At 40.5% G+C, this 72089-nt stretch overlaps 2 protein-coding genes across 2 annotated transcripts; one reads left to right on the forward strand and one right to left on the reverse strand.

Annotated features, from left to right (window-relative positions):
- Positions 1–14698: 14698 nt before the first annotated feature.
- Positions 14699–15196, forward strand: LOC143852437 (uncharacterized). Its single transcript, XM_077361819.1, has one exon. The coding sequence runs from the start codon at positions 14699–14701 to the stop codon at positions 15194–15196; it is 498 nt and encodes a 165-aa protein (XP_077217934.1).
- Positions 15197–33702: 18506 nt separating this feature from the next.
- LOC143852438 (uncharacterized) lies at positions 33703–34251 on the reverse strand. The gene has a single exon (XM_077361820.1). The coding sequence runs from the start codon at positions 34249–34251 to the stop codon at positions 33703–33705; it is 549 nt and encodes a 182-aa protein (XP_077217935.1).
- Between the last annotated feature and the right edge of the window lie 37838 nt (positions 34252–72089).

A 72089-nucleotide genomic window follows, 5' to 3' on the forward strand; every position in this document is an offset into this window, starting at 1 on the left:
GGTTTCCTAGTGAGTATGAATCTGTGTGTTTTTTTTTTTTGGAGGGGGGGTGGGTGGCTTATTAGTCTGGTGTACGGTCTTGATTGAACAAGAAAGGGAAGGATTGTAGTTTGCAAGTTTCGATCAATCGGTTGTAATCCTGGTAATTTTCTTTCCTCCCTGTAAATACCCAAAAATACCTTCACTTACAGAATTTGTCCCCCTCTAATTGAAGAGCGTTTTTGTCTAAGAGAATTATATTGGATTAGGGCTTCTTTAAAAAAGCCTATAAATATAAAGTTTGGGAGTCTGAGAAGTTTAATTAAATCCTAAACACGTTTTCTACATCCCCAAGAGAGGATTTTTGTGTGGGAGGCGAAGGACACCTAGTTTTGGAATCAAAGAACGCAGATCAATGTAAGAACTATGTTCTTGGATGATCGCTATGTCTTTAGAAACTCTAAAACAAGGATTAGTGTAATTAGAGGATGAGATTTGATAATCGATATGTCTTAGAAAAAGAACTCTCTGACTGATCTCGGATTCTTTGGGCTTTGTTTCTTTCTCAGATTCCCAACAAACCCAAGATCAGATTATTGTGGCCTTAGAAACTGAGACCTTGGGGATTTTGACCTATGTTATGTGAATTGTGAATAATTAGAACAAATTGAATTTCAATTTCATTCTCCGCATTGAGAAATCAATGAAACATTGCGGTTGATCCTATTCAGATTATATACTATGAAGAACATTTTCTATGGAAATAGTCTCTTATATCTTATATCACTAGATTTCTATAAGTATTACAAAAAAGAGAGTATAAATTATCACCCTAAGAACAATGCTGGTTTCTGGTTTGAACAATTAGATATAACAGGTTATAAACTCATGGAGCATTAATTAGTAGAGCCCCGTAGTGAAAATTACAACCAAAGTCCAGATTTTGACCCTAGTATTTCTTTTACAACTTTCTTGATTAAATCACGGTAAAAGAATTATTAGATCCATACATTGGAAACATAAACCAATCCACTTTTATATCTTTTACAAGAGTATATCGCATGATATAAAAATTATTTGAGAAGTTCAAAACCCTGGAGGGGTGCTAGCATGACCTTCTCAATCTGTTAACCAAATGTGGCGTCTGTAGTGATCAGAGGGGTGCTAGCATCACTTTCTCAATCTGTCAACATAATGTGGCATCTGTGGAGATAAGGATGGTTTAACTAGTGGGCCACCATGGCATGGTATACAATATGGTGATAGAAGTAAAAAGAATCAATGGTTCTAATTATCAGAAATCAAGAGTTTCTTAAAGGGGAAATGGATTATATATGGATATTCTTTATCGAAAATAAATAATAATGGAATTAAAAAAAAAAAATTGTTTGTCAGAAGCAGGATCTGAACCCACGCCCTCTCTCGAAGACCAGAACTTGAGTCTGACGCCTTAGACTCTTAGACCACTCGGAAGAACTTAAATTATTTTACACTAATTGTCCATATCGTATCAGAGCATGAAATTGGGTTTGGTGGATTCTTTTCATTGCAAGGTGTCAATCGGATCCAATCACGCACGATTTGGAGTACAAACAAAAAAGATATGATCTGTCGAAGTTTTGGAGAAATCGGGTTAAAATCTGGAATTCTCGTAGAAAACTCAGCCTCACAATTTAGACGCCCGATTAGGGGTTTTTGGGGCCCCCGAAGGGTGCTTCGGATGCCCAATCCGGGCGTCTGAACATGTATGAACCCGAAACCTGAGAGTTGGAAATTTTTCTGAAGAGTCTGAGAGACGCCCGAAGGGACTTTTGAAGGAGGTGTTCTGACACCCGAAGACCTTGGTCGGGCACCCGAATCAACTGGATTTGCAAATCTTTTTGGGAAGTGATTTTTCCGCCCCTTTGTATTACTTGGGACACCATCAACAGTGTATCAATGACTGCAGAGAGATGATGTCTTCACGTCTGACGGATTCAATGGGGCTGATTCCCACGTACACTCCTGCCGGGTGTCCCAAGTAATCAAAATGAGCGAATATATTACTTCCCATTGTTTTTAGGGATTGTGGATATCAGATTATTTGTTTTGGATCACTTCGTAGGACCCCCCTTATTGATGAATATGGTTTATTTTAATTGGGTATTGGACCCTTAAGGTGAATTTGAAGAGAAACGTATCCGTCGTTGAGGTAAGCAATAACGTACTACTTTGGGTGAATTGTTAGCCCTATTTGATTTGAGTACTTGTGCCATAGATCAGTAATTTGATATATCCGTGTTCTGTTCATATAGTACCTTAGCCAATATTTGAGTCTAGCATGCTCATCTTCGTAACCCTATGAGCTTCCGTTCTGTCTTGACTATGTTTATTACTCATCAGTATGAACCTTTGAAACTTTGAGAACCATTATTCAGATTACCTTACATCTGTATGGAATTTTGGCTATTTTCTGTTGCGGACCTTAGTTTCATTATCTGTTCTGGATACTTCTGTGAAGGCTTGTGTTATTTCTGATACCCACCGTGGGAGTAGTACTCTGGATTTCTAATACCCACAGTGGGGGTAGTATACTAGACTTCTGGACCCTACCATATGGCGGTGAAACACTTGGCCCTATCGACAGGTATCTGAACATTGGAGGAACTAGTTCCAACACCGTGGGCAGTCTATGTAAGCAATAGCGTGCCTTCTAGACCAAGTAATTAGAGTATCTTGATTAAGTAGCTAAATCTATTTCCTAAGTTTTGGGGGTTGCGGATCAACTAGCCCTAAATCCCAAGACTTCCTCTGATCAATCCCTTTGCATTATCTTCTCTAAAACAGTGAGAATTGGGTGTTTTCTTGACCCCCAATTACCAAGGATTTTCACAATACATGAGGATTTCAACCATCTCTTCTTCCCATCCCTTCCTCTTCCTCCTCAAATCATTCTATCTTCCTATTTCCCTCCAATCGGATTATGTTTAGAGTTCATTTCCGAGGGAAATTCGAATTGGAAATGAGGAGGGAGATGGTGTGACCACAACTCTTAGTGTGTTTGCGACCACTATGTCACATTCAATGAGGATTGTTGTCGCAATCCCTCCTTATCTCACCCCCAATTCTTGAAGAAAAGGAATCCAAATTCCATGAATTCCTCTCCTTGGGATAAAATTTTTATTAGCAACAGAGGTCGCACCCCATAGAGGATAAATCCAATGAGGACTTAAACTTCATGCTCTCAGAAAATGTGACGGCTGGTCGCAGGGACCAAAGGTCATGCAACACCTTGGTTGTATTATTGAGAACTGTGGTTGCAACTCTCAATATAGTCATTACATCTTCCTGACAGCAATTTCTTCCCTCTGGTTAAATTTATTCCCTAATGGCAAAATTAGGACATGGAGACCGGGTCTTTCGTGTAGGAATGATGCCTAAAACCTCCCATGTAGCTAGGCAGCACACCCAATCAATGGGAACGCAGATTGAAGCTAAATAGTCATACATGGGTCCTAGGTGGAGACTCTAGTCAAATCCCCATTGGATACAGGTCCACGTGCTGAAAGATGTGTATTTCACCCTCTGATTTTCAAGTCAAGGGGTAGGTTGCAGTAGCATAAGACGAAGAAAGGAAACTGCCAAAAAGAACAATGAGAATAGTGCCTGAGTGGGAGCCATTCCACCGTAATAATTTCTATATATGTGGGCGTCAATTGTGCCGCTAATGTAGGTGTTATAAAATGGAATGTACCTTTGAAGAAAAACCTGCGGCCGAATATATTAGAATTTCCCCCTTTTGTGTACTATGCATTGGGTTCTTTTAATGTTGAATGTGGAGGATAAAAAATGAGTTTTTCAGCTCATTGAAGGCTCCATTCCTTCGTTATGCCCAACCAACTGTACGTACATAAGTTCCAATTTTACATGTAGAAGTTATTTTATACCTTATGTCAGTTTCGCCTTAAAGATGTTGCAACTAATTAGTAGACCGACTATTTGAAAAATTACTTTGAAAGTTGTGGGGTAGAGGATGCGTCCCAGTGGGAAACAAAGTTACATGAAGATTGCCCCTCGCAATAAAATCTTAAGTGTTGACACATCTTATACTATTGGAATATCTATCAATTGTGATGCATGTTACAAACTTCTTATAATGATTGATGCAGCTAGCTATGACTCAGATTTTTGTGATAAAATGTAGCTGAGTGTCTTTTGCAAATACGGAGTTGGAATTTACTCAGAACAACAATCCCTTATTACGTAGCCAATTCACTTACCAATTAATATCTAAATCTGCAGATTAGGTTCTTTGTCAACATTTCAGGTATACATCCATTTTTCATTTTTTAGTGTTGTTTCTTTTGTTTTGTCTCTCTTCTCTAAGGTAAATGACTCTAGTTTTCTTCCCTTTTTTTTTACCATGAAATCTGCTCTAAAAAAGACAACAAAGAACATAAAAGCATGCTAGATAATATATAAAATGGGAGACTGATGAAGGAGATAGGGAAAATAATTTATTGGGATTTGCTACAGACCATTGCAGAAGGCATTTCGCAGATCGTCGGTCACATGTCAGACCAGCTACCTCGTGAATGTTGACAAAATCTGCTGAAAAGTGAGCCTCTAGGCTGGTCATCTGCGAAATGCCTTCTACGATGGTCCCTAGCAAATCCCTTATTGTGATGTATTGAAATGGGACATGAATTCTAAATTCTTCATTATAAGTCTTTATTCTTTATTGTAATTATTTTTTATAACCACTTGTAAGTATTTACTGAAATCCTTTATTGTAATTCTTTATTCTTTATTGAGTATAAGTGAAATATATTACTTTGTAAAAGGGACTAGTGGCAAAGTCACGACCCGACCTAAAGGCCCAACAGGTGCAACGTGCATGCCAAGTAGAACCTTACAAGCACGCAAGGTTAACATGCTCAATTATTTTTTGCAATTAAATATCTCCATAAATAAATTAAATTCTCATAGTTACAACCCTCCAATCCCTCAATTAGGGGTGGCCAGAACCGAACCAGAACCGAAGAACCGACCCAGAACCGAAAAAAAAACCCGAACCGAATTGGGTAAAAAAAATTTGGGTTTTTGGGTCGGTTCCAATTATGAAGAACTGAACATTTTCCGTCCGGTTCCGTGTAAATTTTATTTGGTTCGGTTCCAGAACCGAACTCTTCTTTAATTGTTTATTTATGGTGGGCCCAACATAACTTACTATTTAAGACTTAAGTTGAGAGAGATCAATTCCCGATGAAAATTTTCATCTTTCAAAAACAGAAAAGACGAAAGTAGAAATTAGAAAACCCACAATTACAATTTCACAAGTCACAACGTCTGTTACTCTGTTTTCTAGGGTTTTCTAGGGTTTTCAAGTTTCAACTTTTTTTCTCTTTTCTATTTTCGCCTCTTCCACTTCTCCTCTCAGAAAGAGAAAAACCCAAAAAGCTTTTCTAGGGTTTGTTGGCTTCCCTCCTTCTCCGATCATCCCAGCATCGCTCCGGCCCGATTTGTTCACGCCGTCGAGCTATTGGGTGAACATGAGAGTAGGCTTTTTGGTTCTCTCTCTTTTTTTACACTTGATTTCTTGTTAGATTCATTTTAACTATGAAGAAAATAATTTTAATGGGTTTTTGTTTCTTGTTCTTTATGGTGGTTTTACACTTTTACGTTTTAGAGGCTACACCCAAGTCAGTGCTTGAGCAGTTGAGCTCATGGATGTAAAAGATTTCACGACCTTGATGTACCTTCCTTGTATATGTATTTCTTGATATGTTTATGCATCCCTCGATTGTGAGAATTTATGTCTCTTTACAACCCTTGATTTTGGGATTGGATTTTGTAAACTATATGTGGGTTTACACATGAGAATATAGAACAGTTCTTATCAAATTTTGGTGTTCTTCTACCCATCTACTCAACCATGTCAACCAATAGTTCTGATGTTTCGGAAAATTTTCCATTAGAGACTCTTGGTCATTCATCAAGCAATTCCCTCAATGACAACTACAATAGTCAGTTCTACCTTCATCCGGCCGATAATTGTAGAAATATCCTTGTCTCCATGCTTCTTGATGGTGACAACTATCAGACATGGAGCAGGGCTATGCAAATGGCTCTCATAGCAAAAAAAAACAAACCTGGGTTTGTTGATGGTCCATTCCTGGCTCCACATTGCGACATCCAAAATCTCCGAGATAGCATTATTTACTCTGATACTTCAGCTGCTGTTTGAACTTTGAACTGATCTTAGTGAGCATTTGTGCCAAGGGAATGCCGCCAATGGTTATATTGTATTCGATGTGATATCATCAGTCATCATCAAAGAACAACTTTCTATTTCTGCCTATTATACGAGACCGAAAGCTCTCTGAGACGAGTTGTCTTCCTACCTCGTCCTCCCTCCTTGCCTATTATATCAATCACCTTGCTTTACCTTGTAATTTTCTATATTTCTTTATATGTCTATGCATCCCCTGATTGTGGGGATTTATATCTCTTTGCATCCCTAGACTTTGAGATTGGATTTTGTAAACTCTTGTATAAATATGTACGTTTACACATGAGGATGTAGAACGGTTCTTATCAAATTTCTCATACCGGAAATGTGAAATCCCATTTACAGGTTAAAAAAATCCTTTTTTTGAAGTAATCTCTGTTGGGTTTTGTGAATTGTGATCTTGCATTCTTGCACCAAAAAGAAGATATGGATTGTACAAGGGAAATGATATCACCCACCCTGCTGGCTATTCCCCCCGCCCCCTTAACAGTTTCTGTTAACTTTTATGAAGGGGTGGAGAACCCCCCTTAACAGTTTCCATTAACTTTTATGAAGGGGTGGAGAATCAACCGTTAACTCCAAAGGGGGGGGGGGAAGCATAAAAGTTAACGATTTCTGTCAAGGGGGGGATATATCACTGCCCTTGTACAAACAGCAAAAAAAAATAAAAATTAACCATTTATTTTCTTTTGGTTAGTTTTTTGAAGCATACCCATTTGCATTTCTACCTTGAGACCTTGAAAATTCAATTGCTTATGAAAGGCAGAAAGGGTCTGAAACCGAGCCATCTTTTTCCTGTTTTTTTTTTCTTGTTTTTTTCTTCCATGAATTTTTTTAATGCTTGCCAAACGTGCCCTGAAAGAATAGTAAATGAGATTGATTTCATTTCTAGATTAACAAATAATTAATCCTTTAAATATCAAATATTTAATTTAATAATTAAGGGTCTCTTTTGATACCACTAATATCTGTTTTATTTACAAATGAGATTCACTTGCAATGTTGAATGCTTGCCAAACGTGCCCTGTTTCGAAAATATTCTTTTCCCTTTCCCAGGCCAGCTAAAGAATGTCAATGAGTTATTCTTCTGATACACTCCCGTCGTTGGTGGTCAACGACATCAACAACAATGATATTGACATTGGCGATGAAGAACATATGTCTATACCTCCTTCCACTTCCACTGTTCCTAATGAGGAAACTGAAAATGCAAGTTTCGCTGCTGCTACTTCGACAATGAGAAGCAGAAAATCGCAGCAGCCAAGATCCGCTATTTGGACTCATTTTCACCGAAAACTGAAGCCCAACGTAGATGGTGCTACTGCTGCTGGTGAATCTTCACTTGATGGTTTGGATATATGCAAGTGCAATTATTGTGAGAAGGAGTACAAGTGCAACAGTGGCGTTAACGGGACTTCATCTTTGTGGAAGCACTTGAAGGTTTGTAAAAAGAAGCCGCAATCTTTAGCTTCCAGTGGTCAATCACAATTGACCTTTTCCAAGGATAAATCTGGTGAATCTTCATTAACGACATGGAAGTTTGATCACGTAGCTATTAAGAGGGAAATTGCTTTGTTGATTATGGAAGGTTCATATCCATTCAATTCAAGGTTATTTTTCAATTTAATTTAATCATGTTGATTGAATATTGACAATTGGTTATTTGGTTTATTATGGATAGGTGAACTTCCATTCAAGTTTGTCAAACAACCGCGGTTCCAGAGCTTATGCAAATTACTACAACCGCGCTTCATCCCAATATCGAGGCAAACATGCAGGAGGGAGGTGGTAAATTTATACGAGGGTGAGAAATGCAAGTTGAAAAGCTACTTGAGGAGCAATAGCCAAGGCATTTGCATTACCACGGATACATGGACTAGTAATCGAGGTACGAGTTTCATGTCCATCACGGTGCATTTTGTTGATGATCAATGGAAGTTGAATAAAAAAATTCTCAACTTTTGTCCTATAATCGATCACAAGGGTGAAGCTATGGGGAGAGCCATAAAAAAGTGCTTGAAAGAATGGGGGATCCGAAAAATTTTGACTTGTACAGTGGATAATGCTAGTGCTAACGATAACATTGTGAGGTGGTTGAAAAGTTCATTTTCTAGCATATTAGGAGGAGAGTTTATGCAAATGAGATGTGTTGCGCATATTGTAAATCTTATTGTTTGTGATGGTTTGAAAGAGTATAGGGTCTCAATTGCTAGAATTCGTGAGGCGATTAAATTTGTGAGAGGTTCATCTAGTAGGACACACAAATTCCGGGAATGTGTCGAAATGGAAGGAATACAAAGTAAGAATCTATTGTGTCTGGATGTGTGTACCAGGTGGAACTCCACTTATTTTATGTTGGATGCTGCAGAAAAGTTTGAACGTGCATTTCTTAGATTTGAGTGTATAGAGCCTCAGATTAAGATTGATTTAGAGGCGAATAATGGAGTAGGTACGCCTACTTCATCTGATTGGGTTGCAGTGAGGAGAATAGTGGCTTTTCTACGACATTTTTATGAGCTCACAAACAAGGTTTCGGGCACTAGTTTTGTCACTTCATCCAATTTCTTTCAGGAGTTGACTGTGTTGTATGATGTGTTGTTTGATTGGAAGAATGGAAATGACCGTGATATTTCTTCAATGGCAAGCAAAATGATAGAAAAATGTGACAAGTATTGGGGTGGGTATTCGAGTAAGATGAACAAGCTACTTTTTGTAGCTGTTGTAATTGATCCACGATACAAGTTGAAATATGTTGAGCTTGCGATCAAAGAAATGTACCAAGGAGCAACTGGAGAGGTAGTTGCGGAGGTAGTGAAGGGTTTGACGTATAAATTGTTTGATGAATACAAAAATACTATCTCACCAGCTACCAGTATGGGTCAAAGTTCTAGTTTGCCTGAAAGAGTGGTTTCGGATGAACTTTCAGCGAAAGATAGATCAAGAGCCAAGTTTAAAAGATTACAATCTCAGGTTGGAGGTGGTGCAAATTTAACTGACCTAGATAAATATTTATCTGAAGGAATTGAAGAGGTGGATGAGAACTTTGATATACTGAGACGGTGGAGTTTTCACAGTGCTCGATTTCCTGTTTTATCGATGATGGCTCGAGATCTTCTATCTATACCAGTTTCCACAGTGGCTTCTGAATCTGCTTTTAGTACTGGTGGACGAGTGCTAAACCCCTTTAGGAGTTCTCTAACTCCTAAGATAGCAGGGCACTCATCTGTGGATCGGATTGGGTTCAACCTTCCTCTAGTTCGACCATGAACATGGAAGAGGAAGAGTTAGAAGAGCAGGAAGTGTTCGAAAAAGATGAGATGATATGGACCTTGCTTTACTGCTTTGCTAATATATCTATCAATTGCTTGCTGTTGTCACTAGTGGCTAGTGCTAACTAACAATTGCTTTATTAATTTCAGAAATTGCAAAGAATAACAAATCGTGATCTTCTGTTTTCATTCTATGTTGCTGCCTGCCTGGAATAGGTACTTAATCATGTTTCTGTCCATTAATAACTCTGTATGATTTAACTTCTATTGTTCGATGTTGCTGCTTGCCTAAAACCTTACTTAGGAACTTTTTTGCTGCAGGAGGAGGAGCTTGCTTTTTTGTGGTTTGGATTTTGGAACTTGGCTTGGAAGTTGGAATTTGATATTATGATGAGACATGACTCTGACTCTGTAATATTTTGTTTTGAGATGATATGGACCTTGCTTTACTTTTTTCTTTTGTGGTTTGGAACTTGGTTTGTAAGTTTGAATTTGATATCATGACTGTAATATTTTGGTTTGAGATGATTATTATGGATGCAATCATGCAATGCAAATACGCAATGAAGTAATTATAAATATATTAATGAAATCTTTTAGGATTAATTATATATACAGGTACATGATCAGATCTTCTCTTTTGTATTTTTGTTGTTGTTGTATTATTGAAGATATCTGGTGTTGTATTATTGTTGGTGTTGTATTATTAATAATTGCACAAACCCTGCTTGTCTTTCATTATTTAAACAGTTGTCCCAGGTTACCAAAAAGCTCTCATAGGCAATTTAAAGAGAAGATCCCATAAACAGGTAACCAAAAAGCTCTCATAAACAGTTGTCACAGTTTACTATGGTTCCCAAAAAGCTCTCATAAGCAATTTAAAGAGAAAAGATAAGCAGAGTTAGTGCAATTTTTGAAAGATAGTAGTGCCAACATCAATAGCCTTTTAAAAACATTATTCCAAGTTTTAAAGCGATTTGCTAGGGACCATCGAACAAAACATTTTGCGGAGAGGCTGTGCCATTTTTAAAATAAGATAGTTAATCAGATAGAACCGAAGAACCGGATCGGACCGAACCGATTATTTTCGGTTCGGTCCGGTTCGGTCCTACTATGTACTACGGTTCGGTTCGGTCCTACGGTTCATGGAACCGGGAACCGAGAACCGAAAAAAAAAGTAACCAAGGACCGAGAACCGAACCGGTTGGCCACCCCTACCCTCAATAACTAATATCCAAACCCATGAAATTAAACCATTAAAATTTTCCCTATTGTACTCTCATGTCTCAAATAAAAATAGCAAAGTCAAATAACTTAAATTCCCAAAGTGCTAATCTAATTCAGAACTCCCCTTGGTCCCACCTGATGGGGTATAAAAACAGCAGCCAATCAGCTGTCGACACGTGGCCCAGGATGGCCCACCGCCAGCCCAACTGCTGCACAGGGGCAATATGGTAATTACCTCAGAGTAGGTAAACTCGAACCTATAACAGGCCGACACCTGTCCTGGGCCACCCTAGGTTTCCCTCTATAAAAGGGCCTTCAGAGCTCAAATCAGGGGGTAATAAATTTCGCACCCACCACTCTTAAAAAAAAGCTCTGCACTCCTGCTCATACTGACTTGAGTGTCGAAGGGTCTGTCCGGAGTACGACTTCGGGTTGGTCTTCTGACCTTGTTTGCTCCTTGCGCAGGACTCAACTCCTTAGTTCCTTCACTTCGGCTCCTCGGGTCATCCAGCTCAGCTCTGACGTCACTGCCGTATCTGGTACCGATTTTAGGTCTAACAGATTGGCGCCATTCGTGGGACAATAAACTAAAAGTTGTTCAAATCCCCTTACAAAATGGCAGGACGGAGGAATGCTCGGGTACCAACCATAAGAACTACTCGAGCCGTGCTGCCTCGCAGGACCCGGAGTGAGCGAATTGCCTCGCAGGTGGTGGCTGCTTGTGCTACAGCGGAGCAAAGCCCACCTCGTTCGGAACATCTCAATCTCGCGCCCACTCCGGATCAAGTTCAAGCTCTCTTTCAACAAATGACAGCTCTTGTTGGTCAGTACCAACAACTGATCTAAGCGCCTCCCCAACATCCTCCAGAAGCTCCATGACCTGTACAGGAAAGGTCGAATACCCACAGGGGAGAGTCGGCGCGCCACGTTGAAGACTGGATTCACCACTCCACAAGGCAAGTCCATCGCTCCAGAACCAGGCATGCCCATACAGAACCTCACCACCGCCGGAGGTCGCGGTCCCGCTCTGCACAGATGCATCGAGCCCAGGAAGAACACGCACCGCAAGAAAAATCCCGGCCTCGTCGAAGGAGTCTGGAAAGTCAGTCCGGCTCAGCGGCGAGCCCATCAGTGGAGAGAAACAGGTCGTTGGACCGACCAGATCGTAGGGCTGATCCGATGCTACGAAGGATAGAGGAAATTGACCAGGGGAGAAGAGTTCGTAAGGTGGCTGACCAGAATGATCTCTAAGGGAAATAAGAGAGACAAGTCGAAGTACTGTCGGTTCCACAGGGACCACAGTCATGACACTGACGAGTGCTGGCAGCTTAAGGAAAAAATCAAGCTGCTGATTGGCCGGGGCTATTTGAAAAAATATGTCCGAAGTGACGGCCACAGGAGAGAGCACAGAGAGGAGAACCCCCAGGGCCAGAGCCCTCGACGGTCACAGCCGCCCCCTGCCCGAGGTCAATCTCCCCCGCCATCCAGTCCACGACCAGAGGCACACCGATCTCAACCAAGGGCAGTCATCGGCACCATTATGGGCGGACCGGCCGCTGGGGGCACGTCGTCTGCTGCTCGAAAAGCATATGCACGCCTAGTCAACGCCGTGCACACATGTAGCAAAAAATGAAGACAGAGAATGAGATTTCCTTTTCAGATGCGGATCTCGACAATTTGATATTGCCACACGACGATGCCCTGGTCCTGATGATGCTCGTTGCAAACTGGGAGCTAAAGAAAATCCTTGTCGACAACGGGAGTTCGGCCGATATCCTTTACTATCATGCTTTCGAGAGAATGATGATAGGTGACGACCGTTTGAGGCCGGCAAACTCCGATCTGTTTGGTTTCTCAGGGGAAGTCGTGAAAGTGGCCGGACAAATTGAACTCCCAGTCCTCGTCGGAGAGCCACCCTGTCAGGCCTTCGCGATGGTCAATTTCCTGGTAGTGAGGGCCACTTTGGTCTATAATGCTATCTTGGGACGACCCGGCCAGAACTTGATCCGCGCCGTCGCTTCAGCGTATCACCAAAAGATGAAGTTCATAACACCAAACGGCGTGGGAGAAGTCCGGGGAGATCAGCCACAGTCCAGGGAGTGCTACGCAATGGCACTCAAGGGCAAAAATGTGGTGGAATCGCTGCCAATTGAGCTATTCGATATGAGGGATGAGGCCCAGGGGACTCAGCCCGCCGAAGACCTCATCTCCATCCCTTTGTGCAAAGATGATAATGAAAAAGTTGTTCAGATCGGCTCCTCTCTAAGCAGCAGCACCCGGCACAGCCTCACCCAATTTCTTCAGGACAATGCAGACGTCTTTGCATGGGCTCCCGTTGACATGCCCGGCATTGACCCGGAGGTCAGCACGCACAGACTTGGTGTTGATCCAACCTGCAGGCCGGTGAAACAGAAAAGAAGACACTTCGCCCTCGAAAGGCGACAGGCGATAAAAGAAGAGGTGGAGAGGCTCTTAAGGGCTGACTTCATCCGACAAATCCAATACCCGGACTGGTTGGCAAACGTAGTCCTGGTGAAGAAGACAAATGGGAAGTGGAGGACCTGCGTCGATTCACTGATCTGAACAAAGCCTGTCCCAAGGACAGCTATCCGCTGCCAAAAATCGATCAGCTCATTGATGCCACCGCAGGTCACGAACTACTGAGCTTCATGGACGCCTTCTCCGGATACAACCAAATAAGAATGTATGAATTAGATATACCGAAGACTTCCTTTGTGACGGATCAGGGGATGTACTGTTACCGTGTCATGCCCTTCGGCCTAAAAAATGCCAGGGCCACGTATCAGAGGCTCGTGAACAAGCTCTTCCAGAATCAGATCAGCCGTAACATGGAAGTCTACGTACATGATATGCTGGTCAAAAGCCAAAGTGTACAGGATCATATGTCTGACTTAAAAGAAACATTTCAGGTCCTAAGAGAGCATAACATGAAGCTCAACCCCACCAAGTGTACTTTTGGCGTCAGCTCGGGAAAGTTCTTAGGGTTTATGGTAAGCCGAAGAGGGATAGAGGCCAATCCAGAGAAGATCAAGGCCGTGGTGGAGCTCACTCCACCGAAAACAATCAGAGAAGTGCAGCGGCTAACGGGAATGGTGGCCGTACTAGGGCGCTTCATCTCAAAGTCCGCCGAGAGGTGCCTGCCTTTCTTCAACGCCGTCAAAGGAATCAAGACAGCTCCTTGGACAAAGGAGTGTCAGAACGCGTTCGAGGAACTGAAGCAGTACTTGTCCTCCCCACCGCTTTTGACAAAATCGGAACCGAGGGAAGAGCTGCTCCTATACTTGTCCGTGAGCCCCATGGCTCTAGTAGCCGTCCTAGTTCGTGAAGAATGCAGCCAGCAAAAATCGGTCAACTATGTCAGCAAAGTCCTGCATGATGCCGAGATCAGGTACCAACGGGTAGAGAAATTGGCCTACGCCCTAATCATGGCAGCCAGGAAGTTGAGGCCGTATTTTCAAGCCCATACAATAAAGGTCCTGACCGATAAGCCTCTCAGGCAAGTTCTCCATAAGCCGGACACCTCAGGACGACTCCTGAAATGGGCCGTGGAGCTGAGCGAATTCGACATCCAGTACATACCTAGACCAGCAATAAAAGCTCAAGTGCTGGCAGATTTTGTGGCTGAATGCACAATCCCCCAGCAGAGCACTGAACCAGAAATTGTCCCAACCCCGGCTGTGGAGGAAAAAACCACAACTGAGGAGTGAATAGAAGATGGGACTGAGGCAGAAATCATCCCCGTACCAGCAGGACAGGATCCATCGACCACCGAACCGCTCTGGGAAGTGTACGTGGACAGATCTTCGAACAAGGGTGGCTATGGAGCGGTTTGATTCTCACCGGGCCCGACCACTTCACTTTAGACTACGCCCTGAGGTTCGGATTCCGCGCATCCAACAATGAGGCTGAGTATGAAGTCCTCCTCACGGGAATGAATCTCGCAGTCCAGACCAGCGCCCAAAGGCTGAAAGCATACTCTGACTCGCAGCTGGTTGCGAACCAGATTCAAGGGGTCTATGAGGCCCGCAACGAGCGTATGATCAAATACCTCTCCAAGGTCCGCCGGTTATCCAGCAAGTTCAAAAGTTTTGAGGTCATTAGAATCCCCAGAACAGAAAACACGAAAGCAGATGTGCTGTCTAAGCTGGCCGTATCCGAATACACCACCCTCAGGAGTATATGTATGGAGTTTCTACAGAAATCCAGTATCGAAAATGAGGCCGCCGAAGTAATGCAGATGGAGCACGAGTCCTGCTGGATGGACAAAATTATTGAATACTTGCATAGCGAAAAGCTTCCCGAAGCCAAGAAGGAAGCCCGCAAAGTGATCCAGAGAGCAGCCCGATTTTCCCTCGATGGTGAGAGCCTGTACAAAAGATCGTACACCCTCCCATACCTGAAGTGCCTCCGACCAAGCAACGCCGCATAGGCCCTCCAAGAGACGCACGAAGGAATTTGTGGAGAACACCTAGGGGGCAAGGCCCTGGCAATCAAAATGCTGCTGAGAGGCTTGTACTGGCCTACCTTAAGACAAGACGCACTGAGCCTGGTCAAGAAGTGCGAGAGATGCCAAAAGTTCTCTCCTACCATCCACCAACCTGTTGTCTCTATGGCCCCGATTATCAGCCCACTCCCCTTCGCAGTTTGGGGGATGGACATCTTGGGCCCCTTTCCATCGGCCTCCGGAAGGCGCGCGTTCGTAGTAGTGGCCATTGACTATTTCACCAAGTGGGTGGAGGCGGAACCTCTAGCCCAGATCACAGAGCAAAACGTGCAGAACTTCTTCTGGAAGTCGGTTGTTTGCAGGTTCGGGATCCCCTGCGTCTTGATAACAGGCAACGGGCGACAATTCGACTGCCAGAACTTCCAAAAATTCTGCTCTGACTTGAAGATCGAACAGAGATTTACTTCAGTGGCTCACCCTCAAACGAATGGGCAGACAGAAGTAACGAACAGGATCCTACTGCAGGGGATAAAGAAGCGGCTGGACGAAAAAGCCGGCCGGTGGGCAGATGAGCTTTATCATGTCCTGTGGGCGTATCGTACCACCCCGCGCACACCAACGGGGGAGTCACCATTCAACTTGTCCTTTGGGACGGAGGCCGTAATACCAGTCGATGTGGGCGCCCCGTCTCCCAGAGTCACCAACTTCAACGAGCAGCTCAATGAAGATGGGCTCCGTGCAAATCTCAACTTACTAGAAGAAGCCCGGGAAGAGTCCCGAATCAGGGTCGCCACCTACAAGCAGAAAGTGTCCAACTATCACGATTTGAAGATACACCCCAGAGAATTCCGAGCAGGGGATCTGGTCCTAAGGAAAGCTGTTATCTCCCAACCCAAAAAGGTCGGAAAACTCTCCCCGACCCGGGAGGGGCCGTACCGAGTGATAGAGGTGATTCGCCCGGGAAGTTATAAGTTGGAGACGCTGGAGGAGCACCTATTACCCCATGCTTGGAACTCAAAGAACCTCCGAAAATACTACCAGTAGTAGGCCACCCAACGTGAAAGTCACTATTGTAAATATATATCGAATGTGAATGATAGATAACTCTTTTCCAAATCTCCTCGCGCTACTTGGAAACCCAGTTCACTAAAACTAGGGTACTCGGTGCTTGGTTTGCCACGGCTCGTCTCCGCAAAGACCGGGAGCACACTCTTGGTCCGGAACAAGCCCGGACAGAAAAACCAAAGCTACTTGGAAACCCAGTTCACTAAAACTAGGGTACTCGCTGCTTGGTTCGCCACGGCTCGTCTCCGCAAAGACCGGGAGCGCACTCCTGGTCTGGAACAAGCCCGGACAGAAAAACCAAAGCTACTTGGAAACCCAGTTCACTAAAACTAGGGTACTCGCTGCTTGGTTCGCCACGGCTCGTTTCCGCAAAGACCAGGAGCGCACTCCTGGTCGGGAACGGGCCCGCGCAGAAAAACCAAAGTTACTTGGAAACCCAGTTCACTAAAACTAGGGTACTCGCTGCTTGGTTCGCCACGGCTCGTCTCCGCAAAAACCGGGAGCGCACTCTTGGTCCGGAACAAGCCCGGACAGAAAAACCAAAGCTACATGGAAACCCAGTTCACTAAAACTAGGGTACTCGCTGCTTGGTTCACCACGGCTCGTCTCCGCAAAGACTGGGAGCGCACTCCTGGTCGGGAATGGGCCCACGCAGAAAAACCAAAGCTACTTGGAAACCCTCGCTAAAACTAGGGTACTCGCTGGTCAGTTCACCTCGGTTTGTTCCCACAAGGACCATGGTCAACCGAAGCTCGAAACTCCTGTCTGGAGTATTATCGACCCACAGTATAGAATCAAACAGTATTAGCCAGAAACAGACAAGTGGAGAATGGGTGGACAACAAAATTTAATTTCCATTCATGATGTAGGACCTCGAAGGGCCATTACAAAAATAAGGCCTCAAAAGGCTGTTACAAAAGTTGGGCCTCCAAAGGACCATTACAAAAAAATCAGAAGAGAAGAAAGAAGGGGAGCTCAAGGCACCCCATGGCTGCCACCCCGTGATGGGTGTGCCTCTAGGACCTCTGCGGCAGCGGTGGTGCCCGGCTCGTCATCATCAGGCGCCAAGGGGTCAGGAAGAACTAGGCCAGTCAGGGTCACGGTCGGATTGGACGCCTTGACTTGCTCAAGGCAATCAAAGAATCTCACCTTGTAGGATTCGTTGGACAAACTGATAAGTTCGTCCTCTTTCTTCTGTACAGCTTCCTCGACGGGCGCTTCGACAGCCGCAATCTGCCTCTCCCGGGCTCTTTCCCTCTGTGCGTTGAGAGCCTCGGCGGCCTTCTGCTTATGGGCGACCAACTCCTCCTTGAGCCGCTGATTTACCGCGTCCCTCTCTCCGATGGACCTCTGGAGCTCCTCTGCTTCCTTCATCAGCTGGCCGCTCTCCTCCTCGGATTTAGTTATTGCCTCGGAGAACTTCTTGCTCTTCTCCCGAAGATCGTTGTAGTACAATCCAATCTGCAGGCGAACAAGTGTTAACATGAGGAAGCAAAACAAACGACAAAACAAGCAGACACACGGGCTATCTTACCTGGTAAAGGGAAGAAAATATGGCCTCGTCCGCCGCAGCTGGAGGTTCATTTAGAACCTGAAGCTTGTCCTTGCCTAGCAGAATCTTGCTGAGGAGCTCCGCCGCTACCCGCCTCTCACCAAGGCAGGAGTCATTTTTTTGACCGGCCCAATTAGGCCGAAAAATGTTGTCCCCAGACCTAGCCGGGGGAGGAAGGGCTCCAGTGGATGTTCCACCAGACTTTGAGGACCCTGCTCCCCGGCCGTAGGTACCGACCAACTTCACTGTAGTCTTGGCTTTGGGGGGCGGCGTGTCCTGAGGTGGAGCAGGACTTGAAATCTCCACGGCTTTCCTTTTCTGGCCCTGCTAGGCCCTTCCAAAGGCTCCTTGCCTCACTTTCTCTATCTTTGATTGTTTCTGCATCTCTGAAAGACAACATAGACGAACAAAACCGGTCAGAAGCAAAAAAGGAGGAAAAAGAGTTTAAAAGCAGGACTAGCCACATACGTGCCGGGGTCGCAGTACTAAGGCCAAGCCCAACCAGAACCGCTTCCACAGAGAATTCCGCACAATAGATGAGGCCCTCACGGACCAGGGCGAGCGTTCTCAAATCCTCGCCCTCAAGGAGCGGCTTACGGCTCATCACAATTGTATCTGGGGTGTCCCACTTCAGAGGAACTAGCCAGGACTCGGTGGACTCCCTGTCCTCGACGTAGAAGAACTTGTTCTTCCATAAGTGTATGGAAGAGGGAATGCCAGTGATCATTTTCACCTCTGGACGCTGGCTAATGTAGATCCAACCCCCGCCCTTATGCCTCTTCAAGTGCGCACACGCGCGGACTAACGACACAGACAATGTCCTTTGAAGCCGGCCCTGGACGAGGTACATGAACCCGATCAGCGTCCTCCAGGAGTTCGACGCAACCTGAGCTGGAGCTAGCCCGTAATATCGAAGGACCGCGGCGAAGAATGGGTGCAGAGGAAACCTGAGCCCGGCCCTTAATGAATCATCGTATATACAGACGTCGGAGCTCTCGTTGCAAGCCCTATCTCCCTCTATCGCCGCCCTCAGCCCAAACCTTGGGGGAATAATGTACCTATCCCTAATGCCTCCCAGCCTGGACTCATCAAGGATGTTCTCCTCGTAAAGAGCCTGGATGTTGTACTGGGGATTGGCGTCCATTCGGGCCCTAGCTACGACCTCAACGGCCCGGCCCGGGAGGAATGTTGTGGACGCCTCTGCGGCGTCTGTACCAACACTCGCCTCGGCTCGGAGATAACTATCCGTTGGAAGCGGGGTGATGTTCAGATCCAAAATCACCTCGTCCTCAATCACCCCGTCCTCACTATCTACGATTTCTACACTAACATCGGGACTTACCATTTTTGGCCCAAGAGTCCTGGTCGGATTATTTTGGGTCCTCTCTGACGAACTAGACCCTGAGCTACTGGAAGAGGACTCCCCTGAACCGGACCCCGACCCGGACTCAGAGCTAGAGCTACTACAGGACATGAACGCAGGAAAAGAAACGAATAAGAGACGCGCTCAAGAAAATTACCGGTCCGAACAGAAGCTGCTAATCCGCGAGACGATCACAGCCACGATCTACGCGAGCCGAACAGGCAGAACAAGAAAGCAGAAAGTAAAAGGCGAAAGTAAGGTGGTTCGCATTTATTGAAGGGCACGCAATTCGAGGGCCCTTGTATGGTGCCACATGCCTTTCATTAATGACAGACACACACTTCGAGGCGTAAGCAAATACGCGCGTATCTCCAAGAAGCTAAAGGACATCTGTAAAGTGCTTGTGTACAGATTAACTCCTAAAACGGTTGTGTCCGTCCAGAAAATCAGTCTGGCTTGGGCCGGACAGGATATGGCGCATTCACTAAACGACAGAACTCAGTCCGGCCCAAGCCGGACAGGATATGGCGCATTCACTAAACGACAGAACTTAGTCTGGCTCAAGCCGGACAGGATATGGCGCAAGTCGCTAAACGACAAAACTCAGTCCGGCCCAAGCCGGACAGGATATGGCGCAAGTCGCTAAACGACAAAACTCAGTCCGGCCCAAGCCGGATAGGATATGGCGCAAGTCGCTAAACGACAAAACTCAGTCCGGCCCAAGCCGGACAGGATATGGCGCAAGTAGCTAAACGACAAAAATCTGTCTGGCTCAAGCCGGACAGAATATGGCGCTATCACTAAACGACAAAATCTGTCCTGCCCAAGCCGGACAGACGGATTCAAAGGCTGGACAGACGGAATTTCTGGACTGATTTCTTGGCCGAACTGACATAATTTCCTTACTGATTTCATGGCCGGACTAACAAAATTTCCGGACTGATTCTCAGGCCGAACAGACGAAATTTTCGGACTGATTTCGCAGCCGAACAGACGAAATTTCCGGACTGATTTCTTGGCCGGACTGACGTAATTTTCGAACTGATTCCTTGGCCCAACAGACAGATTTTCTGGACTGATTCAAAGGCCGGACAGACGGAATTTCCAGACTGATTTCTTGGCCGGACTGACAAAATTTCTGGACTGACGTAATTTCCGGACTGATTTCTTGTACCAACAGATAGATTTTCCGGACTGATTCAAAGGCCGGACAGACGGAATTTCCGGACTGATTTCTTGGCCGGACTGACAACATTTCCGGACTGATTTCTTGGCCGGACTGACAAAATTGCTGGACTGATTCCCAGGCCGGACAGACGAAATTTTCGAACTGATTTCGTAGCCGCAGGCCGGACAAACGGCTTCGCCGGACAAACTCCCCCCGATCAGGAATGTAACTCACCACACTTCCCCAAAACACTACAATGACTTGGAGAACTGGGGGGCAACTGATGGGGTATAAAACAGCAGCCAATCAGCTGTCGACATGTGGCCCAGGATGGCCCACCGCCAGCCCTACTGCTGCACAGGGGCAATATGGTAATTACCTCAGAGTAGGTAAACTCGAACCTATAACAGGCCGACACCTGTCCTGGGGTAGGTAATCCAACCACCCTAGGTTTCCCTCTATAAAAGGGCCTTCAGAGCTCAAATCAGGGGGTAATAAATTTCGCACCCACCACTCTTAAAAATAAGCTCTGCACTCCTGCTCATACTGACTTGAGTGTCGAAGGGCCTGTCCGAAGTACGACTCCGGGTTGGTCTTCTGACCTCGTTTGCTCCTTGCGCAGGACTCAACTCCTTAGCTCCTTCACTTCGGCTCCTCGGGTCATCTAGCTCAGCTCTGACGTCACTGCCGTATCTGTTAGCGATTTTAGGTCTAACACCACCCAAAATCAACTTAAAGGATATGAATAAAATAGAAACCATAAGTGAGCTTCCAGTAAGTAATATAACAAATCCCTAGTTGGGTCTAAGCAAACCACAAACACAAAGGCTAAAACTGGTGTTTAAACGGTACAAGATAACAGATGACTGGGTACAAAGCAGATTATCATAAATTCTTATTTTCAACAAAACTGAAAAAACCAATGCAGAGTAAATGATAAGCATATCCAAAACTAATAATCTCATGTTCATAGGCTTTAGATCATATCACGGCAACACAGGGATAAGAGGTACCAAAGTACCAGATACTACTATTAAGCAGACACGATGGGCGGCCCAAAGTACAACACAGAACAAAAACTGCTATTGTGCCGGTGGCATGGATCAAAACCGTTTTCTCATATTACAAGTCAACAGGGTTAATGTATCACTTCCTATTGGAAGGATCAGAGTAGATCATAGGCATCACGAGATATAAACTGAAATCCAAATAAGATAGTTTTCCCCAGTCATGGTCACAAAACATAAACGGAGCTTATTATAATGCCGAATGGATGCAGAACATATGTTGAGACTAATCATAAATATCAAATGTAAGAAAACATATTCTGAAATTAATCATAATCACATATCAAGTTCACAACATGAGTTAATTTAAACAAATGAATTCTTTTGGTAACATTTCAAAATATCAAAGCAGTTGTTCCGAGTCATCACCATCTAAATGCCACAAATAATTTGAAATCATTCGCTAAAAGTCACGAAAGGCATGGAAACACAATAATTGCAATCTTCCAAACAACAAATGCTAGACCCCATTTCATTGAATAGAAGGATACCGTAGAAGCTCCACAAGAATCTCAAAGTTTTATAAAATTCACAGGTACTTATCTTAAAACAAGTATACAAGTTTTACAAATCGCAACAGGTAGTTTTCAGGACAGAAAACAACTTAGTGCCATATTACTTACCTGGAACACTAATCACAAATCCCTCGAAAACTCAAAATCAGATCACCTAATATCCAAAATTACCCAAAGATCAGGAATATATCCTAATATGCACATACGAGATGTCATAGATGTAAGAAACATAATAGGAAGAAAACTGGCCGAAAACGAAGCCCTTTGGATGGTTGACTGGCATAGGCTACGGTGTGGATCAGATCCAACCTTTTAGCATAATAGATTTATCGGAAACCAAAAATAATAGATTTATTGCCATCCAACCTTTAAGCATCCAAAATGCTCACCTTTTATTGTGGTATAGTTCTAATAAGAAGCCTCATCCTCATGCGATCTTGCACCAAAAGGTGTTAGCATGGATCCGTTGCAGATAATTTGATTTTGTGAGTTTAATGATTAGGTTTATCATCAATTCCCATTGATTTAGAGCTATCAATAGAGTTGATCTCCAATATCGGAAATGCATACCAAGAGATTAACCAAAAATAATATACAAATCAAGCACCACCACAAAAACTTGAATAACATGAACATGATCCAAAAGGATAAAAAAGATTGAAATCTTAATCAAACAAGAACATAATACCAGGAATAATCCTACTTATTGAAATAGGGATTGATAAAAATCTTTCCCAACACAATAAGGAACTTAAATGAAAGAACAAGCTCACTGAAACAGGCTAAACAAATCTTGATAACAATCTTTCTCCACAAAAAAATTATCAGCAAGAATAGTCCCGCTCGTAGGAAGTAAAAAGGACTAATAACAATCAAGAAACTCTAAAAGTAATGGTAATCTTACTGAACCAAAATGGATCGAACAAGAAAAAGATATTTGTTAATAACATTCTTGATAGATGTTGATAACAACAAGAAAAAAAGCTATGCAAATAGTCAAATAAGGAGAAAACAACCCTAGTTTTGTGAGACATTAGCCACCATACCTTGGATAATAATGTTGTCTTTTTCTTATAAAAGACAGTATGTAATTCAAAATTACGAAGAATGTCTTTTGTCATTTTGTTGTTTGTCTCTTTGTAGCTCACTTTATGTGCTTTTAACCTTTGTGAGTTTTCTAGCCAAAATTTGAATCTCTCTGCAACTCCCTAAAGTCATGTGGGAATCTTTAGTCCTACATTGGAAGTTTGAGAGGAGGACAGTGGGTATATATACACTTCCACTTCTCTAGTCTTGTGAATGACGAGAGGAAGGGTCCTATGCACATGAACCACCAAGTGGACCTTGTGGGCTTTTGGCTATACCACACACGCATGCTGCCCGGTCGGGCATGGCACAGCTGGGCATGCATGATTCGATGCCTTTTCTCTTTTTCTATTCTTAACTTTGCCGTTTTTCTCCTTTTCTCTCTTAATGTTGTCGTAAATAGGTCAATAACATCACCGTTATTTTGAGATTAACGTCGACGTTAAGTGGCTCTTTTGTCCGCGGAACGTTATGGCGGAAAGGATAATAACGGCGCCGTTTTTCATACCGTTATGAGTTTATCTCTTTTTACCGTTTGAGATACGGTTTCCACGTAATTTAGTGGACCGTTTCGGAAATGCCTTTTGTGCAATTAATTACTAACATTTCTCATTATTTCCGTCTTTCTATTTCTATAAAATAGGGTTTAGAATAAACAGAAAGATATCCTTCTGGAAAAAGACTAGCAGTTTTTCTTCTTCATCTCTCTGGTTCTATTGTTTTCGTTTTTCTCCTCCTAGTTTTCTGATCAAGGCATTTGGAAAATATAAGGAAGTTTGATAGGCGTCCGGGATACATCAGTGCACGCCCCTGGAGTGAGAGTTGTTATATCCTGAAGGCATACGCCGAGCACGGTTTCAAATTTCAATTTTGGAATGCGTTTCGGTCCTCATCAAAACTGAAATTTTGGCTGAAATTTGACACACCATTAAAACTACTATTTTATTTAATACCAAATTCCAGCCGAAATTAAGGAAATTTCGGCCGAAATTTTGAGAAAATATTAAATAATTAAAAAATTGAGATTTTTGGTTGAATTTCCTTAAAATTCAAATGAAATTACGAAATTTCGACCAAAATCCTAGAACGTTTTGGGTATTGTATATTTCAGTTTCGGGGTTGACCGAAACAGATTTCTGTCGAAATTTAAAACCTTCACGCCGAGAAGCCTATTTGCACCATTGATTCGTCATAGTGGGGCGAGATTTAGCTTAAGGACAACGAATTGATTTCGCACCTCAACACCTTAAGGACAGTGAATTGATTTCGCACCTCAACTCGATGAGTGATCTCTTTCTCTGATTTGTTTATAGATATATTTATACTGCATTTTCACATCTGTTTGGTTTCATCTATTGCGGCATCTCTTATTTGCAGTTTATTTTGAATCCTAAAATACAGATTTACACACCACATCTAACAAATAATAGATGCATAAATGAAGGACTTAGTTGCTTTGTGAGAAAAAATGATCCAAAGAGATTATGCAAGCCTAAAAAATCCATCCAATACATTATCAACAACCAAAATTACTGATAATTGGTCCTACGAATGGGAAGAACCCAAAAAACATGACAATTGATTGTAAAAGCTTTGGAATTGAAAAAAAAAATTCTATATCCAGAACCAACATCCAAAACATCCCACTAGATAGAAACCTCTTTTCATTCAAAAGGGATTATGCTAATTCTTATCTTGCTTGATGTCAACTAGAAGCAAACTACTGCATAGATAATAGAAACTATAAAGATGGTAGAAGAATAGAGGCTTTAATACAATATTACTAATAGAATTAATCCGTACTACGGGAAGACAAAGATGAAGAAGGTAAGAAGAGGAAAAGGAGAAACACATGAAGGAGAAGAAGATAAATTTGGGGTGAAAATACATATGTTTACAAAAGACCACTTTTGCCAGGGGCGGAGGCAGGGACGAGCGGGGGGCAATTGCCCCTCAAGAAAATCTATAAAATCATATCCTTCTTTTAAAATGCCCAAATTACCCTTTGCCCCTTTTATTACCAACTGACCTTCTCTTTTTTACAAAATCCGATCCTTTCTTTCTGATTTCCAAAATCTTTTATACGGAAAATTGTAAAAATCATTGGTTCTCAACGACTCTCTACGACAATTTGATGACTTCCATTCAGATTTTAGGTTTGCTCTCAACTTAATTCTCAATCGCTCCCTCCCTCCGTCTCTCTCTATCTCTATCTCTATTTTTCTCGGCCTCTCTCTCTCTCTCTCTCTCTCTCTCTCTCTCTCTCTCTCTCTCTCTCTCTTGTTGTACCATGTAGGAAATGAATCCCACACCCATTAGAAGGAGTTTGGTAGAGAGATTATGGTGTTCAGATAATTTCACGGTCCCCTTCTCCCGACCCGACATTTTCGAGTAGAAGAGCTCAATGCAACATTAGAGTCTTAGAAGATTCTAAAAGCCTAGTTATTATTTATTGATTCCCAGTTACATGACATCACAGCCGAAATACCCAAAATGAATTTTTGTTTATGGGAGGGTACTTTATCCCAAAATTGGAAATTAATTAAAGGATAGTTTCCTGGTTATATTAAATTAGGGCTACTTAATTATAACAATTAAGGATTCTTAATAAGAATCTATAAAAACTCATTAACCACAACCTTAAAGAAAAACTAATCATAGGATAAACGTGTGGAGAATTGCAGGAGAAAATGTGTAGAGTTTGGAGAGGAGAAATCATTTTCTAAGGTATGTGGCTAGATTAAGTTTTAATTTACATAAGTTTAGTCCCTGATTTCTCCATATCTTGTGTAAGTTATCATTAAGATATTGAGTTTTGAAGGCTTTGATCTAGGGTTTGTGATTTGGCTAGAAAAGATCCCCATCCAAAGAAATTTATCGAAGATTGGATGGGAGATTTATGGTTTAGATCACAAACAAGAGATCCAACCATGAGTTCTCATAAGGAAATTTGTTTTTGGGAAGAAGGACTGTTAATTCTAAATAGATTAAGGGATTGAGGGTTTTCGATATGATTTTCCAAGAATTCCATCAATCTTTTAATGTTTTAATAACCCTAATCAAATAAAGTATTAAAGAAGGAATCAAACCATGTGATTTGAGGTAGTTTGGAGGTGAGATCATAGGATTTTTGAGAAAAAATCACTTTAAAAGTGAAATTCTTGCGCGTTTTGGAAAACCCAAAATTCGCAGGTTCGGATGCCCGAAGGGTCTGGGTCGAACACCAGAACCCACATACTTGAACAAACAAGAGAGCTTGAAATTCAAAAAAATCACAGAGTGTATATTTGGACGCCCGAAGGGGCGTCGTCAGAAGCCCGAAAGAGGGTCTTCGGACTATGTTGGGTAAATTTTGGGAATATTTTTTCGGGCAGTTTTGAGGTAGCAGATTCACCCCGAAGGACTTAAATGCAATTATAAGGTATTAACCTAACGTTAATATGGTTGTAGGTGATTCTACGTAGTAATTAAGGGATCTTGTTCGTGGGAAAACTATCTCAAACAATATTACAGCTGAGTAGACATGTTCTATTATTCGATAATTGTTATGCAATTGTGCATGTATTCTAGACACTTATTGATGTGTTAGTGTACAAATGGACTTGATGTGTGATCTTATACATATATATATGCCAGTATGACATCATTAGTGACAGTTATGCATCGGGACCTGGTGTTGTCTGAATGAGATGCAACAGTTATATTTTTCATCCGTTTGGATTGACATAGCGTGGGTAAGACTTTTTCTAGTCAATGAAGGGTATCATCGGTTCTAGCACCACTTATTGCTTCTCACAGTATTTTCGAGAGCATGATCCCTCGCAATACCTTCGAGGGTGATATCTTCCATGAGCACAGTGGGGATTCGGCTTCCCACGGGATTGTGGGCAAGTTCCGTGACTATGTAGTCTAGTAGTAATAGCATCACCATGCCAATTACAATTACAGTTGTTTGCATATTATGTCAGTTTCAATATACTAGTTTGCTAGCTAGTTTGCTATGCCAGTATATAGTGATTACATAGAATGCCAGTGGAAACAGTTTCTTTTCATGTTAATTGAATTTCATGATGATATTCTTGTTATTCAGGTGTTAGATAGAACTTGTTTATTTCATGGAGCTTTGGCTCATTCCTTGTGTTCTTTGTTACAGATGGCGAACAATAGAATGTTTTGATTCACGGGCTTCTGGGAGTAAGCAGGGCACAAAACTAGAATTTTAAAGTTATTCAGTATTTGAGACAGTAGAAGTAGGGAGAAAGTTTTAGTTGATTCAGTTGATTTAATTCATTGTAGTCCATTGGACAAGATTTTAGTTTCCGCTTTTATTTTACTCTGACATTTGATCATTTACGTTTATGAGATTAGTTGAATTAGATGCTCTGTTTATTACATAGTTCATTGAGTGCCTTACATATTCATGGTTAATGAAGAATATATGGCGTTGTTTCATGACTAAACTGAATCTCGGTTTGGAGGCATGACAACAACAATTTCTCAATTGCAGTAGATCAGGACAATTGACAATGTGCTTAACGCAGGTGTTGCCTTGTTGCCTGAAAAATAACCTTTTTCATTAACTTCATGTTCCCTTCTCCCCACACGACATTTTGGAGCAGAAGAGCTCAATGCAACATTCTAAAAGCCTTCTTATTATTTACTGATTCTCAGTTACATGAGATCACAGCTGAAATACCGCAAATGAATTTTTTTTATGGGAGGGTAATTTTGTCCCAAAATTGGAAATTAATTAAAGGAAAGTTTCCTAGTTATAGTAAATTAGGTTTACTCAATTATAACTATTTAGGACTCTTAATAAGAATCTATAAAAACTCATTAACCACGACCTTAAAGAAAAACAAATCCTAGGGAAAAACGTGTGGAGAATTGCAGAAACATGTCGAGTTCGGAGAGGATAAATCATTTTCTAAGGTATGTTACTGGATTAAGTTTTAATTTACATAAGTTTAGTCCTTGATTTCTCCATATCTTGTGTAAGTGATCATTTAGAGATTGAGTTTTGAAGGCTTTGATGTAAGGTTTGTGATTTGGTTGGAAAATATCCCCATCAAAAGAAATTCATCAAAGATTGGATGGGAGATTCATGGTTTAGATCACTAACAAGAGATCAAACCTTGATTTTTCATAAGGAAATTTGTTCTTGGGAAGAATGACTGTTAATTCTAAATAGATTAAGGGATTGAGGGTTTTCTGTATATTTTAAAGACTTCCATCTATCTTTTAATGTTTTAATAACCCTAATCAAATAAGGAATTAAAGAAGGAATCAAACCATGTGATTTCAGGTAGTTTGAAGGTGAGATCATAGGATTTTCGAGGAATAAATCATTTAAAAATTGAAATTCTTGCGTATATTGGAAAACCCAAAATCACAGGTTCGGATGCCCGAAAGGTGTGGGTCGGACGACCGGACCCACATACCTGAACAAACCAAAGAGCTTGAATTTATAAAAAAATCTGAGAGTGCATATTCTGACGCCCGAAGGGGAGTCGTCGGAAGCCCGAAAGGGGGTCTTCGGACGCCTGAAACCACTATGTGGGGTAAAATTTGGGAATATTTCTCTAGCAGTTTTGAGGGCGCAAATTCACCCCGAAGGACTTAAATACTATTCTAAGGTATTAACCTAAGATTAATATGGTTGTAGGTTATTCTACGCAGTAATTAAGGGATCTTGTTCGTGGGAAAACTAATTCCAACAATTTTACAGCTAAGTAGACATGTTCTATTATTGGATCATTGTTATGCAATTGTGCACGTATTCTAGACAATTATTGATGTGTTAGTGTACACATGGACTTGATGTGTGATCTTATATATGCCAGTATGACATCATTAGTCATAGTTATGCATCGGGACATGGTGTTGTCCGAATAAAATGCAACAGTTATAGTCCTTTGTGGGTAAGTTTGGATCTCGCAGTATTTTCGAGACCATGATGTCTCGCAGTACCTTCGAGGGTGAGATCTTCGATGAGCACAGTGGGGATTTGGTTCCCACAGGATTGTTGGCAGGTTCCGTGACTATGTAGTCTATTAGTAATAGCCTCACTATGCTAGTTACAATTATAGTTGTTTGCTTGTTATGTCAGTTTCATTATACTAGTTTGCTAGTGCTATGCCAGTATACATATAACATAGAATGCCAATGAAAATAGTTTTTTTACATGTTAATTGAATTCATGATGATATTCCTGTTATTCAGTTGTTAGTTAGAACTTGTCTATTTCATGGAGCTTTGGCACATTCCTTGTGTTCTATGCTATAGATGGCAAACAGTAGAATGTTTTGCTTCACGCGCTTCTGGGAGTAAGCAAGGGACAAATCTAGGATTTTAAAGCTATTCAGTATTTCAGACAGTAGAAGTAGGGATAAAGTTTTAGTCGATTAAGTTGGTTTAATTCATTGTGGTCCATTGGACAAGATTTTAGTTTCCGCTTTTATTTTAGTATGATATTGGATCATTTATGTTTTTTCGAATTAGATGCTCTGTTTATTACATAGTCCATTGAGTGCCTTATATATTCATGGTTAATGAAGAATATGTGTCCACGGGGGTGCAAACGGGATATCCAGGGATTTCATGCGAAAGGCATGATTGGTACTGGTACGCTATATTGCCCCATTCGTTGCATGACGATGGTGTGATTGGAACTGGCACACTATACTGTCCAAGGAAATCCAGAGTGATGGCTGATTAAGCATTGAGGTGCCACGTGGCTTCTAGATGTCTTGGGGACTGGAAGTTCTGTGCTAGATGGGGAGCTGAGCGCCTATTGAAGATCTGTTTCTTTCATGTTGCATTTTTTTTTTTTTTGGGGGGGGGTGTTTCCAAAAATCCAAATATCATGGAACACAATGTAAAGCGTCATGATGGAAGACAACGTAAATAGATTGTGCCCCAAAAATCATTTCCATAGGATGATCCTAACCCTCTGATTTATAGAGGTTTCCATAATATGTCGTTCCTATATAGATACGACCGTCTGGGTCATGCTATGGAAATGGTTTTTTGGGCACAACCTATTTACGTTGGGCCCATCACATGGACGGATTGGATCATCCTATAATGTGTTCCGTACACTACTTTTTGAAAAACAGGGGAGTATTAAGGGCTCACAGGGTATAAAAACTCATATAATTGATTCATTTTGAGTATCTAGTGCACTTTTTAAGAAGTTTTTATATGGTTTATGCCCGTATTGTAAGTCCAGTATTTTTTAAAAAGTACTGCACGGTAATCCTTGCACCACCAGATAAAAACTCCAATATAATATATCAATTTGCTACTCGCTCCTTCTATCTATCTCTATACCACCATTGACCCTTTCCACCCGGACTGCAATACCTGAGCCCGACGCCCTTGACTCTGATTTTTCTTGAGTTCTATAAGGTGATCACAGCAATGCAATTGGAGTAGGGAGAAAAAGACATACTCTCCTTGACCACTATTGCACTACCTTTGTTGCAGATTCTATGGAAGAAGACCGACACTCCACGATCACTACTGCACCACCTAGGTTGAAGATTCTTCTAAGGTGACAAACATATCAGGGCTGGGTCCAAAGAACGTCATCAGTACGTCAAGCATTCCACAATCACACCTGAACTAATCAGGGCCCAAATCTCTTCCACTCCATTCACTCCCCTCAATCCATGTTGTGGTTTAAGCTTCGGGCCATAATATGCCTCCTCAGAATCAAGAGCTTCCTTTTGCAAAACACCCTTGTTTCAATTGCCCCAAACGAATAATTCTGGAGCTCTCACAGAAGTCAATACCCAAAATGCGCACCATGCAATTTGATTTTGGCATTTGTCACGGTTGAGATAGGTGTCATGTTTCTCCCTCGGTGAAACTCATCTTTTTAATGTAGGTTTCCTATATGAATCTGTGTGTGTTTTTTGGCGTGGAAGGGGGGGGGGGGGGGGGGGGGTTATTAGGCTGGTGTACGGTCTTGATTGAACAAGAAAGGGAAGGGTTGTGGTTTGCAAGTTTCGATCAATCGGTTGTAATCCTGGTAATTTTCTTTCCTCCCTGTAAATACCCGGAAGTACCGTCACTCACAAAATTCGTCCCCCTCTAATTGAGGGGCTTTTTTGTCTAAGAGAATTACATTGGATTAGGGCTTCTTTAAAAAAGCCCGTAAATATAAATTTTGGGAGTCTAAGAAGTTTACTTAAACCCTAAACACGTTTTCTACAGCTCCAAGAGAGGATTTTTGTGTAGAGGGGAAGGAAACCAAGTTTTGGAATCAGAGAACGCAGATCAATGTAAGAACTATGTTCTTGGATGATCGCTATCTCTTAAGAAACTCTAAAACAAGGATTAGTGTAATTAAAGGATGAGATTTGATAATCGATATGTCTTAGAAAAAGAACTCTCTGACTGATCTCGGATTCTTTGGGGTTTGTTTCGTTCTCAGATTCCCATCGAACCCAAGATCAGATTTTTGTGGCCTTAGAAACTTAGACCTTGGGGATTTTGACCTATGTTATGTGAATTGTTAATAATTAGAACAAATTGAATTTCAATTTCATTCTCCCCAATGAGAAATCAATGAAACATTGCGGTTGATCCTATTCAGATTATATACTATGAAGAACATTTTCTATGGAAATAGTCTCTTATATCTTATATCAGTAGATTTCTATAAGTAATACAAAAAAGAGAGTATAAATTATCACCATAAGAACAATGCTGGATTTTGGTTTGATCAATTAGATATAAGAGATTATAAATTCATGGAGCATTAATTAGTAGAGCCCCGTAGTGAAAATTACAACCAAAGTCCATATTTTGACCCTAGTATTTCTTATACAACTTTCTTGATTAAATCATGGTAAAAGAATTATTAGATCTATACATTGGAAACATAAACCAATCCACTTTTATATCTTTTACAAGAGTATATTGCATGATATAAAATTACTTGAAAAGTTCAAAACCCTGGAGGGGTGCTAGCATGACTTTCTCAATCTGTTAACCAAATGTGGCATCTGTAGTGATCGGAGGGGTGCTAGCATCACTTTCTCAATCTGGCAACATAATGTGGCATCTATAGAGATAAGGATGGTTTAACTTGTGGGCCGCCATGGTATGGCATACAATATGGTGATAGAAGTGAAAAGAATCAATGGTTCTAATTATCAGAAATCAAGAGTTTCTTAAAGGGGAAAATGGATTATATATGGATATTCTTTATCGAAAATAAATAATAATGGAATTAAAAAAAATTTGTTTGTCAAATGTAGGATTTGAACCCACTCCCTCCCTTGAAGACCAGAACTTGAGTCTGACGCCTTAGAGTCTTAGACCACTCGGATCCAACCACGCGCGATTTGGAGTACAAACAAAAAAGATATGATCTGTCAAAGTTTTGGAGAAATCAGGTTAAAATATGGAATTCTCGTGGAAAACTCACTCAGCCTCGCAATTCGGACTCCCGATTAGGGGTTTTCGGGCCCCGAAAGGGTGGTTCGAATGCCCAATCCGGGCGCCCGAACTTATGTAAACCCGAAACTTGAGAGTTGGAAATTTTTCTGAAGAGTCTCAGAGACGCCCGAAGGGGCTTTCAAAGGAGGTGTTCAGACGCCTGATGACCTTCGTCGGGCACCCGAATCCACTGGATTTGCAAATTTTTTTGGAAAGTGATATATCTGCCCCTTTTGATTACTTGGGACACCAGCAGCCGTGTATCAATGACTGCAGAGGGGCTGATGTACTTCACGTCAGATGGATTCAATGGGGCTGATTGCCACGTACACTCCTGCTGGGTGTCCCAAGTAATCAAAAGGGGCGGATATACTACTTCCCAATGTTTTTAGGGATTCTAGATATCGAATTATTTGTTTTGGATCACTTCGTAGGACCCCCTTATTGATGAATATGGTTTATTTTGATTGGATATTGGACCCTTAAGGTGAATTTGAAGAGAAACGTGTTCTAAGAGTATTAGATCTGCTAGCAATTCTTTATCACCAATCCTGATAGGACATATCTTGCTAATCCTATTAGTCATGAGGTCTTTTCCAACCGATGTACTGACACATAAATCATGATCCATAGGAACAGAAGGTAATGAATGCAATGTAGCAAATGAAGAGGAAACAAATGACTGCGTAGCTCCATCATCAAATAACACATAAGCATAAGAAGATGCAACAGGTAGAGTACCCGATACCACAGTACCGGCAATCTGAGCATCCTGGTGTGTAAGAGCATGTAAGCGACCAGGAATGCGGGGCTGGTCAGTCCTTGGCTGAGTTGCAGGAAGAGCTAGAACATTTCGACTCTGGATAGTATGTGTTTGAATAGGCTGGGTCCGAGTAGCAGGTGTCCTCTGAACCGACTGAGAGTCGCCCGCCATAAGAGGGCACTCAGCAATCCTGTGGCCCATCTCGCCACATCTGAAACATGCACCAGTTGTCCACCTACATGACTCAGAAGGGTGATTCTTTCCACAATTTCCACACTTAGGAGCTGGGGTCCTAACAGGTTCTGACTTAGTTTGTTGATTCATCTGAGTTCTTTGATTTCCTTGCTTACCACGAGACTCTTGAAATGATTGTTGTTTTCCAGCAGGTGGATATGAGGCTGATCCTCTAGAAGGTTGTCCTCCCTTAAAATCACCATCTCTATTTCTCTTCTTTTGATTTATTTAGGTGAGTTCTCGAGCCTCAGCATGAACAGCTTCGAGCTTATTACCTCGATCTACTAACTCATCATAGGTTTCTGGGGCATTAGATCCAGCAATGCCCTTCTGAATATACATGGCTAACCCATGCTCAAACTTGTCCCTCTTAGTATCTTCATCGGGTACCATCGATGGGACATGGCGCACAAGTTTATCAAATTCTACCTCATATTCCTCAACGGTCATATTTCCTTGCACCAACTTAGAAAAATCTCTTTGCATTTTATATAGGGTACTCCTTGGGAAATACTTGGTAAGGAATTCCGTACGGAACATAGCCCAAGTAAAAGGGCCTTGATGGTGCTCATACTTGCGCTTGATTTCCTTCCACCAATGAAGGGCTCTCCCTTCTAACATGTATGCCACAAAATCAACCTTATCTTCATCTCGGTTGCATCTCATTGCCGTAAAAACCTTCTCTGCACTTTCTAACCACGACTCGGCGTCATCCGCCGAAGTGGAATCCTTGAAGTATCTCGGCGCCAGTCTCATAAATTCCGATATGCCATTCATCTGATGTGGTTGCCCTACTCCCTGAGGCTGTTGATGATGCTAGTTTGCCAGGCCAACAAAGGCTCTCATAAAGTTTCTCATTTCAGTCCGTTCTATATCTATGTCATTTTGAGGTGCCACAGGTGGAGGCACTGGTGGGTTTGTGTTCTAACCCGGATTCACTTCCTGAGCTTGATTCTCATTTTGTGCAGGCCAACAAAGGCTCTCATAAAGTTTCTCATTTCAGTCCTGTAGACACCCCCATTTTGCTCCGCCTTAATCAGCAAAGAAGTTAGTGTTCTTGTTATCAGTCTTTTTTTCAGTGTTTTCCATTCCCGTGTCCGTCCCTTATGCTTTCTCAATCTTTCCGATCATTTTCGCAATGTTCCGCATTTTCTTTTCGCTAAGTGTTGAGAATGGTTATTCAGAAGATTCCAGGCGAGAGAGAGTTTGTACCCACTGAGTGGGCCCACCTTGAACATGTTGATGAGCGCATTTATGTGTGAATTGTAGGTAAGAAAAGCATGTATTTTTCTCATTTAAAGCCGTACTACTAAGGGATTTTCTTTGTTTATGGTATTTCAGGTTTATATTGGGGAATTCCGAGGAAAATATGCTAAGAGGATGAAATTTTACGAAAAAATTGCAATTTTGGAACAATCTAAGTAGAAAATTGTGTGTGGGTTCCAACTTGGATGGTCAAGATCAAAGAAGAAAATCAATTATTCCAAAAAGAAGTTAAAAAAAAATAAAAATAAAAAAAATAAAAATAAAAATAAAATAAAAATAAAAATAAAAACGTGGGACCCACTTAGAATTGCAAGCTTGTTCTCTACACAACAGCAGCCCACGTGTTCTCATATAGAAAATAGTAATTTCTAATTATTATTATTACAACCATATACATGCAATATAAGTGGGACCCACCATGGAAGAAAATATATTGTTTCCAAAGTTTCCATTCATGTTCCCACACCAAAGTCAAAAAAAAAAAAAAATTAACCTTTTTTGGAGGCCTCTCTCTCTCTCTCTCCCTTCTTTCCTTGGTCATCAATGATGGCTGGTCATGGTCATCTATGGTGGTTGGTCATGGTCATCCATGGTGGCTACCAATACCACACATGTTTAAATTTTAGTCATTTGTGATGGCTATTAAAAATGTATTTTTATCTCAAATAATATTCCTATATGTAGCTATAAATATGGCTTGTATTCTGAAAAACAAAAGGAGAAGAAGGAGGGAGAGAAAAAAAGAAGAACCAAGGTGGCTCATCTAATAAAAATTCTTCTTCCAATCACTCCCTCTATCAACAGTGAGAGAAACAAAAATAAAAAAGAAAAAAGAAAGAGAAAGCGAAAGACGGCGGAGCGGATCGGTGGCGGCGGGATTTTTTGTTTTCAGATTTATTTTTTTGACTCTTGGATTGGGCGGAGATCTTCACCACAGGTAGGTACACTGTTCCTATTTTTTCCGAATTTTTTCGAAAATCGTGTTTTAAAAATAGAAAACTCTTCAAAAACATCTTTTTGACGAAGAAAAATAAATTATATACTAAATAGATTCCAAAATTAATGCAATTTCGTGGGAAAATAATATGGTACTGATTCATTTTACCATGAATTTGTAAAGATTTTTGGTGTTTATTTGGTATATTATTTAATGCTTTCTTCGAAAATAATCAGATTTTGTGAGAATTTGTAATAACATCAGATCACCATTAAAATTCTCCCCATTTTCGCATTATACTTAAATTTCATCTTTCTTGTTTCTGTAAAATTTTCAAATGATTTGGATCTTGTTTTATATGGGATGTAGTGTTAACTTATAATCTGGTCTGAAACTTGACAAATTCGAAATTGGTGGTAAATAATCTTTAAAATTCATGAAATTCTTACAGCATGCTATTTTTATTCATATCTTATTTCTGTAGAAATTTCATGGAATTTAAATTTCTATTTATTGTAGTTTCTGTGTTAATTTTGCAATCAGGTCATTTAATTGTTAAATCAAGATTAAATATGAATTTAACGTAAAAATCTGCAAAACTCATCCAGTAAGCTACATACACTCCCATCTTGCTGCTGTAGAAATTTCAACTCATTTTGAATTCGTTTGCAATAATTTCACTTGTAAAATCACTCATATGCTTAAAATTGATAAAATCCATTGAAAATTCGAAATTAATTAAAAATCATTGTGAAAATTTCCAAAGAACCTTAAATTCTGTCACATGTTCACTCCTTAATCTATTGAAACAGAAATTTTAGGATCTTTAGATTTCCCTGAAAAAATGGCCAGTGCATCCATAATCGTATCCCAATTGCAACTGATTTTTGACAATTTGAATATTTAAGCTATAGCATGCTATTGGCTCCGAGGTTACTGTCCACGAAAATCCTGAGATTTGCCAGGAAATAAAATGCTATAACCTAAGTACTAAATTGCACAAGGAAAGAACGCACGATTCCCTCCCTTGGATGCCATTCTGGGCCGAAATTGGTGAACCCTAGAACCGTTGGTATTCCTTAAATGTCCAGAAAATGAAAATCCTCAAAATCTGAAATTCGTTAACTCCAAGAACTGAAATCGATTCATCTTGTGTCTCTCGGAACTGTTGGATCACGGTTTCCGTCTTAAGAACCATTAGAGCCCACTTTAGGAACACTGGTGTCGTGTCGTGTCCTAAGTTTTAGGGAGTCCTAGAGTTAGGAGTCTAGCCTCATCACGGACGTTTGCTATGTATAGCAACCGTGCCATAAGTCTAGTTACACTAGTCGCCCAATCCTTCCTTAAGACAAGCCCAGTAAACTAGGATGTAGGCTAACATGCATTAGTCTAAGGAACAACTTGCATTTAGATAAGATTCATATAACATCTTAGATGAAATCCTAGGATAATAAAATCTTCAACTTGAATTAAATAACTTCTCCTAAAACTGTTGAAACAGTCAATCCCGTCTAAGTCGGTGTCTTAGTTGAGTTAGGCATAAGTAGCTTAGCTTAGGTTCACCGAACTACGTCGACTCTGATCCCAGTGAGGCTTGGGTACGTAGGCAGCTTGGATGTCTGATGACATACCATCCGCGAGTCGGCACCACAACAAATTGTGGTGTTTTGTATATTAATTTTCTTGTAAATGCTTAATCAAATCATTTAGGGCTTTCCATGAAATTAGAATTATAGGAGAACTTTCACTTAGATTGAATCCAGACAAATTAATAAATCAAGATACACATTTAGGATTCACATTGAAATTATATCATAGGATGCATGTCACTTAGTTCGCACATTAACATAGAGTTGAATGAGCCATTTAAAATAAATTTAAAAGAGTTAGCTTTTGGAATCGAAGACCGATTATCGGGCAGGAATGGTGCATGTGGCGGATAACTCCCCATACCTTCCATTCTCGTAACCAGGTAGCGAGTCTAGATTTCTGGTTAATTTCGGGTCCTAGATCCCACATCTAGGTGGCGACTCTGTCAGTCTCTTTCTTGTGGAATTCGGATTGCCTTAGTGATCCCAAGTTCACATGAAAGACGAATTCAAATCAATAATTAAATCCACACGCCAATCGCGTGGATACGGGAGACCAAGAGAGAGAGCGCGGCGGCTCGCGCCCACACCCCTCTCGCGGGATTCGGGTACCACAGTTTGGCGACTCTGCTGGGGACCACCTAACTTCATTAAAATTTCAAAAGATAATTCATTTGAATTTAATTTAATTGGCTCATAAAAACTCTATACTTGTTAGATTAGTTTGTCTTGTTTTATTTTCTCATCACACTTTACTCAAACTTAATCTAACAAAACCTGAAGGCATCATAGATTGCGCAAACATATTGCACACACTTACATCACTTACATCTAAACTCTGCATCTCACGTGCACACACGTCCTATTTTAGGAACCCGGAGTGTTATCTAGCATGGTTGACTGGGATTTCATCACCTGGTGCCTCTGTGCTAGAGAAGCATTCCACCCTTAGCCTAGTACCTTTATGGTACGTAAACGGATCTCTTGTTCACGTACTGATACGCCGGACACTGGTACAGTATATCGAACAGGGATTCGCGCTAAGGGAACTCTTGGCCTTACCCCTAGATTAACCCACACATGCATGTAGTATACGAACACATGTGCATCACGTGTGTGAGCCTAGTTTAGGATATCCTACCTATTTGTGTCTAGATTAGGCCGTAGACCATCTTCCAATGGCTACGATCGGTCCTAGGTACACGAACAAAGTCATGAGTCGAGATCCTCTCTCCACTCCGCTTGATTAGGATTAGGGTTGATGCCTTCAGGTCACACTGTTAAAATGTGCGAGATTAAAAAAAAAATTCCTTTAGGGGTTAGGATATAAATCCTATCATTTCCAAAGATCTCATAGGATTAGTCATTCTTGATCTATCCGTTGAAAGCAATCTTATGCTATCTCATCTAATCTTTCGATCGTATGCCTTTCATTCTTCTATCGTGTGATTCGATCATGTATTCATATTTTCCTTGTACTGGCAGGAACTTATCCCAATCTCGTGTTCATGTAATCCTGATCATTCTTATATCCCTTCTCTTGGCTTACGGGCACTATGTCTACTCGTACAATTCTTGATTGGATCCGTGGTACATTAAGAGAATCCCATATCTACGCCATAAGTGAACAAGAGAAAAATCTCTTCGGCTACGTGGCAACCATCAAGCTCGATTGGGGATTACTCTATGCCGCATCAGAGTGTTGGGATCCCGATCATCATGTCTTCCGTTTTGGCAACCAAGAAATGTGTCCCACCTTTGAAGAATGGTGTGCCTTATTGGAATATCCTGTGGATGGCCCTCTAGTGAAGCCATCCTGTGTTCCAGATTATCGTCCTTTGTTCCTTTGCTTGATGGATAATCCAGATGAATCCATGAACTCTTTCATGAAAGGCCAAGAAGTGTCCATGCAGCGACTGATTGACATTTACCCTCCTGTTGGATACATTGGTGCTGTTGATATTCAAAAAGCTCGACGGCGCGCTTTGAGATTCTGCTCCTTTGCTAGGTTCCTCACTGTCCAGCCTTCTCGCTTTGCGTCAGCTGTTCTTCTGGACCTCGTTGATCAAATGGATCGTGGCGCCAATCCAATTCCTACTATGCTTGCAGAAACTTTCAATGGATTGGATGATATGGCTCACCTTCGTGCCAGTTCAGGTCCAAGCTCTTATATTCGCTCTTTCGTTGGGTCTTTCTCAGGATGTCCTGCATTACTTCAAGTGTGGTTATGCCACAACCTAAAAATTGCAGCTCCTGTCCATTTTGATCATACGTTATACACCTTCAGTGAATGGCGTCATGATGTTTCTTTCGATCATAAAAGTGATTGGGTTGAATGGTTAAATTCTCGCCAAGAAGATCAGATTTATTGGCAAATTCCCGGAATCCAAGAAGCTGTCTTCAACACCGGAGAAGCTAACTACGTTCGCCTTCTTGGTCTCAAAAAAACTTCCTTTTATGTTCCTGCCAGGATTCAGCGTCAGTATGGAAGGGAGCAATCCATTGTGCCTCCCCTTCATCATTTCTATCCGCCTGAGGGTCTCAAGCCCAAGATTGTCAAAGCTGTTTCATCTGCTTGGGATGCAAGAATCATCAAACCTTTAAAGAAGTCAGTTGAGGAAGATTGTCGTCCGAAGAAGAAGTCTAAAAAGAATGCTTAGTTCCATGTTTATCTTTGAAAGATTGAACCATGTACTCAAATTTTAATGATTGATCAATAAAGTCCATCCTTCTCTTTCATTATCTTTGTCTATGTGTGCATCATCGTCTATTCTTCTCTCTGATTTTAAAATATGTCTTTCGGATATTACAGGGCAATAAACATCATAGCTAACCCTAATACTCCTTGGGTTCGGGTCTCTTCGCGGTTAGAGAGGAAATCTGTCTCTCCGCCACCTTCTCTAAGAACCCCAGCATCTCCTTCTTTCCCGTCCTCATCCTCACCAATGGCAGACAACCAAGATGGTCTTCCACCCGCTGCTATTACCGATACTCTTACCTTGATTCTCCAACAGCTTCAAGAACTCAAAGAAGAAAACCGAGTTATCAAGGCTCAGCTTTCTGAAAAGTTGGGACCGTCGTTGTCCAAGGATAAAGGGCCTATGCGCCAAGCAGCTACTCCAGTAGCACCTGCCCAAACAGTGTTCATCAATATCCCTGATAAAGTCGAAGAAGACTTAGAAAAAGAGCAGTACAGCGAGAATCACAGTAGGCCTTCTCAGTCCATGGTTGATAAGTCTGTTATGGAGAAACTAGAGACTCTTACCAGGAAAGTTCAAGGCATTCAGTTTCAAGACCAGGGTGGTTTCAATCCCAGTGATCTTACTTTATTTCCCGAAATTCGCCTTCCTGCCAATTTTCAAATGCCCGATTTCGACAAATATGATGGTGTGGGTTGTCCAATCACACATTTGCAAATGTTCACCATCATGTGTCAGCCTCAAGGCTTATCTTCTGAGCAAATGGCTCAATTGTTCCCAGTTTCCCTAACCAAGGTTGCGAGGAGATGGTTCATGGTCTTGGACAAGACTCGTTACAGGACATGGAAGGATATCGGCGAGCAGTTCATCAGGCAATTCAAATATGATGATGGGACAGAAATCACCAGAAAGGATTTAGAGAGAACAAAACAAGACTTGAGGGAATCCTTTTTGATTTTTGTGAAAAGATGGAGGAGAATAGCAGCTCAGATGATGGAGCGCCCGTCTGAGGAAGAACAAGTCTAGATAATCATGAAAAATATTTCCCCCCAGCTCCAGTATCACATGTCTTTGCAATACTATCCAGACTTCAAACACTTCATCGTGGCTGGCACCCAGATAGAGGAGGCTATGGCTCAAGGTGTATTCAACCGTAGCAACCCAAACCCCAGAGATTTCAAAAAGTCCCCTCCAGCCCAAGTCAATAGTATTTCCCGTTCCAATGCTCAATCCTCTAGGTCCCAAGAACCTTTAGTAATGGACTATGCTCAAACCGCAACCGCACCTCGGCAACAAACCCGGGTAGAATTTACCCCTCTTCCCATTCCATCTTCAGAGGTGCTTAAGCAGTGTCTTGCTTCAGGTCGCATAACCTTACCTGCCATCCGGCCTCCCCCCAATCCTCTACCTGCAAGTTGGCGAGCTGACCTACACTGTGAGTACCACAGAGGTCCTGGTCATCTTACTGACAACTGCATTGCCTTGAAATTTAGAATCCAGAAAACCCATAGTATGGAAAGGTCTCACCTTCTTTGATAAAATGACCATTCATTGATAAGGGATATGGAGCCATTAGGAGTACCCTTCCGGTGCGGCGGATTTCTTCCTTCAATTTCAACAATTTTTCCATGGCTTCCTCCTCCTCTTCAGTAGGTACATATCCAAGACCGAAAATTCCATGGTTTGCTTTGATTGGGCGCCAGTGAGATGCCTTGCTTGGATCACGGCCCAAATTCATACCAGGGAAGTAGTTCATTTTTCTCATCATCTTGGCCACCACAGAACTGATGGCGAACGGCAAACACAACTCCTCCCGAGAGGCATCCTTGTAAGAGATAACAGCAACCTCGAATGTGAAACCATTCAAGTTGTAGTCATCTGCTTTTGCAACTGGAAGGGTCAAAGTTTCTCCTGTTATTTGCCCTATTTCTGGCTCTTCATCACCTCTGACAGTGAACAACTTCCCATCTTTGATGAACTTCAATTTTTGGTGAAGGGTTGAAGCGACAGCACCTTCCTTATGCAACCAGGGACGTCCTAGAAGCATATTGAACGAGGCTTTGATATCAATAACTTGAAACTCAACCTCAAATTCTTGACCGCCCATAACGATCTTGGTGGTGAGGACTCCGACCACATTTCTTCGGGTGTTGTCATATGCGAGGATACCAAGGGTTGATTCGGCAAAATCAGTGGGACCGAAACCCAAGGTAATGGCAGTTCTTAATGGACACACATTCAACGCGGATCCGTTATCTACCAACACAGATGGTACTTTCTTGCCTCCACAGACAATAGTGACATGAAGAGCTCTAGCATGATTCCGACCTTGAGGAGGCAGCTCTTGATCTGAGAAACTAATGGCCCTGGTGGCCTGGGTTAGAGCAACAACTTCAGCCAGTTGCTCCGGAGATATCTCTGAGGATACCTGTGTTGTATTCAATTCTTTTAACACAGCCTCTCTGTGTTTCTTTGATGCTATCAATAATCCCCATACAGATATAACAGCCTGAGTTTTCTTTAACTGCTGCACAACTTCATCATCTGGATCTTTCACATATTGCGGCTCCTCTCCTCGAGCCAATGCCCCTGGATTTTTGACTCTCAATTCAACAGGTTTGAAAATTCTTCCGCCCCTTGTCACATGTCTGACTTCATCCAATTCAGGCTCATCATAAGTGATAATTTGAGGGACTTGTGGCTCATAGGTGATTACCAAGGGAGGTACAGACTCTCTTAGGTGTGATTCATCACAGAATATGATTTGGGGTTCAGAGATGGGTTCTAAGGCACATATGAGGGTAAGAGGGTCAAACTCAGGATCTCCTATGGTTATGGCATTAACGGCAGCAGGAGGATTTGCATGACCAGGTAATGGGTTTTGGGTGACATTGGGTCTTGGCTGGAATGCAATGACCTTCTCATCAATGAGTTTCTGGATTCTAAATTTCAAGGCAATGCAGTTGTCAGTAAGATGACCAGGACCTCTGTGGTACTCACAGTGTAGGTCAGCTCGCCAACTTGCAGGTAGAGGATTGGGGGGAGGCCGGATGGCAGGTAAGGTTATGCGACCTGAAGCAAGACACTGCTTAAGCACCTCTGAAGATGGAATGGGAAGAGGGGTAAATTCTACCCGGGTTTGTTGCCGAGGTGCGGTTGCGGTTTGAGCATAGTCCATTACTAAAGGTTCTTGGGACCTAGAGGATTGAGCATTGGAACGGGAAATACTATTGACTTGGGCTGGAGGGGACTTTTTGAAATCTCTGGGGTTTGGGTTGCTACGGTTGAATACACCTTGAGCCATAGCCTCCTCTATCTGGGTGCCAGCCACGATGAAGTGTTTGAAGTCTGGATAGTATTGCAAAGACATGTGATACTGGAGCTGGGGGGAAATATTTTTCATGATTATCTAGACTTGTTCTTCCTCAGACGGGCGCTCCATCATCTGAGCTGCTATTCTCCTCCATCTTTTCACAAAAATCAAAAAGGATTCCCTCAAGTCTTGTTTTGTTCTCTCTAAATCCTTTCTGGTGATTTCTGTCCCATCATCATATTTGAATTGCCTGATGAACTGCTCGCCGATATCCTTCCATGTCCTGTAACGAGTCTTGTCCAAGACCATGAACCATCTCCTCGCAACCTTGGTTAGGGAAACTGGGAACAATTGAGCCATTTGCTCAGAAGATAAGCCTTGAGGCTGACACATGATGGTGAACATTTGCAAATGTGTGATTGGACAACCCACACCATCATATTTGTCGAAATCGGGCATTTGAAAATTGGCAGGAAGGCGAATTTCGGGAAATAAAGTAAGATCACTGGGATTGAAACCACCCTGGTCTTGAAACTGAATGCCTTGAACTTTCCTGGTAAGAGTCTCTAGTTTCTCCATAACAGACTTATCAACCATGGACTGAGAAGGCCTACTGTGATTCTCGCTGTACTGCTCTTTTTCTAAGTCTTCTTCGACTTTATCAGGGATATTGATGAACACTGTTTGGGCAGGTGCTACTGGAGTAGTTGCTTGGCGCATAGGCCCTTTATCCTTGGACAACGACGGTCCCAACTTTTCAGAAAGCTGAGCCTTGATAACTCGGTTTTCTTCTTTGAGTTCTTGAAGCTGTTGGAGAATCAAGGTAAGAGTATCGGTAATAGCAGCGGGTGGAAGACCATCTTGGTTGTCTGCCATTGGTGAGGATGAGGACGGGAAAGAAGGAGATGCTGGGGTTCTTAGAGAAGGTGGCGGAGAGACAGATTTCCTCTCTAACCGCGAAGAGACCCGAACCCAAGGAGTATTAGGGTTAGCTATGATGTTTATTGCCCTATAATATCCGAAAAACATATTTTAAAATCAGAGAGAAGAATAGACGATGATGCACACATAGACAAAGATAATGAAAGAGAAGGATGGACTTTATTGATCAATCATTAAAATTTGAGTACATGGTTCAATCTTTCAAAGATAAACATGGAACTAAGCATTCTTTTTAGACTTCTTCTTCGGACGACAATCTTCCTCAACTGACTTCTTTAAAGGTTTGATGATTCTTGCATCCCAAGCAGATGAAACAGCTTTGACAATCTTGGGCTTGAGACCCTCAGGCGGATAGAAATGATGAAGGGGAGGCACAATGGATTGCTCCCTTCCATACTGACGCTGAATCCTGGCAGGAACATAAAATGAAGTTTTTTTGAGACCAAGAAGGCGAACGTAGTTAGCTTCTCCGGTGTTGAAGACAGCTTCTTGGATTCCGGGAATTTGCCAATAAATCTGATCTTCTTGGCGAGAATTTAACCATTCAACCCAATCACTTTTATGATCGAAAGAAACATCATGACGCCATTCACTGAAGGTGTATAACGTATGATCAAAATGGACAGGAGCTGCAATTTTTAGCTTGTGGCATAACCACACTTGAAGTAATGCAGGACATCCTGAGAAAGACCCAACGAAAGAGCGAATATAAGAGCTTGGACCTGAACTGGCACGAAGGTGAGCCATATCATCCAATCCATTGAAAGTTTCTGCAAGCATAGTAGGAATTCAGATTGCCTTAGTGATCCCAAGTTCACATGAAAGACGAATTCAAATCAATAATTAAATGCACACGCCAATCGCATGGATACGGGAGACCAAGAGAGAGAGCGCGGCGGCTCGCGCCCACACCCCTCTCGCGGGATTCGGGTACCACAGTTTGGCGACTCTGCTGGGGATTATCACTTATGATGAGCCTGAATTGGATGAAGTCAGACATGTGACAAGGGGCGGAAGAATTTTCAAACCTGTTGAATTGAGAGTCGAAAATCCAGGGGCATTGGCTCGAGGAGAGGAGCCGCAATATGTGAAAGATCCAGATGATGAAGTTGTGCAGCAGTTAAAGAAAACTCAGGCTGTTATATCTGTATGGGGATTATTGATAGCATCAAAGAAACACAGAGAGGCTGTGTTAAAAGAATTGAATACAACACAGGTATCCTCAGAGATATCTCCGGAGCAACTGGCTGAAGTTGTTGCTCTAACCCAGGCCACCAGGGCCATTAGTTTCTCAGATCAAGAGCTGCCTCCTCAAGGTCGGAATCATGCTAGAGCTCTTCATGTCACTATTGTCTGTGGAGGCAAGAAAGTACCATCTGTGTTGGTAGATAACGGATCCGCGTTGAATGTGTGTCCATTAAGAACTGCCATTACCTTGGGTTTCGGTCCCACTGATTTTGCCGAATCAACCCTTGGTATCCTCGCATATGACAACACCCGAAGAAATGTGGTCGGAGTCCTCACCACCAAGATCGTTATGGGCGGTCAAGAATTTGAGGTTGAGTTTCAAGTTATTGATATCAAAGCCTCGTTCAATATGCTTCTAGGACGTCCCTGGTTGCATAAGGAAGGTGCTGTCGCTTCAACCCTTCACCAAAAATTGAAGTTCATCAAAGATGGGAAGTTGTTCACTGTCAGAGGTGATGAAGAGCCAGAAATAGGGCAAATAACAGGAGAAACTTTGACCCTTCCAGTTGCAAAAGCAGATGACTACAACTTGAATGGTTTCACATTCGAGGTTGCTGTTATCTCTTACAAGGATGCCTCTCGGGAGGAGTTGTGTTTGCCGTTCGCCATCAGTTCTGTGGTGGCCAAGATGATGAGAAAAATGAACTACTTCCCTGGTATGAATTTGGGCCGTGATCCAAGCAAGGCATCTCACTGGCGCCCAATCAAAGCAAACCATGGAATTTTCGGTCTTGGATATGTACCTACTGAAGAGGAGGAGGAAGCCATGGAAAAATTGTTGAAATTGAAGGAAGAAATCCGCCGCACCGGAAGGGTACTCCTAATGGCTCCATATCCCTTATCAATGAATGGTCATTTTATCAAAGAAGGTGAGACCTTTCCATACTATGGGTTTTCTGAACCATGGTATGACTCAGTGACAGGGATCATGATACCCGGTTTTGAAATATTCAGTGGCCTTGCTCTCCCAGAGACAGAACCGCCGATATATTATGTTGAGAAAACTGTTGAGGACTGGTTAGTCTACCTTGAGCCAGATGTGCTGGAATCTTTGTTTGAAGAAAATGTGCCTGATGTTGATTACTATTCTGAAGAACAAGAAGAGACAGATTGTGAAGATGTGCTGGTGGCAGTTATTCAGAGTAATGATACCTTTACTGAACCTCAGAGTCAGATTGCACCTGCAACAGAAAATCTTTCAAACTGGAGTTCTGATGTTTTTCCATCTTATTTTATTGCTAAGACAAGTCTAGTCAAGTCGAGTGAATCAGTGTCAGTGCCTAGTCCAGGCGAGTCATTTTCTGAGTTTATTTACTATGTGAATCCTGAACCTGTTCAGGATGAGTCCAATGATAATGATGTAACTTCTTTCAATTCAATGAAATCTGATTCTCAGTATGTCTCTGTGTTTGCTTCTGACTTTAATAATAATGATAACACTCCCTCCTCAGATGAGGAAGGGGGGATCGACGAAACTCCCCTTGAATTGCAGCATATGCTCAAACAAGAGGAGGAGCGCCGAGCCCAGCCTCTTAAAGATGAAATCGAAATTATAAACATCGGAACAGAAGATTTAATACAGGAAATACGAATTGGAAATACTCTATCCTCTGAAGAGCGCGATGAATTAATAAACCTACTTAAGGAATATAAAGAAGTTTTTGCCTGGTCCTACAAAGATATGCCCGGGTTGAGCGAAGACATTGTTCAGCACAAGCCACCTTTATTGCCTGGGATTAAACCTAAAAAGCAGAAGCTAAGGAGAATGAAGCCTGAGTGGGTCCTGAAAGTAGAAGAAGAGGTTACTAAGCAGTTGAATGCTGGATTTCTGCAAGTGGTGGAATATCCAGAATGGCTCGCAAATATAGTACCTGTACCGAAGAAAGATGGAAAGGTGAGAATGTGTGTAGATTTCAGGGATTTGAACAAGGCAAGTCCAAAAGATGATTTCCCTCTACCACATATCGATATCTTGGTGGACAATACGGCCGGGCATGAATTACTATCTTTCATGGATGGTTTCTCGGGCTACAATCAATTTAAGATGGCACCCGAGGACATGGCTAAGACCTCGTTCATTACACAATGGGGGACATATTGCTATCGGGTAATGCCATTTGGTCTTAAGAATGCTGGTGCGACATACCAAAGAGCAGCTACAGCCTTGCTCCATGACATGATACATAGAGAAGTCGAAGTTTATGTCGATGATATGATTGTAAAAGCCAAGGAAAGGAAAGATCATATCCCGAACCTTAAGAAGTTCTTTGAAAGAATTCTCAAATACCAGCTTCGCCTGAATCCTAGCAAGTGTGTGTTCGGGGTTACCTCCGGTAAGTTGCTTGGATTTATGGTGAGTCAAAGGGGCATAGAGGTAGATCCTCAGAAGATTAAGGCTATCCAGGAGATGCCACCGCCTAGAACCGAGAAGGAAATTCGGGGATTCCTAGGAAGGATACAGTTCCTAAGGCGATTCATCGCTCATCTGACATCAACTTGTGAACCTATCTTTAAGCTCTTAAAGAAGAACTCTTCCAAAGAATGGACAGAGGAATGTCAGCAGGCCTTTGAAAAGATAAAGCAAAGTTTGTCTGAGCCACCGATAGTAGCACCAGTGATACCGGGGCATCCATTGCTGCTTTACTTGTCAGTAACAGAAACCACAATGGGTTGTATGTTAGCACAGCAAGATCCAGAAACCAAGCATGAAAAGGCTGTGTATTATCTTAGCAAGAAGATGTTGGAGTATGAACAGAGGTATACTGTCCTAGAAAAAACCTGCTTAGCCTTGGTTTGGGCCACTCAGAGACTCAGGCATTACCTTTTATCACATAAGGTCCTGCTTTTGTCGATGATGGATCCTCTGAAGTATCTCTTTGAAAAACCAGCCCTGATAGGCAGGACTGCCAGATGGTTATTATTGTTGTCTGAATTTGACATCACTCATGTAACCCAAAAATCAGTAAAGGGCCGAGCCATTGCTGAACAATTGGCGGAAGCACCCCGAGAAGAAAGTCAGCATTTCAAGCCGATGTTCCCAGATGAAGAGATCATGATGGTTGAAGATGAATATCCAGAAACTGGTTGGACCCTCTATTTTGATGGAGCAGCAAACCAAACAGGACAAGGAGTAGGGGCATTGCTTGTGTCGCCTCGAAATGAGCATGTCCCCGTTGCCGTTAAGTTACAATTCAATTGCACCAACAATATGGCAGAATATGAAGCATGCATTGTTGGGCTTGAGGCTGCATTGGCCTTAGGCATAGAGAATCTTGACGTATATGGAGATTCGAAGCTAATCATTTGCCAAACTCAAGGAGAGTGGAGAACCAAAGAAGAAAAGCTATTGCCATATCATGAATACTTGGATATTCTCGCTAAGCAATTTCAACGCGTCACTTTCAGTTATTTGCCAAGGTTGAAGAATAGATTCGCCGATGCCTTAGCAACGTTAGCTTCCATGATTGACATACCTCACAATATGAAGATGAGGCCCATCACGGTTCAAGAGCAATGGGCTCCTGCATATGTTGATGCTATAGAAATAGCTGCAAGATGTCCCGATGGAAAGCCATGGTATACAGACATAAAGAACTACATCTCAGGCCAGGGGCATCCCAATGAGGCGTCGAGTAAAGAAATAAGGACTTTGCAGAGATTGGCAGCTAATTTCGTCATTTGTGGAGGAGAGTTGTATCGACGGTCTTTCGATGGAATTCAACTCTTATGTGTCACTGAAGATCAGGCAGAAGAAATTCTCGCAGATATTCATGAAGGGGTGTGTGGGCCTCATATAAATGGAAAGATGTTGGCAAGGAAGATCCTACGTCTGGGGTATTATTGGCCGACATTAGAAGCAGATTGTCACACATTTGTGAAGAGATGCTATAAATGTCAGATACATGCGAATCTCATCCATGTACCACCCACCGAATTGCATTCTCTTACCTCTCCTTGGCCGTTTTCGGTATGGGGAATTGACATCATTGGCAAGATTTCTCCCAAGTCGTCTAATGGTCACGAGTACATACTCGTTGCTATTGATTACTTCACCAAGTGGGTTGAGGCCGCTTCTTATGCAAAGCTTACATCCTCATCAGTTGCTAAATTCATACGCACCAACATAATTTGCAGATATGGAATTCCCCATGAACTTATCTCAGATAATGGATCTCATTTCAAGAAGGAAGTAATCTCTCTTTGCGAAGAGTTCAAGATTAAGCATCATAAATCCTCGCCTTATCGTCCGCAGACAAATGGAGCGGTAGAAGCTGCAAACAAAAATGTCAAGACTATCATTAGCAAAATGTCAGAAACTTATAAAGATTGGTCGAATAAGTTACCATACGCCTTGTGGGCTTACAAAACATCAATTAGGGCTTCAACTGGGGCAACCCCTTACTCTCTTGTTTACGGGATGGAAGCAGTGCTACCTGTTGAGATCCGTGTACCTTCGCTCCGAGTATTGACTGAAGTCAAGTTACCAGAAAATGAATGGGCAGATGCCAGGTATAAAGAGTTGAACATGCTAGACGAGAAGAGATTAAAGGCGTTTTACCATGTGCAAGGTTATCAGCGCAGAATAGCCCGTGCTTTTAATAAAAAGGTTAAGGTCAGAGATTTAGAAGAAGGCAATCTTGTTCTAAAAGAGAATGAGCACCAATGTTTGACCCAAGGGGCAAGTTCAAACCAAATTGGTCAGGACCATACATTGTGGACCAAATCTTACCCGGAAAAGCCGTCAAGCTCCGTAATTTAAATGGAGAAATATTGCCAGAACCAACAAATCTTGATCAACTCAAGAGGTTCTATGCTTGAACATCAGAAGGCCGTCCTTTGGCCGAATAAATCCCAAATTCATAACCAAAAATCAAAAAATTTATAACCTTTTGCAAACCCTTTTGAGCCTAATAAAATTTTCCTTCAAATCCCAATATACTAGGGGCATTCGCCCTGAACTACGCATGATCTGATTCCTACACTGGGATACGTAGGCAACCTGTTCATAGGTTCGGTCGAGACCCTTGCAAAACCTTAAGCCATTCTTTGAAAAGCCCTACCTCACCTATAAAGTCCTTTTGGTGTTCAAGTAAAAAGAAAAGAAAAAAAAATAATAAAAAAGAAAAGAAATGGAACTTGAAGATCCGCTAGATTGAAAACCTGAAAAGGCGGCTTAGGCAAAAGTTAAGGGGTGGCCTGCTGAGTCGAAAACCTGAAAAGGCGATTCAGGCAAAAGTTAAGGTTGAGCAGTCCGCCAAGTTGAAAATCTAAAAAGGAAGACTTGGTCGTGGTAAGATGGGGTTCACGCCAGAAGAATTACATCTACCTCTGAACTCTCAGTAGGTCAGGCAAAATTAACAATCATTCCCGAAACTAAGGGCATTAATTTCAAAGCAATCCAAAAGTTGATAGAAGGATATATGAAGTATTACTGTCTTAAAAAAATAAGTGAAGATGTTTATCAGTGGAGAAACATTCTTTAAAAGAGGCTAACCTAACCCAAAAGAAAATACTGATAAGTCAGAAGCATCACGAGATTACTTGAGTAATCTTTCTTATTTTGTCTTTTTTTTATTACAAATGTCTGTGGTTCCGTTTTTAGAAAAATTTACGAACTCTATTTTTAGAATTGTTGTAGGGTGCAATCACTCTGAAGGCAGGTTCATTAACAGGTTCCGAGAACCTGGGAAAAGGCGAGACTGCCACGAATGGCGAAAAAATCTCTGCAGAATGATCTCTGGTCAATGAATAGAAGAAGGTTGAATGCCTCAAATTGGGGCAGGTTGCTAATAAAGTGGCATCTCATATTCAAGCCTTGAAAGTCCTTTGCTGCATGGTGGTATTGAATCATTTGCTTCCAAAGTTGTTAATTGGAGATTTCAGTCCCCTTTCTCTGATAATCTCTGTTAAAACTCAAATTATCTCTGAATTCATTTGAAAGTGATCTTTTCTCTTTGAACATCATATAAATGTGATGTCTCATTCTTTGGCATTCGTATAAATACGATATTCCATTATCTCTGAGTTATCTTTGAGCATCATATGAATATGATGTCTCATTTTCTTGAAATCCATCATTTCATTCTCCCGGAGTCCATTTGAAAATGGTCTTTTCTCTTTGAACATCATATAGATATGATGACTCATTCCTTGGAATTCGTATAAATACGATATTCCATTGTCCTTGAGTTATCTTTGAGCATCATATAAATATGGTGTCTCATTTTCTTGAAATCTGTATAAATACATCATTTCATTCTCCCTGAGTCCATTTGAAAATGGTCTTTTCTCTTTGAACATCATGTAAATGTGATGTCTCATTCCTTGGAATTCGTATAAATACGATATTCCATTGTCCTTGAGTTATCTTTGAGCCTCATATGAATATGGTGTCTCATTTTCTTGGAATATGTATAAATATGGTATTCCTTTCCCTCTGGAAATCCATTTGAAAATGGTATCCCATTCCTTCATTGCCCGTTCAAAAACGGCGCCGCATCTTTTCTTTTGGATTGCAAGATTTTTGCATTCAGAATAAATCCGATTCTCCATTATTCTAAACTGTCATCTCATGGTATTTAGAGTAAGTGCTTTTTGATATATGTTCAAGTTCTAGGATTCCATCTAAGGTCTTGCATTATATTAGGTTGCGTTGTGTCTAGAGAGTCCTTTGTCGATTAAAGCTACGCAAAATGGCTCTGTCACTTTTGCTTTGGTATTCGATAACTACGTCATCTCTACCAAAGAGGGGCATCTGTAGACACCCCCATTTTGCTCCGCCTTAATCAGCAAAGAAGTTAGTGTTCTTGTTATCAGTCTTTTTTTCAGTGTTTTCCATTCCCGTGTCCGTCCCTTATGCTTTCTCAATCTTTCCGATCATTTTCGCAATGTTCCGCATTTTCTTTTCGCTAAGTGTTGAGAATGGTTATTCAGAAGATTCCAGGGGAGAGAGAGTTTGTACCCACTGAGTGGGCCCACCTTGAACATGTTGATGAACGCATTTATGTGTGAATTGTAGGTAAGAAAAGCATGTATTTTTCTCATTTAAAGCCGTACTACTAAGGGATTTTCTTTGTTTCTGGTATTTCAGGTTTATATTGGGGAATTCCGAGGAAAATATGCTAAGAGGATGAAATTTTACGAAAAAATTGCAATTTTGGAACAATCTAAGTAGAAAATTGTGTGTGGGTTCCAACTTGGATGGTCAAGATCAAAGAAGAAAATCAATTATTCCAAAAAGAAGTTAAAAAAAATAAAAATAAAAAAAAATAAAATAAAAATAAAATAAAAATAAAAATAAAAACGTGGGACCCACTTAGAATTGCAAGCTTGTTCTCTACACAACAGCAGCCCACGTGTTCTCATATAGAAAATAGTAATTTCTAATTATTATTATTACAACCATATACATGCAATATAAGTGGGACCCACCATGGAAGAAAATATATTGTTTCCAAAGTTTCCATTCATGTTCTCACACCAAAGTCAAAAAAAAAAAAAAATTAACCTTTTTTGGAGGCCTCTCTCTCTCTCTCTCCCTTCTTTCCTTGGTCATCAATGATGGCTGGTCATGGTCATCTATGGTGGTTGGTCATGGTCATCCATGGTGGCTACCAATACCACACATGTTTAAATTTTAGTCATTTGTGATGGCTATTAAAAATGTATTTTTATCTCAAATAGTATTCCTATATGTAGCTATAAATATGGCTTGTATTCTGAAAAACAAAAGGAGAAGAAGGAGGGAGAGAAAAAAAGAAGAACCAAGGTGGCTCATCTAATAAAAATTCTTCTTCCAATCACTCCCTCTATCAACAGTGAGAGAAACAAAAATAAAAAAGAAAAAAGAAAGAGAAAGCGAAAGACGGCGGAGCGGATCGGTGGCGGCGGGATTTTTTGTTTTCAGATTTATTTTTTTGACTCTTGGATTGGGCGGAGATCTTCACCACAGGTAGGTACACTGTTCCGATTTTTTCCGAATTTTTCCGAAAATCGTGTTTTAAAAATAGAAAACTCTTCAAAAACATCTTTTTGACGAAGAAAAATAAATTATATACTAAATAGATTCCCAAATTAATGAAATTTCGTGGGAAAATAATATGGTACTGATTCATTTTACCATGAATTTGTAAAGATTTTTGGAGTTTATTTGGTATATTATTTAATGCTTTCTTCGAAAATAATCAGATTTTGTGAGAATTTGTAATAACATCAGATCACCATTAAAATTCTCCCCATTTTTGCATTATACTTAAATTTCATCTTTCTTGTTTCTGTAAAATTTTCAAATGATTTGGATCTTGTTTTATATGGGATGTAGTGTTAACTTATAATCTGGTCTGAAACTTGACAAATTCGAAATTGGTGGTAAATAATCTTTAAAATTCATGAAATTCTTACAGCATGCTATTTTTATTCATATCTTATTTCTGTAGAAATTTCATGGAATTTAAATTTCTATTTATTGTAGTTTCTGTGTTAATTTTGCAATCTGGTCATTTAATTGTTAAATCAAGATTAAATATGAATTTAACGTAAAAATATGCAAAACTCATCCAGTAAGCTACATACACTCCCATCTTGCTGCTGTAAAAATTTCAACTCATTTCGAATTCGTTTGCAATAATTTCACTTGTAAAATCACTCATATGCTTAAAATTGATAAAATCCATTGAAAATTCGAAATTAATTAAAAATCATTGTGAAAATTTCCAAAGAACCTTAAATTCTGTCACATGTTCACTCCTTAATCTATTGAAACAGAAATTTTAGGATCTTTAGATTTCCCTGAAAAAATGGCCAGTGCATCCATAATCGTATCCCAATTGCAACCGATTTTTGACAATTTGAATATTTAAGCTATAGCATGCTATTGGCTCCGAGGTTACTGTCCACGGAAATCCTGAGATTTGCCAGGAAATAAAATGCTATAACCTAAGTACTAAATTGCACAAGGAAAGAACGCACGATTCCCTCCCTTGGATGCCATTCTGGGCCGAAATTGGTGAACCCTAGAACCGTTGGTATTCCTTAAATGTCCAGAAAATGAAAATCCTCAAAATCTGAAATTCGTTAACTCCAAGAACTGAAATCGATTCATCTTGTGTCTCTCGGAACTGTTGGATCACGGTTTCCGTCTTAAGAACCATTAGAGCCCACTTTAGGAACACTGGTGTCGTGTCGTGTCCTAAGTTTTAGGGAGTCCTAGAGTTAGGAGTCCAGCCTCATCACGGACGTTTGCTATGTATAGCAACCGTGCCATAAGTCTAGTTACACTAGTCGCCCAATCCTTCCTTAAGACAAGCCCAGTAAACTAGGATGTAGGCTAACATGCATTAGTCTAAGGAACAACTTGCATTTAGATAAGATTCATATAGCATCTTAGATGAAATCCTAGGATAATAAAATCTTCAACTTGAATTAAATAACTTCTCCTAAAACTGTTGAAACAGTCAATCCCGTCTAGGTCGGTGTCTTAGTTGAGTTAGGCATAAGTAGCTTAGCTTAGGTTCACCGAACTACGTCGACTCTGATCCCAGTGAGGCTTGGGTACGTAGGCAGCTTGGATGTCTGATGACATACCATCTGCGAGTCGGCACCACAACAAATTGTGGTGTTTTGTATATTAATTTTCTTGTAAATGCTTAATCAAATCATTTAGGGCTTTCCATGAAATTAGAATTCTAGGAGAACTTTCACTTAGATTGAATCCAGACAAATTAATAAATCAAGATACACATTTAGGATTCACATTGAAATTAGATCATAGGATGCATGTCACTTAGTTCGCACATTAACATAGAGTTGAATGAGCCATTTAAAATAAATTTAAAAGAGTTAGCTTTTGGAATCGAAGACCGATTATCGGGCAGGAATGGTGCATGTGGCGGATAACTCCCCATACCTTCCATTCTCGTAACCAGGTAGCGAGTCTAGATTTCTGGTTAATTTCGGGTCCTAGATCCCACATCTAGGTGGCGACTCTGTCAGTCTCTTTCGTGTGGAATTCGGATTGCCTTAGTGATCCCAAGTTCACATGAAAGACGAATTCAAATCAATAATTAAATGCACACGCCAATCGCGTGGATACGGGAGACCAAGAGAGAGAGCGCGGCGGCTCGCGCCCACACCCCTCTCGCGGGATTCGGGTACCACAAGTCCGTTCTATTTCTATGTCATTTTGAGGTGCCACAGGTGGAGGCACTGGTGGGTTTACGTTCTAACCCGGATTCACTTCCTCAGCTTGATTCTCATTTTGTGCTGGTTCACCAAAATTCTGAAGTTCTAGATTCACTGGCTGATTCGGGGCCTAATTCTGATCTCCACCAATAATGTCATCTATAACCCTAGTACGATTCACTCGACCTCTGCAACCGCCTCATCCTCCGCGTGTCTCCAAACTATAAATCCAACAAAACACTCAATCAGAATACTACCAATAAAATAAATTACACACATATTCTATTTGTATCTATATAGTGCTACAAAATATCCCCATTGGAGCCAATATCTACTTCTTAGACTTTTACCCAATCGCGAACTCTCATGCTTCCCAAGCGTCCCCGGGTGCAATCAAGTATACAACTAGGCCCTGATTCGTGCGACTGACACATATGTTATCTGGGTGTCCCCAATTTACGTGAATCTGTCAAACACTTCCTAATTTACTCCTTAACTAATTTCTCAATCTCTCTCTTAAGTTCTTAGATCAAATCTTTCACCTAGGACCTAAAGCCTAAGCTCTGATCCACTTTTCTATCACGCCCTCAAGCTGCACACATAAGACCTGGGAACACAGCAGCGCCGTACACCTGCAAGGAAACCTTACAAGTATTCAAGGCTAACAAAGCGATAACAAAACCGTTCATATCATAATATCCATAGAGGTCCACAGTTGCATAAATAATCCAAATAGTCAAATATTGAATCTTTCTCTCACTCTCCCAATAGCCAATAATGAAATAAAATAACAAAGTCTCAATAATGTCTAAACAATACTCACTGTCTAATGAAACTAAAAGAATCAACTAAAACTGGTAGTCACTAAATCACTCCTGCGCTCCCTCGTCTGCTCCACGAGTGTCAATGTCTGAAAATGATAAATATCAGTCAGCTGAAAAGCTCAGTACATAATGACGCACCACAAAAGTGGGGTCAAAAGCATGTTGCAACGAGAAGAACAATAGGTTACTGAAGATAGTAATGTTGTATATGAGATAACTGATACAATTGAGATAACTGAGAAGCAAAGCTTACGAAATCATATTTCAAAGTTTCATATTGTAGACACCCCATTTTTGCTCCGCTCTAATCAACAAAGAAATTAATGTTTTGCTATAGGTCTTTTGCAGTATTCTCCATTTCGGTGTCCGTCCATTATGTTTTCCCGATCTTTTTGTCATTTCCGATATTTTTGCATTTTTCCGTCGGGTATCGAGGAAGGTTATTCATAAGAATCAAAGCAAGAGAGAATTTGGACCCATTTGTTGGGTCCACATTGAGTATTTGGATTAAATTTGGATCGAGAAAGTTAGCCTATGTAAGAGATATTCAAGTTATCTGCGGAGTTTATCATGGATATTAACGATCAAATTTTATAAGAGGAATAAGTGTGCCCAACATGGAGTGGGGTTCACTAAGTTGAAACAAGCGGACCCGCTCAAAATTTCGATGAATGGATCTCATGGAAAATTCGGCCAAGGGGTAGGCCTAGCATTTGGTTGTGGGATTTAAAATCGAGTGGCCCACTGAATATGTGTGGGGCTCGCCCAAAGTAATTCAATTTTGTTCTTCTGTGTCCGTACTTAAAAGTATTGAAATCTAATGGAAAAGATATGCGGGCCACCAATTAAACAATAGGGAGTGATTTAAGAGATGGTGTAACATATCCACATTGCAGCCTATCAACTGGACGGCCGAGATCAGCGTGTGGCAATGAATTAGAGGAGCACGAATCATTTATAGGGCAGCCCATTGAATAGATGGTTTGGATCATCTCGTGAAATTGATTTAGAGGGGCATATCCCATGCATATTGAAGCCTACAAATTGGACAAATTTGATCATCTTACGGACATGATCTGAGAGGTACGGTTGGTTTACATCGAATGGATGGCTAGGATTGTATAATGAAAATAACTTCGTAGACAAGCTTTCATTGAAGCCTGCAGAATGGACGGTTTAGATCATCCCTGTGAAATCAATGTGAGAGCCTAACCTGCTGACATTGTGACTCCACAAATGGGCAAGTAGGGCAATTCGATTAGGCAATTTTGGAAAGCATCAAATTAGTAACTCTCCCTCTCTTTTCCAGCCGGCAAGTCTATCAAATATTTGAATTTTCTTTCTTTTGATATATCAAACAAAGATGGGAAACTTGCGTTGAGTTCTGAAGAAAGTTTTGGCCGAATCCTTTGCTTTCCAAAAATGGCCGAATATCATTTCCATTAAATTGTCTCTATTACTATAATCTATGGGGACCTTCCCAAAGCGGGTAATTGATCATTAGGAAAGAAATTGAAGGAGAAAAGGGTGGCTCTGTTTTCTTTGCTAAAAAAACAACAGCTTAGAAAGGGAGGAAAGGACTGAACAAAAAAGATCGGTGGCTGGGGTTTTCTGCTCTGGAAAGCCTACCTCTCTGAGCCTCCTCCACCAGGGCACTCTCACCTTTCCCCTCTCCCAAAATAGACCGCTCATCTCCCACACCCTCTCTCTCCCTCGTTCAAGCTCTCAACCTTTCCCAACCTCTCTCACACCCACAAAGGGCAGCCATTTCCATTTTTTTTTTAAACTCTATCAAAAACAGAGTACCGCACTCTACTCTCTCCCTCACTCCCTTTGTTACTCTTCCCCTCTCATCCCTCATCTACTCCCAACCCCTTCAGCCCATTAAACGAAAAAAAAACCGGAAAAACAGAGCATCCACTCTTAACTCTCTCTCTGCTATCCCACAACTCACTCTCTGTTTTTCTCTCAATCATTCACTCTCGGTTTTTCCCTCTGTCCTTCTCCCACTCTGTTTTCCTCCCATTCTATATCTCTCACACTCTCTCTCTATTCCTCTCACTCTCTCTTTCTCCCTCTCTCTCTTGGCCTCTCTCCCATTCTCTCTTGGCCTCTCTCCCATTCACTCTGTCTCTCTTACTCTACATTCTCTATCTCCATCTCTATATCTCCCTATCACTCATTCTCTCTTTCACTCTCCCTATCACTCCCTCTCTGTTTCGCTCTCTCTCGGATTATCACTCACTCTCACACCCTCTGTCAATCATTCTCTCGGCCTCTCTCTCACTCTCAATCTCGCTCTATCTCACTCTCAATCTCGCTCTCTCTCGCGCTCGCACTCTCTGTTGAGGAAAAATAAAATAAAAACAAAGAAAAGAAAAGAAGAAGAAAATCGGATCGGATCGCACATCGACGGGATATTTTCGGATTTTTCGGCTCTTGGATTCGGCGAGGATCTCGATCACAGGTAGGTGCTCAATTTTCGGATTTTTCCAGGTTTATTTGGTATATTTTATGCATTATTGCATGATTTTTAGTATTTAATTGAATTTAAATGAATATTAAATATGTATGCTCAAAATCATGATCTGCATGGGTGTTTCAATTCCGTTTCGTCCCGAAATTTAATACAACGATCTATCTAAATAGAGTAAAATAACTGTCGGATCGGATCGGACATTGGATCAAAGGTTTTTTTAGAATTTGAGTGAAGAGTAGAATTTTATTTAAAATAATGGCTGAGAAATTACGAAATTCGAAAAAATAGCCATCTCAGGATGATCTATTTTTTGGAATTTTAAATTTTTCTTGTGTTCATCACATCAGAACAAGGTTGGAGAACGTTTTCCGGAGTCGTAATTTTCTCGAAAATCGTGTTTTAAAAATAGGAAACTCTTCAAAAATAAAAAATAAATTATATACTAAACGGATTCGAAAATTAATGAAATTTCGTAGAAAAATAATATGATACTGGTATATTCTACCATGAATGTTTGAGAATTTTTGGATTTGTTTTGGTATATTATTTTATACTTTCTTTGAAAATTGTCAGATTTTGGGAGACTTTTTACAGACTTTAGATTATAGATAAAATTCCCAATATTTTTAAGGTAGTCTTATATTCCATATTTCTAGTTGCTGTAAAATTTTCAAGTGATTTAGATCTTGTTTCATATGGGATGTAGTGTTAATTCATAATCTGGTCTGAAAATTGAAAAATCCGAAACTGATAGTAAATAGTTTCTAAAATTCATGAAAATCTCACCGCATGCTATTTTTACTTATATCTTACTACTGTAGAAATTTCATTGAATTTAGATTTCTATTTCTAGTAGTTACAGTGTTATTTTTGCAATCTGGTCTTATTATTGTTAAATCAAAATTAATTATAAGCTTAATGTAAAAATCTACGAAACTCTTCCAATAAGCTACATGCATTCCCATCTTGTTGCTACAGAAATTTCAATTCATTTCGAATTCGTTTGCAACAAGTTCACTTGTAAAATCACTCATATGGTTTAAAATTGATAAAATCCATTAAAAAATTGAAATTAATTGAAATTCATCTGAAAATCTCTAAAGAACCTTAAATCTCTGTCACATATTAATTCTTTAATCCATTGAAACAAAAAATTTAGAATCTTTAGATTTTCCTGGAAAAATGGCCAGTGCATCCATAATCGTATCCCAATTACAACCGATCTTTGACAATTTGAATATTTAAGCTATAGCACGTTGTTGGCTCCGAGGTTACTGTCCATGGAAATCCTGAGATATGCCAGGCAATAAGGTGCTATAACCTAAGTATTAAATTGCACAAGGAAAGAGCGCACGATTCCCTTCCTTGGATGCTATTCTGGGCCGAAATTTGTGAACCCTAGAACCATTGGTAATCCTTGAATGTCCAGAAACTGAAAATCCTAGAAATCTGAAATTCATTACCCTCGAGAATTTAAATCGATTTGTCTTGTGTCTTTCGGAACCGTTGGATCGCGGTTTCCGTCATAAGAACTCTTAGAGCCCAATTTAGGAACACTGGTGTCGTGTCTTGTCCTAAGTTTTAGGGAGTCTTAGATTTTAGGGAGTCCTAGAGTTAGGAGTCCAGCCTCATCACGTACGTTTGCTATGGATAGCAACCGTGCCATAGGTCTAGTTACACTAGTCACCCAATCTTTTCCTAGGACAAGCCTAGTAAACTAGGATGTAGGCTAACCTGCATTAGTCTAAGGAACAAGTTGCATTTAGATAAGAATCATATAGCATCTTAGATGAAATCCTAGGATAATAAAATCTTCAACTTGAATTAAATAACTTCTCCTAAAACTGTTGAAAGAGTCAATCCCGTCTAGGTCGGTGTCTTAGTTGAGTTAGGCATAAGTAGCTTAGCTTAGGTGCACCGAACTACGTCGACTCTGATCCCAGTGAGGCTTGGGTACGTAGGCAGCTTAGATGTCTGATGGCATACCAACCGCGAGTCGGCTCCACAACAAATTGTGGGGTTTTTGTATATTAATTTGCTTGTACATGCTTAATTAAATTATTTAGGATTTTCCATGAAATTAGAATTTTAGGAGAACTTTCACTTAGATTGAATCCAGACAAATTAAGAAATCAAGATACACATTTAGGATTCACATTGAAATTAGATCATAGGATGCATGTCACATAGCTAGCACATTAATAAAGAGTTGAATGAGCCATTTAAAATGAATTTAAAAGAGTTAACTTTTGGAATTGAAAACCGATTATCGGGCAGGAATGGTGCATGTGGTGGATAACTCCCCATACCTTCCATTCTTGTAACCAGGTAGCGAGTCTAGATTTCTGGTTAATCATGGGTCCTAGATCCCACATCTAGGTGGCGACTCTGTCAGTCTCTTTTGTGTGGAATTCGGATTGCCTTAGTGATCCCAAGTTCACATAAAAGATGAATTAAAATCAATAATAAAAATGCACACGCCAATCGCGTGGGTACGAGAGATCAAGAGAGAGTGTGGCGGCTCGCGCCCCACCCCTCTCGCGGGATCGGGTCCCACACATATCAAAGAGGGTCTCAATAAAAGATGTCACAAAGTCTTAAGAGATCACTGAAAGCGATCAGAAATATACGAAATCACCTAAAGGTCATTGGCTTAGCCCAAAAAGCAAGTTATTTTATCCGACTGCCCACGGTTTGAAAATAGTTTCTGAGTTCATATGCCTATCGACAGGGTCAGGTATAGCAACCACTAACGGGACCCAAAAACCAACATACAACCCCCATTGGTTCGGGCCCTTATAGTTCATATATAACCTAAGCCTCCACAAAAGGTGTTCACATAATCAAAAGGGTCCAAACGTTCGTACAAAGTTCCAAAGTTCATACAAAGTTGTGGTTCACATTAGTTCCACAAGGATTTCCAAAGATATTTGTGTATACAATGATCAAAATATTCTTATATCTCGGAGGGTCACAAATTCAATGCGAAATTCGTAGGCTATCAATGAGTACAAAATTCAATAAATTGTGTTCAACAAAGGATAAGCTTGCAGAACCCAAATCAAGACTAAGGGTATCATAGATTTCACATATTCAGAGATTAGAGGACTGCAAATCGAAAAGGCATATCATTCAATGGCGGATCACATCACTAAAGTGGTACAATACTATGTACCTCCAATGACGGATAATTCTCTTTTCAAATTCACCTTAATCACCTACAATCAATAGTATGAACATCTTTCATGAGTTTCATCATTAGTTTCAGTCCTATTAGGCACGTATGTCCTTCCACAACACAAGACACCCTTTGGTGTCCAATTGGAAAAAGCACGGCAACCCGTCTTATGGTTCTTTTTAGTATTCTAGAATTATCATCACTATAGAGTTTTCAAAACTTTTTGAAACTATTTTTAACAGAAAGAATACATTTTCAAAATTTATGTAGAGTACAAGAGTGTCGAAAACGGACGAGGAACGAAGAAGTTATGATTTTTCGAAGTTTTCCTACATTTCAGCATTCGAACGTATGACCATATCCTTCGGAAGTCTGAAAGCCTTCTGAAAATACAATCCAGGGAAGCCATTCTACTGGGCCTCCTTCGGAAGTCCGAAGGTCCCGAACTATGTTTGTACAGAAATTCCAAATTCGTCCTAAAACTTTAAAAGGCCATAACTTTCTCGTTTTAGCTCTAATTTGTGCGTGGTTGGATCCGTTGGACTCGTATCGACGAGAGGAATCCAATAAACCTAATTCCATGCTCTGAATCGATACACAAAATAATCAGAAAATTATTTAAACTTGTACTTTAAACCCTCGAAGGCAAAACTTCCAAAAGTTAAAACGATCCGATCCTAGATTTGTTAGGGATTCTGGAACAAAGCGAACCCTAAGGAATCGAAGGTCAACCCTTGAACATATCTTTAAAAAAATCAAAACCTTCACTTTTATCTTTTAGAGATCCCCTAATCCTTGTTTTAGGGTTTCTAAAAACATAACCCAAAGAAGAACGTAGTTCTTACCTTGTTCTTCGCTTTCTTCTTCCAAAACTTGTTCTCCTCTTTCTTTCTCACGGAAGTCCTCTCTTGGAGTTGTAGAAAATGAATTTAGGGTTTGATTAAACTCCAAAAGATGTATTTATAGGCTTTATTTAAGAAACCCTAATTAAGCTAAAACACTGGAGGACAAAAACGCCCTTCCTTAATAGGGGAAAATGTATTTTCGTTTGGGGGCTTTTCGGGTATTTACAAGAAGTGTTGACACATCTTATACTATTGGAATATCTATCAATTGTGAGGTATGTTACAAACTTCTTATAATGATTGATGCAGCTATGACTCGGTTTTTTGTGATAAAATGTAGCTGAGTGTCTTTTGCAAATACGGAGTTGGAATTTACCCAGGACAACAATCCCTTATTACGTAGCCAATTCACTTACCAATTAATATCTAAATCTGCATATTAGGTTCGTTGTCATCTTTTCCGGTATACATCCATTTTTCAGTTTTTTAGTGTTGTTTCTTCGTTTTGTCTCTCTTCTCTAAGGTAATGACGCTAGTTTTCTTTCTTTTCTTTTTTTACTATGAAATCTACTCTAAAAAGACAACAAAGAACATAAAGGCATGCTAGATAATAGATAAAATGGGAGAGTGATGAAGGAGATTGGGAAAATAATTTATTGGGATTTGCTACGGACCATCACAAAAGGCATTTCGCAGATCGTCCGTCGCATGTAAGACCAGCCACCTCATGAATGTTGACAAAATCTGCTGAAAAGTGAGCCTTTGGGCTGGTCCGACATGCAACAGAGCATCTGCGAAATGCCTTCTACGATGGATCCTAGCAAATCCCTTATTGTGAAGTATTGAAATGGGACATGAATTCTAAATTCTTTACTTATAGTCTTTATTCTTTATTGTAATTATTTTTTGTAACCACTCGTAATTATTTACTGAAATCCTTTATTGTAATTCTTTATTCTTTATTGTGTATATGTGAAATATATTACTTTGTAAAAAGGACTAGTGGCAAAGTCAGACCCGACCTAAAGGCGCAACAGGTGCAACGTGCATGCAAAGTGGAACCTTACAATTACGCAAGGTTAACAAGCTCAATTATTTTTTGCAACTAAATATCTCCATAAATAAATTAAATTCTCATAGTTACAACCCTCCAATCTCTCAATAACTAATATCCAAGCCCATGAAATTAAACCATTAAAATTCTCCCTATTGTACTCACATGTCTCAAATAAAAATAACAAAGTCAAATAACTAAAATTCCCAAAGTGCTAATCTAATTCAGAACTCCCCTTGGTCCCGCCCAAAATCAAGTTAAAGGATACAAATAAAATAGAAACCATAAGTGAAGTTCAAAAGCTAGTAAGTAATATAACAAATCCCTAGTTGGGTCTAAGCAAACCATGAACACAAAGGCTAAAACTGGTGTTTAAACGGTACAAGGTAACAGATGACTAGGTACTGTAAGCCCAATGGTTCCCACCTTGGCATTCCCATCTTATTTTGATGATTCCAATACACAAGTGATTTAATATCACTAATGTGTTTGAATGTCTAAGTTGTAGATCATAATTGTGCTAAGACAAAATTGCTTGGATTCTGACCAAAAAGCTCTCATTGGACCACATTCGAAGGCCAAAGACATCGGAGATCCAAGACAAATGAAGACTTGAAGAATCGCAATTGAAGATCGAAGTCATGTTAGAATGTATAAGATCCAATCCTAGCTTAGATCATTAGAGGCATAAATAAAGTAATAACTCACACACCCTAAATGTTTAAGTGATTGTCCTTGTGGTGTTCCAACACTTTGGAATCCTCATAACAATCCCAACTTGGTGTAGAGTTGGAAGCCCATAAACAGAACTGAAAATCTGCTTGACATAGGCTTCTCGGAGCTCCGAGAGATTCCTCGGAGCTCTGAGAAATGGTCCAGTAGCATTTTTCATCTTCTGTTTGTATTCCCGGAACTCCGAGAGAAATTCTCGGTCGGAACTCCGAGACCACTATAACGGGAAGAAATATATCCGTTGGTAACTTTGCCAGATTTACCACTATGCCCCTCAAACGGTCATATTTGGTTTTTCTATATATATGGGCATTCCAAACTTCCCAATCATCAATCCTAACACTCAAAAACTCCATTTGAACATCCAAAGAGTGATTAAAGCTTGTTTATGCCTCTCATCCTCTAAGATTAGGATTTGGATCATTAGGCTCAAATTTGTACATCTTCTACAAAGTTTGTAAACCCTTGTGAGGGATTTTTGTTATTTCTTTCTTATTCTCAAGAACATTGTATTCGGGCGAGTGTTCGGAGAAGCGGAGCCCACTCTCCGTGGTGAGGATTGCCACCAAGGTTAAAGCAATTGGAATTGTAATCGGCATTGATCTTCACCGGAGTTAAGAAGATCAAATAGTGAAGCCATCAACGGATTTGGTTGGTGGAGTGGAGTAGGCCTCACGTTTTGAGGACCAAACCACTTTAAATCTCGGGTGCACTCTCTCTTAAACTCTTGCTTTACATTTGCATTGCACTTAGGATTTAACTTGCATGCTTAAATTTCATTCTTGATCTCTTAATCTTCAAAATTGGGTTAGAAGTTTTCAAAAGGTTAAAACTCGTTAGCAACCTAATATTTACCTCCTCTTAAGTTGCCGTACTCGGGACCACCCTTGAAATTTCACTTGGTATCAGAGCCTTGGCTCTTAAAAGATTTTCTTTTCTAAAAATCTTTGGAAATTTATTTTTTTTTAAATTTCAACAAGGGAAAGATCATAAGATCTTTGGCAATTTTCTAATTGTGAAATGGCAGACAAAAATGGAACCGGACTTCCGGAAGGCCATTCCACAACTAGACCTCCTTTCTTTGATGGGTCCAACTATGGACATTAGAAGACAAGGATGCGCATCTATCTTCTTTCGATAGATGTGGAGCTTTGGCATATTTTTGAAAATGGATACATTTTGCCTTCCAAGCCATTTGAAGAATGGAATGCTGTAGAGAAAAGGCATGCAAATTTAAATTACAAAACTATAAACTCTTTGTTTTGAGCCTTATCTACGGAGGAGTTTAATAGAGTAGCTCTTTTTTATTCCGCCAAGATTATTTGGGATACACTTGCCGTTACCCATGAGGGAACATCTCAAGTCAAGGATTCTAAAATAAACTTGTTAAAGAGCAAATATGAAATGTTTAGAATGTGTCAAAATGAAAGTATTTCCGAAATATATACCCGATTTTCTAAAATATCTAATGAATTAGCTAATCTTGGTAAATCTTATCCTACTGATGAGCTTGTGAGTAAGTTGCTTAGGTCACTTCCTCCTTATTGGGACCCAAAAGTCACCGCCATCCAAGAATCAAAAGATCTCAAGACGCTAACTATGGAGGAGCTTGTAGGATCTCTAATCACTCATGAGGTGCTCCTCACTAGCCGTCAAGAAGAGAAGAAGCCGAAAGAGAAAGAAAAGGAAAGTAGATCTCTAGCTCTAAAGGCCTCCAAGACGGACTCATCATCCTCAAGTGAAACGGATAGTGATGAGGAAGAAGCGTTAAGAAAATTTAAAAGTTTATGGAGAAAGAAACATAAGAAGGATAAAAAGAAGAAGAAAGAAGAAAATGAAGTAGAATGAGGAATAAGGTGTTACAATTGCAAGAAGACGGGACACAAAAGACCGGATTGTCCACTTCTCAAGACATCTTCTTCAAAGTACAAGGGAAAGAAGGATTGGAAGAAAAAGGCTCTTGTAGCCGGTTAGGATGCTTCTAGCACCTCGGGTAAGAGCTCAAGTGAAGGGGAAGATAAAAAAGATGATCTTTGCTTCATGGCACTCACCCATGAAGATGAGGTAAATTCTAACCCCTCTTGTAATTCATCAAGTAGTAATAGTGGAAACATATCTTATGATGAATTGTGCATAACCTTGCATTCTCAAATTTCAAAAAATAATGTTCTTAAAAAATCTATTTCAAAATTAGAAAATGAACTTGATACTTTGAAAAATGAGTCATCTTCTTCCATATCTAAATCTCAAGTACAACTTGAAAATTTTAAACTTGAGATTGAAACCCTAAGGGTTGTTTGGATGAGAAAACTTGCCAAATTATTAAACTTAAAAATGTGACAAGCTCTTCCAAATCTTATGAAGATGACACAAATGATTTTCTAAATCAAATAACCCATCTTCATAATGAAAATGAAAGGTTAAGATTATGTCTCCATGGATTCCTAAATGGTAATAAAATCATTAACATAATCTTGAAAAAAACTAGTCATAGACCTAATCATGCATTTTATGATAGGACTAGTCTATCTAACCCTCATGTTAGATGTCATTATCGTGGAATTAATGGTCATTACCAATTCCAATGTGCATCTAAGATTAGGGATTGTGGTGGAACCAAGAAATCTTGGGTTCCCAAAGCCCCCATATGATTCTCTTCATATGTGCTTAGATTAGGGGCTTGCACTTAAAATTGAATATCTTTTTATGGTTATTTAAAATCCCCTCTTGTATTGAATTTGTTTTCCAAATATGGGGAGTTCTATGTTTGTCTCTTTCCTTGAAAAAGTGGGAGCTTAAAAATTGAAAATTTTATCCCTTTGTTTTTCGTTTACCCCATCTTTTTGATAGATGCCAAAGGGGGAGAGAAATCTTGTGTAAGGAAATTAATATGTGCTTTTATTGGAAAATCTCTTGTGCTTGTCATCATCAAAAAGGGGGAGATTGTAAGCCCAATGGTTCCCACCTTGGCATTCCGATCTTATTTTGATTATTCCAATACACAAGTGATTTAATATTACTAATGTGTTTGAATGTCTAAGTTGTAGATCATAATTGTGCTAAGACAAGATTGCTTGGATTATGGCCAAAAAGCTCTCATTGGACCACATTCGAATGCCAAAGACATCAGAGATCCAAGACGAATGAAGACTTGAAGAATCGCAATTGAATATCGAAGTCATGTTAGAATGTATAAGATCCAATTCTAGCTTAGATCATTAGAGGCATAAATAGAGTAATAACTCACACACCCTAAATGTTTAAGTGATTGTCCTTGTGGTGTTCCAACACTTTGGAACCCTTATAACAATCCTAACTTGGTGTAGAGTTGAAAGCCCATAAACAAAATTGAAAATCTGCTTGACATAGGCTTCTCGGAACTCCGAGAGATTCCTCGGAGCTCCGAGAAATGGTCCAGTAGCATTTTTTCATCTTCTGTTTGTATTCCCAGAACTCCGAGGAATTTCTCGGCACTCCGAGAATTCTCTCGGAACTCCGAGACTACTATAACGGGATGAAATATATCCGTTGGTAACTTTGCCAGATTTACCACTATGCCCCTCAAACGGTCATATTTGGTTTTTCTATATATATGGGTATTCCAAACTTCCCAATCATCAATCCTAACACTCAAAAACTCCATTTGAACATCCAAAGAGTGATTAAAGCTTGTTTATGCCTCTCATCCTCTAAGATTAGGATTTGGATCATTAGGCTCAAATTTGTACATCTTCTACAAAGTTTGTAAACCCTTGTGAGGGATTTTTGTTATTTCTTTCTTATTCTCAAGAACATTGTATTCGGGCGAGTGTTCGGAGAAGCGGAGCCCACTCTCCGTGGTGAGGATTGCCACCAAGGTTAAAGCAATTGGAATTGTAATCGGCATTGATCTTCGCCGGAGTTAAAAAGATCAAATAGTAAAGCCATCAACGGGTTTGGTTGGTGGAGTGGAGTAGGCCTCGCGTTTTGAGGACCGAACCACTTTAAATCTCGGGTGGACTCTCTCTTAAACTCTTGCTTTACATTTGCATTGCACTTAGGATTTAACTTGCGTGCTTAAATTTCATTCTTGATCTCTTAATCTTCAAAATTGGGCTAGAAGTTTTCAAAAGGTTAAAACTCGTTAGCAACCTAATTTTTACCTCCTCTTAAGTTGCCGTACTCGGGACCACCCTTGGAATTTCAGGTACAAAGCAGATTATAAAAAATTATTATTTTCATCAAAACTGATAAAGCCAATGCAGAGTAAATGATAAGCATATCTAAAACTAATAATCTCCTGTGCATAGGCTTTAGCTCATATCACGGCATCATAGGGATAAGAGGTGCCGAAGTACCAGATACTACTATTAAGCAGACATGATGGGGGCCCCGAAGTACAACACAAAACAGAAACCGGTATTGCGCCGGTGGCACGGATCAAAACCGTTTTCTCATATTACAAGTCAACAAGGTTAATGTATTACATCCTATTGCAGGGGTCACAGTAGATCATAGCCATCACGAGATATAAACTGAAATCAAAATAAGATAGTTTTCCCCAGTCATCGTCACAAAATATAAACGGAGCTTATTATAATGCCAAATGGATGCAAAACATATGTTGAGACTAATCATAAATATCAAACGTAAGAACACATATTCAGAAATTTATCGTAATGACATATCAAGTTCACAATATGAGTTAATTCAAACAATTGAATTCTTTTGGTAACATTTTAAAATATCAAAGCGGTTATTCCAACTCATCACAATCTAAATGGCACAAATAATTTGAAATCATTCGCAAAATGTCGCAAAAGGCATGGAAACACAATAATTGCAATCTTGAGGACAACAAATGCTAGACCCCATTTTATTGAATAGAAGGATACCGCAGAACCTCCACATGAATCTCAAAGTTTTATAAAATTCAGAGGTACTTATATTAAAACAAGTGTACAAGTTTTACAAATCGCAACAGGAAGTTTTTAGGACAGAAACACTTAGTGCCATATTACTTACCTGGAACACTAATCACAAATCCCTCGAAAACTAGAAATCAGATCACCTAATATCCAAAATTACCCAAAGATCAGGAATATATCATAATATGCACATATGAGATGTCATAGATGTAAGAAACATAATGGGAAGAAAACTGGCCGAAAACGAAGCCCTTTGGATGGTTGACTAGCATAGGCCACGGTGTGGATCAGATCCAACCTTTAAGCATAATAGATTTATCGGCAACCAAAAATAATAGATTTATCGCCATCCAACCTTTAAGCATCTAAAACGCTCACCTTCTATTGTGGTATAGTTCTAATAAGAAGCATCATCCTCATGCGATCTTGCACCAAAAGGTGTTAGCACGGACTCGTTGCAAATAATTTGATTTTATGAGCTAAATGATTAGGTTTATCATCAATTCCCATTTATTTATAGCTATCAATAGAGTTGATCTCCAGTATCAGAAATGCATACCAAGAGATTAACCAAAAATAATATACAAATCAAGCACAACCACAAAAACTTGAATAAGATGAACATGATCCAAAAGGATAAAAAAGATTGAAATCTTAATCAAACAAGAACATAATACCAGGAATAATCCTACTGATAGAAATAGAGATTGATAAAAATGTTTCCCAACACAATAAGGAACTCAAATGAAAGAATAAGCTCGCTGAAACAGGCTAAACAGATCTTGATAACAATCTTTCTCCACAAAAAAATTATCAGCAAGAATAGTCCCGCTCGTAGGAAGTAAAAAGGACTAATAACAATCAAGAAACTCTAAAAGTAAATGTAATCTTACTGAACCAAAATGGGTGGAACAAGGAAAAAGATATTGGTTAAGAACATTCTTGATAGATGTTGATAACAACAAGAAAAAAAGCTATGCAACTGTCAAATAAAGAGAAAACAACCCTAGTTTTGTGAGAGATTAGCCACCATACCTTGGATAATAATGTTGTCTTTTTCTAATAAAAGACAGTATGTAATTCAAAATTACAAAGAGTGTCTTTTGTCATTTTGTGGTTTGTCTTTTTATAGCTCACTTTATGTGCTTTTAACCTTTGTGAGTTTTCTAACCAAAATTTGAATCTCTCTCCAACTCCCTATAGTCATGTGGGAATGTTAAGTCCTACATTGGAAGTTTGAGAGGAGGAGAGTGGGTATATATATACTTCCACTCTCTAGTCTTGTGAATGACGAGAGGAAAGGAGGGTCCTATGCACAAGAACCACCAAGTGGACATGGTGGGATTTTGGCTATACCACACACGCATGCCGCTCGGTTAGGCATGGCGCTGCTGGCCATGCGTGATTCGATGCCTTTTCTCTTTCCTCTATTTATTTTTCTCTTTTCCTGTTCTTCACTTCGCGGTTTTTCTCCTTTTCTCGCTTAATGTTTCCGTAACTAGGTCAATAACGTCACCGTTATTTTGAGATTAATGTCGACGTTAAGTGGCTCTTTTGTCCGTGGAACGTTATGGCGGGAAGGATATAACGTCGGCGTTTTTCATACCGTTTTGAGTTTATCTCTTTTTACCGTTTGAGATGCGGTTTCCACGTAATTTAGTGGGCCGTTTTGGAAATGCCTTTTGTGCAATTAATGACCAACATTTCTCATTATTTGCGTCTTTCTGTTTCTATAAAATTGGGTTTTGAATAAACAGAATGATATCCTTCTGGAAAAAGACTAGCTGTTTTGCTTCTTCATCTCTCTGGTTCTATTATTTTTCGTTTTTCTCCTCCAAGTTTTCTTATCAAGGCATTTGGAAAATATAAGGAAGTTCGAAAGGTGTCCGGGCTGCATCAGTCCACGCCCCTGGAGTGAGAGTTGTTGTATCCTTGAGGCATACGCCGTGCACGGTTTCAAATTTCAATTTCGGGATGCGTTTCGGTCCTCATTGAAACCGAAATTTTGGCTGAAATTTGACACACCACTAAAAATGCTATTTTATTTAATACCAAATTTCAGCCAAAATTAATGAAAATTTGGCCGAAATTTTGAGAAAATATTAAATAATTAAAATTTTGAGATTTTTTGTTGAATTTCCTTAAATTTTAGACGACATGTCGTAAAAACAAAATTTCTACCGAAATTTCTAAATTTTGACCAAAATCCTATAATGTTTCGAGTATTGTATATTTCAGTTTCGGGGTTGACCGGAACAGATTTCGATCAAAATTTAAAACCTTCACGCCGAGAAGCCCATTTGCACCACTGATTCGTCATAGTGGGGCGAGATTTACCTTAAAGACAACGAATTGATTTCGCACCTCAACTCGATAAGTAATCTCTTTCTCTGATTTGTTTATAGATATATTTATACTGGATT

The sequence above is a fragment of the Tasmannia lanceolata genome, unplaced genomic scaffold (assembly GCF_043159265.1).
Source record: "Tasmannia lanceolata isolate RefF3 unplaced genomic scaffold, GAP_Taslan_0.1 ptg000019l, whole genome shotgun sequence".
Taxonomy (NCBI): domain Eukaryota; kingdom Viridiplantae; phylum Streptophyta; class Magnoliopsida; order Canellales; family Winteraceae; genus Tasmannia; species Tasmannia lanceolata.

What these genes read in the sequence shown, in the direction of transcription:
- LOC143852437 (XM_077361819.1), top strand. Translation starts at nt 14,699, where the DNA reads ATGAATCTCGCAGTCCAGACCAGCGCCCAAAGGCTGAAAGCATACTCT.
- LOC143852438 (XM_077361820.1), bottom strand. Translation starts at nt 34,251, where the DNA reads ATGAATGGCATATCGGAATTTATGAGACTGGCGCCGAGATACTTCAAG.